The 72,089-nt window shown below is 32.1% G+C and overlaps 3 protein-coding genes and 1 non-coding gene across 5 annotated transcripts; 3 read left to right on the top strand and 1 right to left on the bottom strand.

Moving 5' to 3' along the window:
* Positions 1-8,473: 8,473 nt before the first annotated feature.
* On the top strand, positions 8,474-13,090 carry LOC123206062 (pinin-like). 2 transcript variants are annotated; one of them, XM_044623158.1, is made up of 10 exons: positions 8,474-8,634; positions 8,724-8,834; positions 8,913-8,978; positions 9,477-9,629; positions 9,709-9,822; positions 10,632-10,703; positions 10,990-11,073; positions 11,194-11,294; positions 11,863-11,947; positions 12,588-13,090. In XM_044623158.1, exons 1-10 carry the CDS (start codon positions 8,551-8,553, stop codon positions 12,984-12,986), a joined length of 1,269 nt encoding a protein of 422 aa, XP_044479093.1. In that variant the 5' UTR covers positions 8,474-8,550; the 3' UTR covers positions 12,987-13,090. The 2 variants fall into 2 exon arrangements, with proteins under 2 accessions (XP_044479093.1, XP_044479092.1); XM_044623157.1 differs by having other exon boundaries at positions 8,907-8,978.
* LOC123206082 lies at positions 12,144-12,294 on the top strand. Its single transcript, XR_006499942.1, has one exon. It is a non-coding gene; the product is annotated as a small nucleolar RNA snoR135 (small nucleolar RNA).
* Positions 13,091-31,858: 18,768 nt separating the features above from the next.
* LOC123206065 lies at positions 31,859-34,832 on the bottom strand. Its single transcript, XM_044623161.1, has 2 exons — positions 34,132-34,832; positions 31,859-32,314 (listed from the first exon to the last, which is right to left on the bottom strand). The coding sequence occupies exons 1-2, from the start codon at positions 34,717-34,719 to the stop codon at positions 32,228-32,230; spliced, it is 675 nt and encodes a 224-aa protein (XP_044479096.1). The 5' UTR covers positions 34,720-34,832; the 3' UTR covers positions 31,859-32,227.
* Positions 34,833-58,103: 23,271 nt separating this feature from the next.
* Positions 58,104-62,326, top strand: LOC123206063 (probable H/ACA ribonucleoprotein complex subunit 1). The gene is made up of 9 exons (XM_044623159.1): positions 58,104-58,296; positions 58,482-58,614; positions 58,688-58,768; positions 58,899-58,987; positions 59,059-59,133; positions 60,122-60,180; positions 60,282-60,341; positions 60,816-61,013; positions 61,927-62,326. The coding sequence occupies exons 2-9, from the start codon at positions 58,492-58,494 to the stop codon at positions 62,010-62,012; spliced, it is 771 nt and encodes a 256-aa protein (XP_044479094.1). The 5' UTR covers positions 58,104-58,296; positions 58,482-58,491; the 3' UTR covers positions 62,013-62,326.
* The last annotated feature ends 9,763 nt before the right edge of the window (positions 62,327-72,089 follow it).

Raw genomic sequence — 72,089 nt, 5'->3', positions numbered from 1 at the left:
ATCAATAAGGGTTAATTGGAATACATGTTTTTGGTTAACTAATCGTAAAGAATGATAGGTAAATTTAATACCACAACGAATATTTGAATAATTAATTTGATATTTTTGGTTTCGATGATCAATCATAGTTCCAAGGGTGGATGTGACCGAAGACCAAGGTTTGTTAAATCGATTTATTCCTTTTAGATTATTTTACTAAATTTTTAATTAGTGTTTTTCATTATAATTTGCATTCACTTCAAAACCCCCCTTTTTATTTATTTGTTTCGATTTATTTGTGACGACATACTAATCAAAGCTCTTCGAGGGAACGATCCCTACTTTCCTTGACTACATTTTTGTTGTAGGAATTTAGGATTTAATTTGGGTGTCAACGACAGCACGTACCAAATTTTGACGCCGTTGTCGGGGAGTTTTTAATTTGTATGTTCATTACGCGATCTTCGAAACAAGCTAGTTTACAATTTGATCCAGAAATTGAAAAGACTGCAAAAGGGCTGAGGAAAGAAGCAAAAAGGAGACTGTAAACACACATATTTGCTTGTGAAACAGAGGAAAACATGGCTGAAAATCAGACTTTAAGAGAGCTTGTTGCTCCAGATTTGAATCAACAACCACATTGCATTACTTTTTCGAATTTAGATGTTAATACTACCTTTGAACTAAAATTTGGACTAATCCATCTTTTACCTATTTTTCGTGGCTCTGCAGGTGAAGATCCTCATAAACATTTGAAAGAATTTCATGTGGTGTGCAATGGAATGAAACCGAATGAAGTAACAGAAGAACAAATCAAGATGAGGGATTTTCCATTTTCTTTGAAAGATGATGCGCAAGATTGGTTGTATTATCTACCCTCTGGAAGTATCACTACTTGGTATGAGATGAAAAGATTATTTCTGCAGAAATTTTTTCCAGCATCAAAAGCAGCCAGCATAAGGAAAGAAATCTGTGGCATTAGGCAACAGAGTGGAGAGTCTTTATACGAATACTGGGAGTGCTTTAAAAAACTATGTGCGAGCTGTCCACATCACCAAATTAGTGACCAGCTGCTTATTCAATATTTTTACGAAGGACTTTTATCAAATGAGAGAAATATGATTAATGCAACGAGTGGTGGAGCATTGGCTGACAAAACACCTGAAGCAGCCCGAAATTTAATTGCAAATATGGCGTCGAATTCATAACAATTTGGGAATAGATTAGACCATTCGTCTCGGCGTGTCAATGAGGTAAATGTATCTTCTCTTGAGAGACGACTTGATGATCTAACTACTCTTATACGTCAAATGGTTGTAGGAAAAATGGAGGTGACAAAAGTTTACGGAATCTGTTCATTGGGAGGACATCCAACTGATATGTGCCCAACACTTCAGGATGACTACTCTGAACAAGCTAATGCAATAGGTGGATTTTTAGGACAGTAGCAGCGAAATCATAATTATAATCCTTATTCGAATACCTACAACTCAGGTTGGAGAGATCATACTAATTTTCGGTATGGGAATGCACATGCGAATCAGCCTTCAAATAACTTTCAACCATACCAATAGCCTTATATTCCTAGACAGTAGCAACCAACTCAAAATTCTGATTAAGGTACATCTCTTGAAGATATTGTTAAAAATTTGGCTACTAACACTGTGAAATTTCAGTAGGAAACCAAAACCAGCATTCAAAATCTGAAAAATCAAATGAGCCAGATGGCTACTGCAATCAATAGGCTAGAAGCACAAAATTCAAGCAAACTGTCGTCACAAACTGTGATGAACCCAAAGGAGAATGTTAGTGTCATAATGTTGAGGAGTGGAAAAGAGTTGGAGATGCCAATTAAAGCACAACTTGCACCAACACAGCCAGCAGAAAACAGAGAAAAATTGGCAGCAAAAAATAATTCTTCTGAAAAGGTAGCAATAGGTAAATATCTTTCGTTCAGCGAATACAAACTTGTTCCTCCTTTTCCTGAAGCTTTAAAACTGAAGTACGAACGTAATGCGGATTTATATGAGACCTTTCGAGAGTGTGAAGTCAATATTCCACTGTTTGATGCAATAAAACAAGTGCCTCGCTATGCTAAATTTTTGAAAGAGCTGTGTACATTGAAAAGAAAGCAAAAACTCAAAAGGTATGAAAAAATAAGGGTAGGAGAAAATGTTTCAGCCATAATTCGTAAAAATCTTCCTGAAAAATGCAAAGATCCAGGTATGTTTTGCATCCCTTGCACAATAGGAGGCACAAAAATTGAAAAAACCATGTTAGATTTAGGAGCATCTATTAATGTAATGTCATATTCTATTTATTCTACTCTTAATCTTGGACCTTTAGAAAAAACTGGCACAGTTATTCAGTTGGCCGATAAATCAAATGTATATCCTAAGGGGTTAATTGAAGATGTTCTTGTTCAAGTTAATGATAAATTAATTTTTTCAACTGATTTTTATGTTCTTGACATGGAAAATAATGACCAATCTGCACCTATTTTGCTAGGAAGACCTTTTCTGAAAACAGCTAAAACAAAAATTGATGTTCACAAAGGCACACTGACCATGGAGTTTGATGGTGAAGCTGTCCAATTTAATATTTATGATGCTATGAAATATCCTGATGTGGATTTTCCTGTGTATTCAGTTGATTTAATTGATTCTCTAGTGCAGGATATACTTGATGGTGATGATCAGTTAAAGGTGGCTAACCATAAAAATATTTTGAAAGAAAGAGATGAATTTAAATTAATTTCAGATGTGCAGAATGCAGTGGCAGAGATGAATGAGTGCAGAGAGCTGAAAAATACAGTAGAGATTCAAAGCTTAACGGCATCAAAAGTATTTAAAGTTAATGGCCATAGACTCAAACCGTTTTACAAAGGAATGCCAATTGAAAACATCAGAGAAGTGGAGCTGAAAGATCCCGGATAAATAGATGAAGGCATTATGTCGAGCCGACGACTATAAACAAAGGCGTTACTTGGGAGGCAACCCAAGCTTTCAATCTTATTTTGATTAATGCTTAAATTTTAATTTTCTAGACATTTATTTTTAATTTCAGTTTATGTGTTTCAATTTTAGTTTTAAATTTCAGTTTTATGATTTTTGGATATTTAATTAGCAATTATTTTATGATTTTCGCTTAGGTTTATTTTAATTTATTTTCATGTTACTGTTCAATCGTCTTCTTCCTCCTGCAGGTTCCAGTAAGCTGTTTGTAAATGTTCATAGGGAAGAAATCTGCATTTTGATATTCTGGAACTAGGTTATGTGCTTCCGTCAAAAGTCTAGCTTCTGCTTTGCTATTTTCTTAAATTCAAGGGGGCCATATGATTTAGTGTAATTATAAGGTTGGGTTTATATGCTTCCAGAGACCATATTCGCCAAACCTACGCTTCACAATTTCTCTCCAACTAAAATAAAAAAACCTAACAGTCCTTGCCGCATTCTGCAACGCCATGCTTAGAACCTGTTCACAGCATCAAAGAGCAGCAAAATCTCCCCATAGAGGCCTCCTACACCAGAGTCGTCATCAGAATCCGAAGAATCCTCCATCAATTGCAACTCTTCATAATGCGAACTACTGTTTCTTTTCCCTAAATCCAGAGAAGCTTTCTTTCCCTTTTCTTTTAAATCTCAGCTTTCATTATTATATGTTTTGTTTAAACATTGAGGACAATGTTTAGTTTAAGTGTGGGGGAGGGTTTATTTGTGTTTTATTTTTCTGCTATTTACTATTCTGTCTTTCAGTTCTATTTTTTTTTCTGCTCTGTTCTTATGTTTTATTCTTCTGTTTTGCTTTCAGTTTATTCTGTCTACCTGTTTTATTTTTCTGTCAGTTTTTTTTTTGTTCTGTCTTCTTTGTGTTATGCTTATTCTGGTATGCCTTGTTTTGCTTTGTGTATGTTGCTGCTCCTTGCTGGATAAAGTTTGATTTTTATTAATATGGTAGCTAGTGTGTCCTACCCTGTTTTTAGTCAGCCAACCAGTTCCATTAATCTCACTTTGATTGAATTAATTTGTATGCATGCCTTGGGGATTTAGTTGATTCAATAGGAGAGCATTGTACACACTGATTTGTTAGACTAATTAGGGGTATGCACTTAAACAAATTTTGATAATTGAGTGCTAGAGTTTGTTTGAAGTTAAGGTGAATTTATTTATCCCGTGAGTTTTGAGCTGAAAAAGATTGAAACATACATATCAATATATATTTTTCTTTGATGAGTGATATTCTCCCATGTGAATATATCTCTAGAATTTGCTTTGAACCGTTTTGAGACCATATTGGTATGTGCATGCATGAAAATGATAAAGGCATTCTTGTTTAAAACCTTTAGCTTAAAAAGCCAACCGATTTTAATTTCCCTAGTTAGCCCCTTGAGCCTTACAAAGACCTTGATTCTTTGTACTGAAACCATATGACAAACCCAAGCCTTCAAGTAAAGATCCTCACCCAACCATAAAAATGAGCAAGGCATTTAAACTTAAATTTGTTGCTTGGTGAATTTGTTATCTTGAGAAATTTAAGTGTGGGGGAAAAGGGAACTTAATTGTATAAGAAGAGATGATGAAAAGAAGTTGGCATGGAGAGTGCAATTGAGATTGCCTTATGTTGTTATCTTTGCTACCCAATTCTCTTAGTTATTCAAGAAAAAAAAAAAGGAAAGAAAAGAAAAAATGTTGTACATAAAAGAAAAATAAAAAGAAAAAAAAAAGACAGAAAAAAAAAAGAAAAAAAAAAGGAAGTTGAAAAAGAGAGAAGAGAAAGATAATAACAAGTAGCAAAGAAATGTGGTGAATGTGATGGTTTTAGCTTTACATTTTTGTTCTGCTTAGGTGTTTAAATACTTTGTTAATGTTCATGGTTTTAACCTTTTGTATCCATTAATCCTCACCTTGACCCAAAGCCCTATTACAACCTAAAATAAAGTCCTTTTGATTTATGCATGTATATAATCTAAGTGGTGGAGATTTGGTGCATAAGCAAACCTATGGTAGAATGTTTGCAGTGGAAGAATTTGGGCGAAACACCAAACCATTAAACACGTGAGTGATAAACGTGAGGAGATTCACCAAAGCTTTATACATGCTTTAGAATGCGATTGTCTTGATTTGTCTTTGTGCATACTTCCTTGTAAAGTTTGATAATGATGTGTGTTGATGTTTGAATCTTGGTTGGGTTGAATCTTAAGGTACGCACACTTTTTGGTATCGTGAGAAAAGAGATTGATGGAACATTCTTGTGTTTGCTTTGTTTTTGTTTTTGTTTTACTCAAGGACGAGCAAAAGATAAGTGTGGGGGAATTTGATAAGGCCATTAATTGTTACTATTTTAATTTATAATTCCCTTATGTTGTGTGGAAATTTGATTCAATCTAATGGAATTACTTATCTTTTTGCTTTTAGGAAGCTTTAAGCATTTTTGGAATAAGTTGGGCTAAAAAGATGAAAAACTGGAGTAGATCTATTAAACTGGAATTTCTGTAATGCAGACTAGGCGTGGGCATGTGAAAGATGAGAGCAGAATTCAGAAAATAGATCTGAACGCCCAGATCAATTGCAAGAGTCCACAAAATATTAAGATTTGCTTCCTAGGAAAGGGATAATCACCAGCTGGAAAAGAGGATTAATTGAGCTAGATAAGGAAGGATATTTTTGGAGGAAGGATATACATTAAAGATACATATCTTTTCCTTTCTTTTTGGGAAGATATGTATCACTTTGCTTTATTGAATTAGGAGATTAAGATTGACTTTCAATTTCCAGATTTTTAGTAGGAAGACAATATATATACTCTTATTTTTATTTGAGAATTATCAACCATTGTACTTAGAGAATTAGAGAGAAAAACATGGTCTGCAGTGGCTGAATAATTTATCTTGGTTGAAGGGATCTGAAACCATGGAACTACAATGATTGTGAGATTTATTTTTGTTCTTTAATGCATCTTTTAATTATTTGAGTATTGGTTATCTTTCTGAATTATTTTTCATGATTGTGTTGGTTGATTTCTAAAGTGCACAATTAGTTTATCAATTAATATAATCTATTGCTAGTTTAGGTGTTGAATCCGTAATTGTTCAATCCATCTAATCGAAGTGACAACTAGGTTTATTGTTTGTTGCGTCAGAAACTTTAAATCCTAGGAAAATAATCAACTAGATTAAATGCAATGTCGTACGTTTTTGTTGTCTTGCTTCGTTAGTCTTTCTAATTCGTAATGCTATTGTTTAATTAAATTCGAGATCGTATCCGAATTATTAATCAATAAGGGTTAATTGGAATACATGTTTTTGATTAACTAATCGTAAGGAATGACAGGTAAATTTAATACCACAACGAATATTTGAATAATTAATTTGATATTTTTGGTTTCGATGATCAATCGTAGTTCCAAGGGTGGATGTGACCGAAGACCAAGGTTTGTTAAATCGATTTATTCCTTTTAGATTATTTTACTGAATTTTTAATTAGTGTTTTTCATTATAATTTGCATTCACTTCAAAACCCCCCTTTTTATTTATTTGTTTCGATTTATTTGTGACGACATACTAATCAAAGCTCTTCGAGGGAACGATCCCTACTTTCCTTTACTACATTTTTGTTGTAGGAATTTAGAATTTAATTTGGGTGTCAACGACAGCACATACCACAGTTAAAAACTATATATATCATATGTAGAAAAGTTAAACAAGAGACATTTCAAACATTTTATTGCCATTATAGTTTTGTAATATAGTTTCCTATCCATATTCTTATGATGATATCACTATCATACACTTAAGCTTTCGATATTTTTGATTGATTTCCAATATAAAAACATATTGTCTTTTTTTTTCTTTTATGTCTCTTTATATATATGTGTGTGTGTGTGTGTGTGTGTGTGTGTGTATGTATTTATGACTTAGGATTGAACAATTATACATATATTTAATGTACTAAAAAGTGATAGTTGGATTAATTACTTTATAAAACATGAATTGACTGGATTGATTAATCTATAAGATGGCTTTGATGACGAGGCTAAGAAATGAAATATAAGATGACTGGATTGATTAATTACTTTACTTGTGTAATTCAATCTATTTGTCAAATGATATCTCCTCGAGGCTAAGAAATAGATTAAGTGTCTCCCTCGAGGAACCTTTTATACACATAGACTGACTTTTTGTCAACTAGACGATATTAGATTGAACACTAACTCAATCTCACTGTGGCCACAAATTCATATAGTCATTGTTATCTATCAGTGGGCCTATATCTAAGATATCGGCTCTTATGCTCGAAAGTGACAAATCTATTGATCTATTATAACCTTCATACATATATTGATATAACCGATTACCACCTGTCTAACAACTGACTATAAATATTATGTTGAGTTGGAGTCAAACTATAATGTTCATTATATAAGATAATTCAATGATCTTAAATCTAAGGATTACATATATTTCTATTTATTAAAAAGATATATTTCATTAAAGAATAAAATATATATATATATATATATATATATATATATATATATATATATATATATATATATATATATATATATATATATATATATATATATGGAATTCAAAGTATCTAATTTAATATCTCGAAGAAATCTTCAAATTTCTATAAATGTTAATGTATAAGTAACCAAACGAATAAAATATAATTGACAATATGAATAGGAGAAAACCTACAAAATGTACTAAGGTGCTCAAAAAACACAAAATAAGCCACGTAATGTTTTAAAAGAGAGAAGAGAAAATATATATAAAAGAAAAGATACCATATAATATTTTATTTAAAAAATTATATAAAAAAGTGGGGTCTTCGACCTATTTTCTTTCCATCTTAAAACACTTTCTGGGTTAAAATGTTAAAGAATGGAGGTTTTTCTCTACATATTACATTATTCTTGTGATATGTTTACAATCCAATTATCATATAAAGATAGAGTAATTAAGAAATTACATGAACTAAGTTGTTCATTTGGCATATTTTATCATGAAAGGACATATTGGTGTCAATTACATAAATTTTATATTCTCTCAGAAGTAAATTGTTAAAATTCATTAGTTCTTAATTAAATTAGAAAATAATCTGCATACTATAGAAAAGATTTCTAATCAAAATTGTTAAACTTTTTTCATTAATTTTTTTAATTACTAAAAATATTTAAGTAAAAGAATTCATTTGTTTTTGTGTTTTCTAAGAAGAGGAAGAAGATGCATAGGTAAAGAATATTTTGTGTTTTGTAACATGAATGGTTACAGAACAAAGAAAAGAATTTGTTAAAGGAAAAAGACAAGGTTAATATTGGAATTCAGACAGTTACTTTTGTTTGATTATAAATATTTTTGATGGACTTAATTACCAACTCATGGGCCACCAAGGTACGGGCCTATATGTTGTCGGGCTCAGCCCAATTAAATCCAACTTACCCTAAAAATAAAAACCCCTCTACTCGAGCGAGCACCAACAAAGCAGAAGGGTTTCATTATAAGTCTTTTTTTTGTTCGTTGAATTGAAGTAAAATTTATAATATAAACAAAAACAGAAACCCTAAATGGGAAGCACGGCAGTAGAGAATCAGAAAACTGCCGAAGAGCTCCAGCGAGAGATCGACGAGCTCCATCGCCAGCAGCGAGAGGTGATTCTTCGTCGTTAACTTTTATCTGTTAATCCATCCTTTTGATATAATTTTTATTAATATTTTTTTGTTGATTGAATTTGTAACAGATTACGGAAAGGCTTCGGGACCCGCGAGGACTCCGTAGAGGAGCCTTGTCTGGTGCTGGCCCTCGAAATTTCGCCGCCAATGGATCACGCCAGCGTGGCTTTTCTCGACCTGTAATTACTTAAGTTTTCTTTTGTTTCATGTACAATTGTTGAGAATGTGTTATGTTGATGAGGATGCGTTAGTTTCAGGCTGATAGGACTGACGTTGAAGATCAACCTCCAGCTAAAAGAAGACTCTTGTCAGCCGTTGTTAAGGTTAGACATGGAACAATTTTTATTATGTTGCGTATTTCTTCAATTCAACATTTGCTCTGTTGTTTATTTCATTTAAAGTTTCGGTTTACATAAGAATTTGAGGTGGAGTTTTAATCAGGTATTGTTTACTTTCTTGTTGGGATTATAGAGTTGAGCAAAAGGAACAACAGTTAAATTTTATACAAAATTGTATTTTTCTTGACTGATTGATTTCCTAATTGTTGATTTCATTGAAAGTTTTGATTTGCACAAGAATTTGAGGTGGACTTTTCTTTCTACATTATTTTATTTTTGGTTTAGAATGTAGAGAGGAAAAAAAGGTACAACAGTTAAATTCATACAACATTGTATTTCCATGAGTTATTGGTATTTGACTTAGTGATTGTTTAGTTAATCAAATGGAAATCTTTGTTATATTTCTCTTTAAAGTTATTCTTATTTATATTGGCAAATTTATAATTAAAGATTAATTGTACTGTGTTTTATTTGGTTATGAAGTTGGATGATGGAGAGATCACTGAGCATGCTGAGGCAATGAAGGAGGCAGGTCAAGAAGGAACTGTGGCAGCTAATCAGAGTGATAGGAAGCCTACTGATTTGCAGCATGGGGGCTGGTCCAGAAGGGATGGACATCAGAAAGTTGCAAAGATGGTAGTTTGATAATGTCTCTTGTTTTGTTGAAAATTGTTTAGCTAAGACTATATGTTGTAATACTTTGTTTTGTTTGTAGGATGATTCAATGCCAGTAATGGAGCATGTTCCTCGAGTTTTGCCAAAAGATGAGGATCCAAGTTTGGTTAATAGAAATAAGAGAATGCTGGGACAACTTTTGGGGACTTTGGAGGTATGTGTTGACATTTGCTTGAGCTTTTTACTTTTTTTATTGAAACTAGATTTACTTTAACACGGAGTCTGGTAGGAAATATCTGGTTCAAGTAATTTATTGGAAAACATGATTCTACAGCTCTTTCTCTTATGTTAATGTGATTTTTTTTTTAATTTATACAAAAACTTAAGTACTGCCAGAAATATCTGAAAACTGAGAAAATAACAATTGGTTTTAGAATACTATAGTCCTAGAACAATACTGCAATAACCAGCTCAACAATTCATGCTTCGTCATTTTTTTTAGTACCATCTCCTTTCAACCTTATTAGCTTCATGCTGCCCATTATAATAATTAGTACTTTTTTTTATGAATCTTTTGGATGATTGCATGGTGCTATTAAATGTACCTATATTGGTCTCTCGTTTATTTTTAGAAGCATACACATTATTAGAAGAAAGTAACTACAACAATTGAAAAAGTTTCTGGAAGATGGGAAATTAGGGCTATAACTAAAAATGTTAATAAAAAATACTTATAGTGGGATTAATAGGTTTAATCTGAGAATTAGAAGTATAAAGACACTCTTATTGTTTGTAGCATAATTCAAATTCATATACGCTGTCAAAGTTACATCAACTACTGCTCCAATGTTGAGTAAGACAGTGTCCAAAATAGATTCAATTGAAACAAGTAAAGATGCTTCATTAAAGTGGAGAATACAACAATTATACCATTAGCATTTTTAGTTTGGTGCTAAGATAAATGTTAGCTTTTTGTTTATAGTTTTATTCCTGCTGACCTTTTTTTTTTTAAATTTCTGCCAGAAATTCAGGAAAGAAGATATGCAGCTTTCGGGATCGGAGGCATACAGGCAGAGGTCAAATGCTTTGCAAAGAGTAAGCGTACACCACCCTATATCTTCATCTAAATGAAAGTAACAATTAAATAGTGAGAATTTTCTGAGAGATTCTATAAAATTCAAAAATTATTTGGGAACCTATAAAATGAATTGTAACACAGTTTTTCTATCTTCATTTCTGTGGATATTGTTTGTAGTTTATTGGTTTTCATACTGATTTTGAATCATGGTTAAAGTCTCTTAGTATCTTATTTTAAGCTGTAAACTTTTTGGAAACCTAGAGTTTCAAAGTGAAACCACTTGATTTGTCCAAACTTTCTTAGGCTGAGCAAAGAGCACGTGAAGAAAGTGAGAGGCTGAGACTTCAAGAGCGTGAGCAAATTGCAGAAAAGAGGAGGAGAGATCTGGTTAGTTTCTAATTATACTACTTTTATTTATATTAAAGAATCCTTAAATGGATTTATTTTTTCTGTTTGCTAAAGCAAGTGAATATTTCTTACTATTTGTTTTTCATTATTCTGTGTCAGACTCTTAGGGCTCGTGTTGCAGCAAAGGCAGAAGAGAAGAAGTTGGAATTGCTATTTCTACAGTGGAGTGAGCACCGTAAAAAGCTTAGCAATTTCATAAGGTATTCATTTATTTGACTATTTTGGTCTAGAATTTAAATGCAATCCTTTGTATTCTAAGATGAGGGAAAGTAGAAATTTTGAGAAAATATGTTTGTTGAAATGTTTTCAAAAATAGTTTAGAGATGCAATCTTAAAATCTGAAAACAAATAATAATCATTTTCTTTGTTTATCATAGTTTTTAGCTGTGAAAATAGTTTCTGAAAATCGTATGAGAATTGTTTTCTCATATTTTATATATTACGTAAAACCCATGTTTTAATTTTATCTTATTGTTTTTGGAAATAACTTTCTGATCACAAATCAGACAAGCTCTAATATTTTCATGCCATTATTCACATTCTGACTCAAATCTTTCTATGGATTCATTTTTGGCTGCAGGTTATTTTTAATTTTGGTCCAAAAAAGTGTCCATATTCACAATTTTATTGAGACAAAGATAAGTTTCTGTTCATGTGTACAGTGGTGTTGAAGCTACTAAATCAGTGAATGCTTCCTGCAGAAGTTGAGTTTTTTCTAAATTATATTTTAATTTTATTATCTAAGTTGTTTTATTGTGGGATTTATAGGACCAAATCGGAGCCTCCAATTTATTATTTACCTGCCAAACCGCTGGATGAAGATGCAATCTCACTAGAGCAGCATAGGGAACAGGTGACATTCCTTTTTTTATTTAACTAATAGTATGTAGCTGATGTTCACTAATAGAATGGGCTATATATAGAGAGAGAGAGACACACACACACACAATCCATCATAACATTCAGCCTATATATATTAATATTAACCAAAAAAGGAAAGAAAAGAAACAAAATTGAAATAAATATTCTTACAATCACAACTTCATTGAAGGGCCTGGATGTGTGTTTCAGCATTTGTGTGACAATCATTGCACTCTGTGCCTGAAAGAGTTCCCTGCAAAATTGATTGTTAGGGGAAGGTGGGCAGTTGTGTCTCATTTTCTGCCATTGAGAATTACAACAATCATCTTCTGCACATCACTTTTTAGCCTATTTCTCCTAGTGTGTGTAGGAAGCTTAGAAGATGTATTTATTGACAGATTTAGGCACTATTAATTGAATTTCAATATGTTCTTGTGCATGGGAAGCGAAGTTTAGAAGAGTGGGATCTCATGCGCCATTTCGTACTTTCTCATTATTTTGAAAACAATGTTCTTAATATTACGTGAAGACTAATTTAGGGGCCATATTGCTTGCTTAATGTATATTTGGGATCATTTAGATGTTTAGGGAAAATCTCACATATCTGTTCATCAATGCATGTAAATATCCAGGAATTTTCAGAATGGAAAGCTGCTAGAAGGGAAGAACTATCGAAATATCAGAAGCAAATCTCTGAACAGTATGTTGCAAACGTTGAGAAGGAACTGGAGCGGTGGCAAAATGCAAGAAAAGCTAGGAAAGCAAACAATGATATGTTAAACTTGCAGGAAACAATGGACAAAGAATTGGACAGTCATCGGCTTGAGCATGGTCCAAAATCAAGGAAGATTCCAGGTGGTAGCAATAATGACGAAGATGAAGAGGACGTGGAAGATATCAATGTTGGGGAGGATGATATGATGGACGATGTGCTGGATGTTGAGGATAACAGGAGAACAGATGAATCTTCCAAGGCAGATGCTGGTATTATTACCAGCCCACATCCTGAAAATATAGAAAGTGGTAACTGAAGCCATTCATTCCTTCACACCTTTCTTTTAAGTTGCTATTAATAAGACTATTTTGTAATTATTTCTTTTAATATCTAATATTGGAGAACAAAAGATTTTGATAATATTTACTTATTAACGGTGTTTTGATTGATTAATTTATACTATTTAGGAGTGTTGATGCATAAATTCCAATGTTTAGGATGTAGAATACTTTCACATGTTTTTGCTTCCAAGATTGTAAGATTAATTATATATTTTGGACAAATTTCATCTCCATTTTTTGTCACATGATCTTACTGTTTGAAACCAGTAACCTTCAGGGGGGAATTTAAACTATAATCCCCAATAAAATTGATGGATTTATTTGGTGTTATACATGTGGTGTCTTTCCACCATGTAAAGTCAATAAATGCTGGCTTTGATGGATGATAGTTGTGAACAAATTAGTTGGATATATCAAATGAAGATGAGAGGCAACATTTATTGCGTTGGGTGAAAATTTGTCCATATAATGCATTGTAATTGGTACATGGACACCGTCTAAAAGAATTTAATCTTTCTTTCATTTCTTCTTTATTTCTCCTTTCATTCTTCTTCTGCATAAGCGTTCCTTTAATTACAAAATCTTTTACTCATAATTTTTTTATCACATCTATAATATGTTATCGGTATAAAAAGTTCAAGTATATTTTAATATTTGTTATTTTTTAATTATGTTATTATTTTGTTTGTATATTACAAATATGAATATTCTAGTAATGATATTCTCTTGTTTGTAAAATACAAATTATAAAATTTTTAATTTCTGTTATTCTTTTATTTAATTTTTTGTATATAATTGTATTATATTTGTAACTTGAATTTTACAAAATCATGAATCTAGATTTAAAGTTTTATATATTATTTGCAAACGAAGTTTGTCAAATCGTGAAAATATATAATTATATATATGGACTCGAAGTCTCAAATTTCATTAAAATATTTAATTGTTTTATATTAACTATATCACATTTGTAGCTTGAAATTTGTATAAATTGTAAAAAATATGGAGTTGAAGTTCAAAATATAATCAGAATTCTGAATATTTATTACAAGAACAGAAGTTTTGTAAATATAGGATAATGTTTGAACCTGAAGTTTCGAAAATTAATCCCAAAATTTTCTTTGCAAAACTAGTTGTTTTACAAATATGAGATAATATATGAATATAAAGTTTCAAAGATTAACTTATATATATTATCTATAAAACCAAAAGTTTTGTAAATATAACAATATTTGAACTTGAAGTTTTTAAAATTGGATGAATAATATTAAATAGGCATTTACACGATTCTCCATCTAGAATTTATGAGTCTTGAGAAAGTGATTAAATAAAATCTCTCAAAAGGACAAATCTAAAATCACTATTTTACCAACATCATATCCTTGAAGAATTGCAAGCCGAATATTTGGATATAATAATATATCTATTAAATTCATGGAAAAATTTGAAAGATAAATTTTAATATCAGATTCAATAATACTTTCAATGGCTTTGTAATTTAATACAACCCTATAATGTTTAAAATTATTTCTCTGATTGAGATAATGTGAAAAAAAAAGTATTCTCTACATTTTATTTTTTTATAATAATGGCAAGCAGTAGCAATTTTGAAAGAAGAAATGGCCAAAGGACTATTTCCCACCCAAGGTATATTACATTCTCAAGTTTTCCCTCTTTAACTTTGATATTCTCAAATACGCACCCATGAGCAGTTTAAATTAACGGAACCTTAACCCCCTAAAATTTTATCTCTTTTTAACCCCCTAAACTTTAAAAACTAAAAGTTCCCCTAGCCTAAATTTTAAAAAATGGCAGTTTCCTCCTAAGGTTTCGTTTCAAGATCTTCGAAGCCATTTCTGACTCCATTGCCAACGGTCTCTTTCTCTCGAAGCTTTCTCTCCCTCCGACGGTCTCTCTCCACCCATTTGAACGCTCGATCGACGTCAGAGGAGACGTCTTCCCAAAACACGAAGATGACAACTTTGTCTTTGTTTGGGAGGACGAAGAACTTTGTCTTCCCCGACAAAGTTCTTCGTCTTTCACGGCTCCTCCGATGTCGATCGAACGTCCAAATGGATGGAGAGAGATCATCGGAGGAGAGGAAGAAGCCACCATCAATGGAGTCGAAAATCGTGTCGGAGATCTCGAAACAAAACCTTAGGGGGAAACTATCATTTTTGAAAACTTAGGCTGGAGGAAATTTTTAGTTTTTAAAGTTTAGGGGGGCAAAAAGAGATAAAATTTTAGGGGTTAGGGTTTCGTTAATTTTAATTGCTTCTGGATGGGTATTTAGGATTATCAAAGTTAAAAGGAAAAAACTTGAGAATATAGCATACCTTGGGTGGGAAATAGTCCTTTAGCCAAAAGAAATTCTAAATTAATATTTTCTTATTAATGAAAAACCATCAAACTCATCTCACAAGTACTGTATTGTTCCTTGAAATGAAGGTAATTACCAGAAGTAGTTATCATGGGTGTGAGCAAGATCATGGATGAAATAATTTTCGATCTGAAGATGGTTATAATAGAAAATTTTAGTCATTTCACTAGAAGTAAACTAAGATTGAAATAAAATAAAGAATAATATAGAGCAAACCACAAAATAATATAGACGTGATCATAAATGTTATTAGTTGTATATTTGTAATACACATAAACAATGGGTGGATTTATATTAAAAATTCATAAAAATTAAATTTATTAATAATTTAAATCTCATCGATCTAATAAATCTTGATGTTCAAAACTTCTTTCAAGAATAAAAATATAGGTCATTTGACTAGTGACATAAATGTCTAAGATTTTTATAATTAACATTCATCATATATAATTATTTTGGGGTCGTGAATATTATTTTGTGTTTTATTATGATGTTCTCCTTCCTTTAACTATTTTGTGTATGTTATGATTAACATGATTTTTAAATGAAAAGATATGGACTCTAACCGTTTTATGATATATTGACTCGTATTTTTTAGATTTTCGAAGGATTTTTTGATTATTGCCATTCTAGGGTTTTTCAACTTTTAGAATTCGAATTTCAGTTTTGTTTTTTCAAATTTAACCGTTTTACGATATATCGACTCGTATTTTTCAGATTTCTGAAGAATTTTTTGATTGTTACCATTCTAGGGTATTTTAACTTTTAGAATTCGAATTTCATCATTTTACAATATATCAACTCATGCTTAAATATATACATCTATATAACCACTGAAATCACATATCCATATATAACCACATATAAAGTATATCGTACACATATGCACATACAATAAATATATACATCTAAACATAGGAAGAACGATAAATAAACAATGAGTCAACTAAATATACATCCGTGAGCTACTCGATACAGTGAAAATACAACTGCGCCGCTAAACGTCGACGCATAGAGGTAAACGACTCTCGGGGAAAAGCATAGCTCTATGACAACGCCAAACACTCAAAAAATCGTAACATAAACACGCCACAGTCACCGGAGCCCAATCCCTACTGAGGGACATTCGTCGCTCAATGCAAAGTGAGAGAATCACGTCGTGGAGTCATCCCAGAAGCTATCCAAAAACTCGTCGCATCTAATAACGCGGGAATAAATGTCAAATACGCTCACATGCGCTGCTCAAGAGTCTCTATATTCCCCGAATATGATACCTCTGAATCGTATACCGTAATCGACCACTCACGAAAATCTATAACTCCGGTGACCCAATATGCGTTGTCGAAGTTTATAAGGATGTAAACCTATAAACAGTGACAAATTTTAGTTAATTATCATTGTCGCCCACTAATTCAATGTAATAGAAATATATATATATACTATACCTGATCGACCATCCCTCATGGTTTGTACAACAATCCTAGGGTGTACGCTGCGTCAACCATCCTTGTGAAGAGCCCTGAAAACTCAAACTCGTCAATCGATGTAGTCTGCCAACTCTTTCAAGCCATCTCAATATGGCCTCCGAAGAATGTGTAGGCAGTCGTCCAACGCTGAGAAACAGTGGCATGGTGCTCGTCCTACTGTCAACGTAATAAAGGCAAAAAAGAATTCACATGCTAAAATGGTATAAACAAGTTCACATGTGTTGGTTATTGGTAAAAATATCAAATTTTTTCCCAAATTATATAGTATAGATAACTTACATCGTCGGTCAGCCACTAGTGCAACTTTACCACAAGCCGCCAAAAACTGTCCTTTGACTTCGACCCGATGAAGTAGACATCATGTGCGTCGGAAGCCGTAGCGCTGGTGTACCACGTGAGGAAAGATTCCTCACGCTCTGAGGTAGAGGATGGAATGGTCCTAGGTTGCAGTTTCGCCTTCCCTTTCTATGGATTCGTATATGGGGTGCGAACCAGTGGACCCTTCCAGATGATCCGACCACGTGCTATACGGATCATCTGCATGATCACACTCAAATAATTAATTCATCATTCATCCTACGTAACAATTAGCATTAATCGATTTATTTTACCTTCTTCATGTATGCGGGAGGAGGTTTAGCTGGAGAATCCTGAATCACGGTCAAGTCGACCAAGCGTGCTCTTTCGGCGGACTAGAAAATTGTAATTTTGAACATCTCAGTGACCAATATATATGAATATTTATATACTAAGTATGATTGATATACCTCAATATGGATGGCCTCAAAATCATCCTCCTGAAAGTCCTCCTCCTGTGAACCAATATCCACTATCTTTTTGGTTGAGCTCGGGATATCAGTAAGTAACCATAATCGCTCATTCTGAAAAAGAGTCAAAACATCATTAAATAAACAATATAATTGAAAAGACAGATCAATCAATGACAATTTTAAAAAAAAGTTAATCTCAACTTTCGAGGAAGGTGTTCAGGGAGAACCCTCGATCGATAATATATCAATACCGATTCCCTATATACATGAAAAGGACAAAATGATAAATGATATTTCATATAAAATATAATATCACATCTAAGAGTTGATATAATGTATAATAATTATCATACCTCAAGTGGAGGATCTGAAGAACCTATATGAGATCCGACCGGAATCGAGTCATGAGGAAGACCCTATACGAATATATATACCCTATATTAATCGATAACTGAACAATTATAAAAATAAAGTTCCATTGATAAGTGATATACCTCAGCTCGGACAGATGATGCAACAAAAGGACTAACCAGTGCGTCTCCTGGCGACTACCCTAAGATAATAGTAATAATAACTTAATTAGTGACATTTCATATATAACAATATTATAATATAATAATGACATTTAATAAGTTATATAAATTTGAAATATCATACGGACCTCGTGTGGGTGATGGGATGGTATTGCAGGGTCGATGGGGGATGACAGTCAGATATCCTCGTCCCTCTCTTGTACGAATGTAATAATAGTTGTTAGAATAATAATACAGTAGACATTTTATATAAGTAATAAATTAGAAGTGGTTTTATAACCTAAGAGATGGGGGCTGGATATATACGCGTAACGATGTCCTCCAAACGAGTCATACGATCCTCTAATCGAGTCATCTGAAAAGAGATATCATCACGTAATCGAGTCATCTGGGAAGAGATATTGTCGTAAAAACTTGATATCTCAAGTAAAATCGTAGCACCCTAGTGCGCTAATGTAGCATGTAATGTAGAAATACTGGGTGATACGAATGGGGGACATTGCTCGGTGGCATGATGGGTAGTGCGATCCTCCACTCCAGGATGGTCTGTCGTTCGTGGGCTCTGAACAATAGGGGAACATATAGGTTGCTCTATAACAGGAGGCTGAATAGGCTCCTCATGTGGCTCAGAAGTCTTTACAGGTACATCTGAAGGTCCTGAGGATAGAGAAGCCCCGTCTCTAGTCGTGGTTGGAACCGAAGAAGATGAGGAAGAATCAGCATCGGGTAAACCGGTGTACTCATGAATCTTAGCGTACCACGGTAAACCCTCCTCGATCGATGATGGACGAAGAGGGAATGTGACATCCTCCTAATGATGAAGATATATAAGTCAAAATAATTGTAATATATAATGAATTAATCGACTTATTAATTAACTAGTACATACCGAATCACCAGTGAAAATACGACCTATATGAGTCCAACCAGGGACGTCTCGCGTACGCCACCTCAACATCCGTGGGGACGAATAGGGATCGACAAGGTCAATCCAATCGTGTAACGTCTCTAGAGCTTATATATCCAATACTGCAATATAATCATTTACGATGTAAATAAATCAATTTATATGTTTGCCAATTAATATATATAAATAATAATATAAAACTTACCTGAAATGCAAAAGAAAATCTGTAAAAGTCATATTTACAGATTTCAGGCATCCGTCCGGAACAGACTCTCTCACTCACCTGTGACATAGAATCGTATGTCATCTACCACACAACAACGCCCCAGGGGTAGGAATTAAACCCATCCAGATGATCAACTAACTGTAAGTAATCCGTGGACACCTTCTTTCGTCGATCATTCCCCAACAAAACCATGTGAAGAATATACAACAAGACTATCTTGACAGCGTCAGTATTGTCATCCCTCTCATGGCCTCGACAAGAAAACACGCTCTATGTCGTGATACTGCACCTTTGGACAACTGCAAAAGTACGTATCCCTAATCCTATGTACGGAGGAGCGAGGAATATATGAAGAAACATCAGTCCGTCGGCTAAACGAAAGCCCCGTCACCAATGCAAACTCAAACGGGCTAAATCTCACATCAACCCCGCCAACCCTAAACCAAAACTCATCTTTGGAAAAAGATGGATGTAGCTGTCGTAGTAGAAATGCATGAATCAATATTCCAGAGAATTTGGTTTCAGATAAACGAAGGAGAGACCCGAAACATGTCTTCTCAAATAGTCGTAGCTGACCCGGGGTCAATGTAAAAGAAATCCGAGATAATGCGGTATGCTATACACGAGATATCGTATCTGCACGGAAGTGTCTGGACTCATCGGGGATGCGTAGCTCACTGTTAACCCGTCTTCTTTTGCGAGAAATATCCTGTAACAATTTTAAAAATTTATTAGATATTCATAAAAATAAATATGTTAACAAGTGTATTAGTGGAAAAAACATAAAAAGATGAAAAATACCAAATAATCAAAAAGGAAATGACGTTCAAATACCCTAGAATGTTAACAATCGAAAAATCGATCGAAGATAACAAAATATGAAGCAAGATATCCCGAAATGATGAAAATCAGAAAAAACGAAACTGAAATTCAAATTCTATACTTTGAAATACCTTAAAATGACGATAATCGAAAAATAATTCGAAAATCTTGAAAATACGAGTCGATATATCCTGAAATGGTGAAATTCAAAAAAACAAAACTGAAATTCAAATTCTATACTTTGAAATACCTTAAAGTGACGATAATCAAAAAATCGTTCGGAAATCTTGAAAATACGAGTCGATATATCTTGAAATGATAAAATTTGAAAAAACGAAACTGAAATTCGAATTCTATACTTTGACATACCTTAAAGTGATGATAATTAAAAAATCATTTGGAAATCTTGAAAATACGAGTCAATATATCTTGAAATGGTGAAATTCGATAAAACGGAATTGAAATTCGAATTCTATACTTTGAAATACCTTAAAGTGACGATAATTGAAAAATTGTTCGAAAATCTTTAAAATACGAGTCGATATTTCCTGAAATGGTGAACTTCCATAAAACGAAACTGAAATTCGAATTCTATACTTTGAAATACCTTAAAATGACGATAATAAAAAAATTCTTCGGAAATCTAAAAATTACGAGTTGATATATCGTAAAACGATGAAATTTGAAAAAACAAAAATGAAATTCGAATTCTAAAAGTTGAAAAACCCTAAAATGACAACAATTGAAAAAATCTTCAGAAATCTGAAAAATACGAGTCGATATATCGTAAAACGGTTAAATTCGAAAAAACAGAACTGAAATTTGAATTCTAAAATTTGAAAAACCCTAGAATGGCAACAATCGAAAAATATTCAGAAATCTGAAAAATACGAGTCGATATATCGTAAAAAGGTTAAATTTGAAAAAACGGAACTAAAATTCGAATTCTAAAGGTTGAAAAACCCTAGAATGACAACAATCAAAAAATTTTTTGAAAATCTGAAAAATACGAGTCGATATATCGTAAAATGGTGAAATTCGAAAAAACGAAACTGAAATTCGAATTCTAAAAGTTGAAAAACTCTAGAATGGCAACAATCGAAAAAATCTTCAAAAATCTGAAAAATACGAGTCGATATATCGTAAAACAGTTAAATTCGAAAAAACGGAACTGAAATTCGAGTTCTAAAAGTTGAAAAACCCTAGAATGGCAACAATCGAAAAATTCTTCAAAAATCTGAAAAATACGAGTCGATATATCGTAAAACGGTAAAATTCGAAAAAACGGAATTGAAATTCGAATTCTTAAAGTTGAAAAACCCTAGAACAGAAAAAACGTATATAAAATTCGAAAACTACACGATCAGAAACCCTAGATAAGAAAATTCTCAATTTACCCCTTCATGAAAATTCATTTTAAAACAGGTCCACTGTTATATGGAAAATTTAAGAAAAGCCCGCTGTGTTCTAAGGAATCTTTCCGGCTCCCCAATATTTTAAAAAAGCTAATTTACCCCCCTAAAAAACGGTCAATGTCTGTTTGACGTGGGAGAATTGCTTGATGTGGGAAACACTGTTCCCACGTCAGACTGCCGATCTCTTCGGCAGCGATTTTCGGTCAAAATTTCGTTGTTTTGGCCTCTGATTTCCACATAAAACAAATCTACATAAGGTACAACATAAAACCTCTCAATCAATTCAACGAAAACAACCAAGAATCAAAACATTTTAAACATTGTTCAAGATCGAAACCCTAAAATTTCAAACCGCAAAATCTCAATCAAATCTCAATAATATGAGCAATAACTTGATTCAAATAAGATTACGGGAGATATACTAACCTTCTTTGCCATTCGTGGCTGCCAGAAAGCAAGAAAATCAGCGAAAATGTAGTCGGTCGTGGGATGAACGTGGAAGTTTTGAGTTTTCTTTGAAATGCACAGTAAAATCGCAAAGATTATCGTGGGAAATAAGAAATTTGGCTGTGTTTATATATAGGGGTATTTGCGTAATTTTGCAAAACCCACGACGACGTGACAAATTTCAAAAAAACCCGACGTGGGCTAAGACTCTCCTCGACGCCCCAATAGTTTAAAAAAGCTAATTTACCCCCCTAAAAAAATTTCAATGTCTGTTTGACGTGGGAGAAATTGCTTGACGTGGGAAACACTGTTCCCACGTCGGACTGCCAATCTCTTCAACAGCCATTTTCGGCCTCCGATTTTCACATAAATCAAACTACATAGGATATTACACAAAACCCCTCAATCAATTCAACGAAAACAATCAAGAATCAAAACATTTTAAGCATTGTTCAAGAGCAAAACCCTAAAATTTCAAACTGTAAAATCTCAATCAAATCTCAATAATATGAGCAATAACTTGATTCAAATAAGATTACGGGAGATATACTAACCTTCTTTGCCATTTTCGGTTGTCGGAAAGCAAGAAAATCGACGGAAATTTGGGATGACCGTGGGGGATTGGGAAATTTTGAATTTTTTTTGAATTTGTACAGTAAAATGGCCGTGGGGAGTAAGGAAATTTGCTATGTTTATATATGGGGGCAGTTTCGTCATTTCACAAAACCTAGGCATTTTTGCTTAAACCTGAATATTTTGGGTAATTTTGCTTAGACCCCCTTAATTTTACCTATTTTTAATAATTTCCCAATTAATAATAAGAGCATCTCTCTTCAAAATTGGAGTTGAATCTTCATCATTCCTACAAAGGATTCAAAGAGATATATATATATCTATTCATCCACTAAGTGGGTTATTTTGTTATTTTATGGTCTTAATTGATGCATCTATATGGTGGTCTCATATTTATTTATTGCCAATTCGAAACGTTGTATTTGCTGAACTATTAATACAAATGATCAAATTAAAGACACATTTTATATATTTTTCAACTAAGTCAATACGATAGATAATGCCAGTGAATTTACATCCATGACATTTGATTATTATTGCATGTCTATAGGGATTGACGGTGAACATCTAATCTCGCATGTCCGTATTCATTCACCAAGGTAATTGCACATATTTTATTACTAAGAACTCAATTACTAACTTCAATGTGGGGATATGCTATATTATATATTGTAGTGTTAATTCGCTTGCGACCTTTTTAATATTATCAATATTCTCCCTTACAATTGATTCTTAGCGACCAACCTGATATATTTCATTTGAGGATATTTGGTTATGCTATATATGCCCTTATTGTGTCTTATCGATGCACAAAATGGGACTCTAATGTCATTTAGCAATTTATGTTAGATATAATTCACCATCTATTATCCAATATCTAGAACCATTAACAAGTGATCATTTTACTATACGAATTACAAATTGTCACTTTGATGAGACAACATTCTCACTTTTGAGAGAAAAGAAAATATCTCTTGAAGTTAGACATAAATTTACTTTGTATGCACCTATCATGTCTCATTTAGATCCTCGTACATCACAAAGTAAAACTGAAATGTAGAGGACAGTGTATTTATAAATTATTATCAAATGTTTGATGTATTTGTAGATACGACAAAAATGACAAGATCGCATATTCCAATTGTCAAAGCACCAGAAAAAATTAATATGATTGTTGAACAGTCTATTCGAATTATAACTAATCAATCTATTGCAAGTCAAAAGCATGGTAAAACTGTTGAATCGAAAGACATTATTCTTAAAAATAGAAAGACAAATAATCAAACAGATATCAATCATGATGATCTTAAAATGAATGAAAAATCCACTCTCTAATATTTCTCTAAAAGAGGTTATGGTCCTTGAAGAGACTTAAACCCTTAAAATGGCACAAACCCCTAAAGTGGTAAAAAATCTTGAAAAATGGAAAAATAAAAATACTAAAATATCTTTAAATTATGTTTATACATGAGAGATGTGAAATCGTGAAACAATTAACATCGATGATATATTCTCATTTGCAATAGCTACTGAAATTATGAGTGATGATAATTTTGAACCACATACTGTAGATGAATGCAGACAAAGACATGATTGACCTAAATGGGAAAAAGTAATTTGAGCAGAATTAGTTTTTCTAGCAAAACATCAAGTGATTTGGCCTATAGTTTCAACACCTAAGGATGTATAAACTGTTGGATATAAATAGGTATTTGTGAGAAAAAGAAATGAAAAAAATGAGATTACTAGATATAAAATTAGACTTGTAGCCTAAGGGTTTTTCCAAAGTGTAGGTACAGACTTTGATGAAACATATATACATGTTATAGATATAATCACATTCAGATGTTTAATTAGCTTAATAGTCTTTAAAAAACTATATATGCGTCTAATGGACATAGTTACTGTTTATTTGTATGGATAGTTGGGTACTAATATTTATATGAAACCCCATGAATGATTTAAATTGCTTGAAGCAAAAAATGTCAATTCAAGAGACATGTACTCAATTAAATTACAAAGATCATTTTACAGATTAAAACAATTCAGACGAATGTGGTACAATCGTTTCAATGAATATTTGAAAAAAGAAGGCTATGTGAATGACTTTATATGCCTATATGTCTTTATCAAAAAATCAGAATTGAAATTTGTCATTATAGTAGTTTATGTTGATGACATAAATTTAATTAGAATTCCTAAAAAGCTCTAAAAAACTATTGAATATCTAAAAAAATTATTTGCGATAAAAGATTTATGGAAAACAAAATATTGTCTTGACATGCAGATTAAACACAATTTAAATGAAATATTTTTTTATCAATCAACATATATTGAAAAATAATTAAAACACTTTAATATGGATAAAACTAATCATTTCAGCACCCAAATGGTCGTTTGGTCCCTTGATTCGAAAAAGATTCATTTTATCCTAAAAGAAAAGATGAAAAGATACTCAGTCCTGAAGTACTGTATCTTAATGCCAGTAAAGCCCTATTATATTTGGCCCAATGCACTAGACTGGATATAGTATTTACAGTAAATTTATTGGTCGGATTTAACTCTGTACCAACTCATTGTCATTGGAATGAAATCAAACATATACTCTATTACCTATATAGAATTAGATTTTTGAGATTATTCTATTCTATCAAATCCCCTGAAAATCTTAGTTTGGTTAGATATATAAATGTTAGTCATCTTTCAGACCCTCATAGGGCCCACTCGTAGACGAGAAATTTTTTTACTTGTAATGACACATCGATATCCTGATACTCTACCAAACAAACTTTGGTTGCAACATCTTTAAATCATTCAGAGATTCTAGCTCTCTATGAAGTCAGTTGTGAATGCATATGGTTATGGTTTGTCATCTGTTATATCTGAAATACATGCAGTTTTTCTTCTACAACGTATACTCTTTTCATATTATATGAAGACAATGCAATATGTATTGCTCAAATTAGAGATAGATATATCAAATGAGATAGAACCAAATATATATCACCCAAGTTCATTTATATTCATGAGCTCCAGTAGAGCCAAAAGATTGATGTCAAACAAATACGATCTAATAACAACCGTATAGATTTGTTCACCAAGACATTACCGATATCAATATTTGAAAAGTTAATGTATAATATTGGTATGCGGTAGTTCAACAAACAACCAAATTAATTATATTACAAAGAGGGGGAACATTCATCAAATGAACCATTTATCAGGAGGAGCAAATTTCTGAAGTTTGTCACATACTAAACAAAATGTGCACTGTACTTTTTTTCCCTTCACTAGGTTTTGTCCTACTAGGTTTTCCTAGTGAGGCTTTTAATGAGGCAGTTTAAACACGCCCAACTCTACTTTTCAAGAAATTAAATAATTATGTCCCTTCATTTTAGTTTTTATTCCACTGGGTTGTTTTTTCTTAGCAAAATTAATGTTATTATCTGTAAATGGTGAAAATCTAAAGGAGAGTATTATATACATAATGTCTTCCCACCATGTAAAATCAACAAATGATATGGTGGCTAGTTGTGGAAAAAGAGCTTGGACGGATGGTAGCTGTGGAAAAATTAGTTAGATGTATTGAATGAAGATAAGAGGCAGTGGATTTTAAAGGCAACATTTATTGCCTTGGAGGAAAATTTGTCTATATAAAGGCTTTCCTCCCTTCATTGTAATTGATATACAGATACCATCTAAAAGAATTTCATCTTTCTTTCATTTCTTCATTCATTTTCTCCTTTCATTCTTCTTCTGCATAAGCCTTTCTTTAATTACAAAATCCATTACTCATAATTCTTATCATATTTATAACATTTGGGAATTTAGTTATCCCATAAAAGATAAAATCACAACGTTTGATATGATTAAAAAATAAATAAATATCATATCATACTTTATTTTAATATTTGTTAAAAATAAGAGTTGTAAGAGTTTACCGAAGTTTTAATCTAAGTTAACCAAAGGCTACTTCTTGCTCCAATTCCACCATTAAGCATAGATAGGAATTTAGATATACCATGTCAATTTCCACCACTACGAGTGGAAGAAGTAACTTGGATAGAACTTGTGGAGTTTCCCGTACCAACTTTCTTTCTTGGAGATCCTAAGTATTGATGTGGAAGTTTGAGATAAAGAGAAGTATACCGAATATGGATGGGAGTCAAGAGTGAGAATGTGAAATGGTCATTGCCTATAGTATAATAAATTAGTGCAACTTATGTGTTATTATTTTCTATTAATAAGTCATTTTTAAGTTTCTATTATTTTGAGTCATGACCAAGTCAAAGTGAGGTGTAAATAAAAGGATATTTTACTCTACTGTGTAAGTAATGGGTGTTTGTTTTGATAGAACTTTATGCAAGTAATAGGAGTTTATTTAGGGATAATTTTATACATTATTGGAAACTTGTTTATGTAGTAATGAGAGTTTCTTATGCATTAGTGGGAGTCTATTTATGTAGAATCTATAAATTGGAAACAATTATTGTATTTTTATTCATTCTTAAAAAAAAAAAATCAGTAGATTATTCTTCAAATACAATTATCTCTATAAATCAATTTCTACCTTTTCTTTGTTATATGGTATCAGAGCTAGGTTAATTTTCTTTCTTTCACCATTCCCTTTAGGGGAAGATTGGAAGGATTTTTTTTTTCTGCAATATGAAGTTAATCAATGGAGAAAACAATTCTAGTATGAGTTATAGTGCTGAGACGCTTGTAGGTACAAATTACAAATATTGGAGAATGTGTATAAAGGCTTATCTTCAAGGTCAAGACCTATGAGAATTAGTTGCTGGGGCCATTCAAAGATTCTAGTTGACACTTTTGACAATGTTTAACCATGAAGGAAGTGAAAGATCAAATGTAGAAAGACTTTGTTTGCTTTGAGAGCATCAATTAACAAGGAGTTCATTGATTATGTTGGTGATGTCAGTTCACCAATTATCTAAGAAAAACACATTAAGATTATAGTTCTTAGAAAATGAATTGGCTATGATGACACAAGGAGGTATGTCAATTTCATAATATTTCTTACAAGTCAAAAACATTTGTGTTAAAATTTCAAAATTAGATATCGATGAAAATATTAGTGAAGCTCGTCTACGACGATTTCTCATTCATGATTGAAGAAGGAATACAAGCCATTTGTAACTTCTATTCAAGGATAGGTAAACCAACCAACCATCAGTTGAAAAATTAGAGAATTTACTCTCTAATCAAAAGGCTTTGGCTAAGCAAATGGCTAAAAATTTTAATTTTGAACCTAATGATGTTCTCTTCTCAAAAGAAAAGTTTAATGGAAATTTAGACAAGAGCATAAATGGGAAAAAGGCTAAAGGGGCAAACCACAAGGTAACAAATCTTTCAAGTGTTAAAGATGTGAAAAACTTGGGTATATTAAGAAAAAAATATCGTGTTAAGCTTTTCAAAACCAATATTGCTTGTGAAGGTGAACAAGATAATCCATTTAATTGGGAGCAATGTTTTACTACTGAAGTGATGGTAAAAAGAGACAATATTGCTTCCAAATTAGTATCAAATAAAGCTTCAGTCAACTATGTAAATTACTAAGAGGAATGGATCATTGATTCTGGTTGTTCACATAATGTGATAGGTAATAATTCATTATTTTCATAGTTGTATCAATATAATGGAGAATGAGTTGTTGTTACAATTGACAATTCAACTTATCTAGTAGTGAAAGGTGTGAAATTTGGTGTTGGATGATGTCTGTCTCAAGTTTGAAGAAAAATTTAGTTTCAGTATCTCAAATTACTAATTTTGGAAAATATGTTTTTTTTGTCCAAATGATTTGAAGGTACTTCATAATGTGAGAAATGTTATGGTTGCCTATTTGTCATGTAAATAAGGGACATATATGAAGAAGACAAGCCAAACTGATAATAGAACAATTTGACATGCTCGGCTTGGTCATGTAAGCTATCAAATGCTACAACAAATTTCATCAAAAAGGTTGTTAGATGAAAATGTGATTTGTTAGGTTGCCAATAGGCAAATCACATCATCTTCCTTTTAAGAGCTCATCAAATCGCAGAACAACATTATTCGAATTGGTTCATACAAATATGATAGGACCTACAAAAACACCAAGTTACAATATCACTTTGTTGTGTGTTGGTGGATGACCATTCCAAGTACACTTAGGTTTACTTCTTAAAAGAAAAGAGTGAAGCATTACCCAAGTTCATTGAATTTAACATTGTTGTAAAGGAGTTTGAATAGAAAATTAAATGCTTAATGAGTGACAATGGTGGTGAATTCATGTTAAACAATTTCTTTTAGTACTGTGATAATAGTAGTATTCAATGACAAATGACATGTCTTAACACCCCTCAACAAAATGGGGTTGCAGAAATTAAAGAAATTGACACATCTCACATCATTAAGTCTTTCATGGCTTCATGAGAAGAACCTTCCTTGAGAACTTTGGGTAGAGTAGTTTAATGTGCATGTCACATGATAAATAGGCTACCTCCTTGGCTAGGCAAAGAAAAGGGTCCATTTGAGATTGTGTACAATGTAAAACCAAATATAAATTATTTTCAGGTCTTTGGTTCTATTTGTTATGGTCATATCTCTAAAGCTAATCAAACCAAACTTGATCTGAAAGCAAAAAAATGTGTCTTTGTTGGTTATGACTCATATAGGAAAAGATGGAGATGTAAGATCTAAAAACAAAGAAATTCATCATATCTAGATATGTTGTCTTTGATAAGGTGTCATCTTGGTTTTCTATCCAAAATTTGATTTTTAAAACACAACTTATGATGATAATCAATGCAATTTGGAGCTATTCTCTCAAACTAATTGAAAGGCATCTTGTAATAATGATTTTACAAAAATTGATGAATCTTTAGCCCCAAGATTGAAGGTTTCAAGTTCAGAAGATAGTGGACAGAAAATTAGAAAATCAACAAGGGAAAATAGACAACCAAATCACCTTAAAGATTATGAAGTACAACTTAATAATTGCACTGTGACTTTGTGCTTCTTTGCTAGAACTTTTAATAAAGGAAAACCAACATGTTATGAGGAAGCTACAGGTTATCGAGAATGAGAAATAGTAATGCAAGTATAAATTAAAGCTTTAAATAAAAATCAGACTTGGGAGCTTGTGTCAAAACCAAAAAATTGCAAGTTAGTCACCAACAAATGGAACAATTGATAGACATAAAGCTCGTCTAGTTGCACATGGTTTCTCTCAAAGTTATGGATTAAATTATGAGGAGACCTTCAGTCCAGTGGCAAAATTGGTAACTATGAGAGTAATTTTTTCACTTGTTGTATTTAAAGGTTGGAAGTTATGGCAACTTGACGTAAATAATGCATTCCTTTATGATGAGCTAGATCGTGAAGTATTTATGGAACAACCCTAAAGATTTGTCTCTGAGCAATTTCCCCACCGTGTGTGTCAATTAACGAAGGCGACATATGGTCTCAAACAAGCGTCAAGTGTTTGGTATGGTAAAGTTGCTCAATACTTCATCTTTTATGGATTTAAAGTTACTAATTCAAATGCTAGTTTATTTGTAAAATTATAATCAAAGATACATTTGTTGGTTTTACTGTATGTAGATGACATTATAACTATAAGAGATAATGAAGTTGATATTTCTTAGTTACAGTCTGATTTGTCCATTTGGTTTGAAATGAAAATTTCGGGTAAGATTTCATGTTTTCTAGACCTGGAAGTGGAGAAACTAGATCATGAATATTTTGTCTCAAAGAAGACATGCTTAAAGCCTTTCAGAGCATTTTGGCATCGAGGAGTCAAAGGAAATGAGTACTCTTTTAAAGCCTTATCTCAAGTTGAAAAAAAAGGAAGGTGATTTATTAAAGGATGCAAGAACGTTTCATCAACATGTTGGTAGTTTAATTTATTTAACTATCACAAGACTGGATATCACACACTCAATGTTATTTCTCAATTTATGCAAAGTCTAAGAACTCCTCATTTTGATTTTGCAAAAAGAATCTTATGTTATGTAAAAGGTTCTCTTACATATGAATAATTTCTTGTTAAGAGAATTTACTGATGCAGATTGGGCAAGTGATGCAATTGATTGTTGTTCAACTTTAGGTATTATTTTATTATTGATTTAGTTGTTGTTTCATGGTGTAGCAAGAAACAATCTACTATTGTTCTGTCCAACATTGAAGTCGAATACACGACAGCTACAATGGCTATCCAATAATGCATTTGGTAAAAGTGTTTGATGAATGATATTTTTTGTAAAGTTGATTATGTGGTGCATATTTGTTGTGACAATTAGAGTGCAATCAAACTTGCTTTGAATCCAATTTTTCATGGGCAAATAAAACATATTGAAGTTCATCACTACTTTATTCAAGAAAAAGTGTTAAACTAAGAAATTGAGTTAAAAGCGGTTTTTATTAGTGATCAAATGACAGATAAAATTACAAAAGTTTTAGCAAAGGCCAAATTTGAAAAATTTAGAGCTAGTCTTGAAGTTATTGATCATAAGTTTGCACTAAAGGGGAGTATTATAAATTAGTGCAATTTACGTGCTGTTATTATTTTCTATTAATAAATCATTTTTATGTTTTTATTGTTTTGGTTCATGACCAAGTCAAAAGTGAGGTTCAAATAAAAGAACATTTTACTCTATTATACAAGTAGTGGGTGTTTGTTCTGATATAATTTTATGCATGAAAGTCTATTTAAAAATAATTTTATATAGTAATGAGACTTTTTTATGCAAAAGTGGGAGTATGTTTATATAGTAGTGCTAGTCGTTTATATAGTAGTGGAAGTATGCTTAGGAGAGTCTATAAATTGGAAAAAGTTGATGTGTTTTTATATATTCTTTAATAAAAAAATCAATAGTTTATTCTCCAATTACAGTTATCTTGGTAAATTAATTCCTTCATAAATTAATTCTTGCCTTTTCTTGGTTATACATAGTTGGAGGTTTTGCTCCTTTTGGAGCTAATGGGCCTTTAAGGTCCAACCTGTGGATTGTGGTATAACCCATACAAAATAAAAAAAATTAAAATAAATAAATGATATGATAGATCAATTCATTAAAACACACGAACCAACTTGTTAAAAACCCATAAATGATATGATTATGATAGGTCAGTTTGTTAAAGACCCACGAATACATAATTCGGGAGACATTAACCTTTTTTGGAGCCTTACTATATTGTTGATCTTAGCACGACACAGCTGTAGCGCAGCCACACCCGTGTCTAAATGTAACTCTTATATAAGAAGAAAATAATAAAACAAAATAAAATTGGAGAGAGGGTAGGGAAATAGTGAGATAAAATGAGATTGAGTTCACATGGGACTTTACACGTTGTTAGCAGATTTTCCTTCCATGAGAAGAAACCAATATGAAAAAGAAAAAGAAAATTTACTTGGAAAATTAATTGATAACAATAGCAATGAAGAATTTTCTTCTGAATCATCATCATCATCTTTCTTGAGAGAGAAGCTTTGCTTTTCTATTACTCCATGTGCAGACCTCTTTTGCATTTTTTTTTCCCTTCTCAATCTCACGCTTGGACATTGATGAAAACAATTTCCCTTTTTTTTTTTTTTTTTCATTCTTCATTTGTATAATAATATTTTTTTAATAATAAAATATTTTGGTTCAGAGTGACTACACACTCAACCCATCAAATCCACACTGCTTGTAGGTGAGAGACTGCTTCCTTGGACTTATAACAACTGCGCAATCCACAGATACCTATTAATTCATGCAAAGCACATTTGTTAATTGCAATATTCCAAATTATATAATTGCAATCTCACTAAGTGAAAATGACTAAAACAACAAATGAAAAAGATGTGTAAATGAAACTTATTTAAATTCATGGAGTCAACAATTAACCTAATGAAAATGACTAGAATTTCAACAATAGATGCCTATCACAAATAGAGGTGGATTCAGCTTAATTCATCCGAATTTAATTTAAACAAGTCTAAAATGAATTTGAACTCAATCTTAAGGGTTTTATATTATTGAATTAGTATTTGATACATCAAACTCGCGAACATGAAAAAAAACTCTATTTGAATTGACTAAAATAATGTCATTTTGACCAATACACATGAAAACAATACCATTTTGATCGATTTTGATTTAGTTATAATATCAATCTAAATTTAAACTCAACTTCTCTTTAATTGAATCAAATTCGAACTAATTTAAGAGAAGCTTGACTTTTTTAACCTAAACCAAACTCCAGCTTGACTGTAGTCAAATCCATCTCTAATCATAAGCACTTACGGATAAAGAAATTACATTGATTCCTTTGGATCACGAGGACCCACTAGTCAACCAAGCCCAACACTTTTTTAATCCTAAAATGACTAAATCTAATCCTAAAATATTATCATAATCCACAACAATCTAATGCAACACAATCATTTATGAATATCAAAATAATTCTGGGTAAATCAAGCAAAATTCAACAAGATTGTACATAAAAATAAAAAGAAAAAAAAAACCCAGAAAATAGAACACATATAACAATTCTTAAAAATGGCTTTTATGGGTGGTTTGAGTATGGAAATCTATTGACATCTTTAAATGAGTCTTTAGATAAGATTGTACAAGAATGTATCTTTGCCAAATATATATATATATAATTACTATATACAACAACTGAATAACAAATAAACTGTGGGATATTTGATAATACAATGAACGAAAATAAAATAATTAGTCAAGGAATTAATGGAAATGTCTTCCTCAACTTAACATTGTGGCTATTGGTGGTGGCGTGTATAGAAAGTGCGTGAAAATAAAGCATTAATATGCTTTTAAGACTAAAAAGTAGGCAGCTAAAAAGTAGGCATTAATGAGCATTACCAAAACCCCAACACAACCGCCACCGAATTTTACATAAAAGAAAAAACCCAAAGAAAACTACACAAAGCCACTTCTTTCTGGTGAGGAAACCGCTCATCCCCCTTTAGCAATCAGCATAAATTTTACAAATGTGTAGTACGGGCAATTGACACTTACACTTTAATTCCAAATATTTTTCAATAATGAATACCAAAAAGTCAATGTAATATATTCAGGCTCTGAATTTGAATGATAAGTTCCAAAGTAAATGGATTGAGTTGTGTTAAATGCATATTGTTAAAAAGGGATCATTAATAACAAATTAAAAACTCTCTCAGTCAATATTAAAACCCCTTTCCAAAATAATAAAAAATTCTGATAAATTAATACCTTTCAGAGCAAGTGATTGAGTTAATAATAAGGCTTGAAGAGGTGGGCATAGAAATGAGTCAGCGAAATGAAGAGGAGCAAAATGAGAAAAGAAAATAAGAAAAAGGCAGAAGTATGCAAAGAATGAAAAAAATGGCCTTCTTCTATAGTTTACCAAAAAGCAAAATGAGAATGGGAACAGTACTCAGTGGGTTCCCCTGATACAGTCTTTTTCTCTAAGCCCAAAACAAATAAACCAAAACTATGTTAAAAAAATAAAGCTACATATTCATATTTCGACACTCCAAATTAAGAACTTAAAGTTGAAGTAAAATTCTTACATGAACGCCGGGCGAATCGAAGCTCAAGACACGGATCTTAGCGCCAACATCACCCAAAACCCTCAACTCAACTCGGTCATTCAATGAAGCGTCTCTGATTAAACTAGCGGCATCTGCCTGTAACAAATTGGCTCGATCAACGGCGATGGTGGCCTCCACGTTTCTCACACTGTGAGCCTCTTGGTAGAACCCTGGTACCGAAGCTTTACCCAAGGGAATCCCTCGGTACATTACCGTGAACTTGGACTCGCCGTACTTGATGCCCACTTTGTTAGGGTTGACGGCTGTGAAAAGCATGTGAATTGTGAGGGAAAGAGAAGCCGTTTGAGTGGAGATAGAGTTGGTGGTTGTGGTGGGGTCCAGAGAGGTGGGATTGGGTGCAGAGATGCCCATGTACTGAACGCCAACTTGCTGGAGATCAAACTGGGGCTTCTTGGGCTTGACGGCCAGGATTACGATTAAAACAACGGCTAGGATGAGGAGAGCGATGAAGGAGAAGAGGAGGAAGAGGCAGCAGCAACAGCCTTTTAAGGAGGCGGAGGAAGAAGACGTGGTAGGGTAGTAAGAAGGGTGGGCATTTTGTTGCATTTTGGGAATGGGAGCTGAAGTTGAAGCCAGAAATTTCTAAGCAGAGATAGACAGAAAGAAAGAAAGAAAAGAGTGCTGCTAGAGGAAGAAAGAGAGTTTGCTTGACAGAGTGGAGTGGACCTTAAAAAAATGAAAAAATAAAGGCCAAAGCACTATTGCCCCGTCAAATTTTAATGCAAAGATAATATATATGACGAGGTTTCAAAAATTTAAAGACTCATTTATATATCAACTGTTGTTAAAATTTTCTGTTAGAATTAAAGATAAAATCGTTATCTTATCAATAATATTAAAAATATATAATTTTAATTTATTTTCCTTCTAAGTTTTAAAAACTCATATTTGACCCTTTAGCCTCAACTTTGAATGCTAACTTTTCTCCCCCAAAATCTTTAAGGTTTGTTGCAAACTCCAATGACGGTGATAGTCACAATCAATCAGTTTCATCATCAATCAACCTTTTGTGTGTCTCCCTTTGTTGTCGTCAATAATGCCATACGAAGCCCTAGCAACAATGAAGCCTAAAGACAAAGAAGCTTCGTCAAATCAACTTTAAAGACGAGAATTTGTCACTTTTTTATCGATTCGAAGCCGACTTGACCAAAATCATCGTTGAAAACCCATTCTTTGGCCATAAATACGACAAATTATTGTTGTTTGGAGTTGATTCAATGAAGCCTCTTCATCTTCAGGCTTCATCATTGTCAAGGCTTTGTTTGTCTTCATTTGGTGTTGTCGACGATAGTAGAGGGAGACGCATAGAAGGTCGATCGACATCGAAACCAATTGGCCGCCATCATTGCCATTGGCAAAGTTTGCAATAAACCTTAGGGATTTGGGGGAAAAAAATTAGTTTTCAAAGTTGAGATTAGGGGTAATATGCAAGTTTTTAAAACTTAGAAAAAAAATGAGATAAAATTATTATTTTTTTAATATTATCAATAAAATAATGATTTTACTTTTAAGTATTATAAAAAATTTTAATAACAGTTGATCTATAGATGAATATTTGAATTTTTGAAATCTTACAAATATAAATTTGTCTTTACATTAAAACTTAGGTGGAAAATAGTCCTTTAGCCAAAAGTAAATTATGATTCTTATTTTCTCAATCATAATGTTTTCATTTTTCACGTGAGCTATTATATTCAGGAAATTAATTAAAATAGACAATCAGTTTACCGCATAAACCTTTTTTGATACGAATTCTTAGCTTTTACCTTTATAAGAAAATCATATTTTTCATTTCAAAAATACTCTTCTTCTAATTTCTCAGCTTTTACAGTATTAATCTCTTATATTTCAAGTGATACACATTTATCTTAATTTTTCTGTAATGAATAATATCTACAAATAAAAAAAAATTAATTTTTTATATAATAATTTTTTCTTATATACATTTATACAATTACAAAATGATGGATATACCAGATATTTTCTCAAAACGGTGCAATTTTTTCAAGCGGGTGTGAAAATGTGTGAAATGATGCGTGAAAGGGTGCGGGTGTGTGGAAGGGTGCGAAAATTTGGAAAGGGTGCGGGAAGGGTTGCGGGTGTGTGAAAGGGTGTGACAATTTGGACAGGGTGAGGGAATAGGTGCGGGTGCGTGAAATGGTGCGACAATTTGGAAAGGGTGCGTGAAGGGGTACGGGTGCGTGAAATGGTGCGACAATTTGGAAAGGGTGTGTGAAGGGGTGCGGGTGTGTGGAAGGGTGCGAAAATTTGGAAAGGGTGTCAGAAGGGTTGTGGGTGTGTGAAAGGGTGCGATAGTTTGGAAAGGGTGAGTGAAAGGGTGCGAGAATGGGTGCAGGTGCGTGAAAGGGTGCAACAATTTGAAAAGGGTGCGTGAAGGGGTGTAGGTGCATGGAAAGGTGCAGCAAATTTGGAAAGGGTGCGTGAAGGGGTGTGGGAATGGGTGCAGGTGCGTGAAAGGGTGCGGGTGCGTGGAAGGGTGTGAAAATTTAGAAAGGGTGCGAGAACAGGTGTAAGAAGGGTTGCGGGTGTGTGAAAGGGTGCGACAATTTAGAAAAGGGTGCGTGAAGGGGTTCGAGAACGGGTTTAGGTGCATGAAAGGGTATGGGTGCGTGAAAGGGTGTGACAATTTGGTGTGGGAACGGGTGCTAATGCATGGAAGGGTGTGGTAAATTTGGAAAGGGTGCGTGAAAGGGTGCGACAATTTGAAAAGGCCGCGTGAAAGGGTGCGAGAACGGGTGCGTGGAAAGGTGCGACAAATTTGGAAAGGATGCATTTCTCGCACCCCTTTATATTTAATAATTTATAGGCCAAACGACTATTTCCCACCCAAACTCTGTTGAATTCTCAAAATTCCCCCCATTAACTATGAAAATATCGTTTACCCACCCTTGACCGGTTAAATTCAACGAAACCCTAACCTTTGAAAATATAATCTCATCTCCCCCCCTAAAAGTTTAAAAACTAACTTTTCTCCCTTAAGTCAAGTTTGAAAAGATCGCATTTCCCCCCTTAGGGTTTACTTTCCAAACCCCTTCACTTTCTCCGGTGTCATTATCAGCTGTCTCTCCCTCCCGATGGTTTCTCTTCTATCAACGGCCTTCCTCAACTTCACCCCAATCTATCCGACGCTGAGAAACGTCTTCCCAGATGAAGACGACTCGTCTTCCCAGAGGACAATGAGTCGTCTCGTCTTCATCTGGGAAGATGATTTCTCTTCCCAGACGATGTTTTTCGATGTCAGATGGGTTGGGGTGGAGTTGATGAGAGCCGTCGGTGGAAGAGAAACCATCGGGAGGGAGAGACGACCAGCGATGGCGTCGGAGAAAGTGAAGGGGTTTGGAAACTAAACCCTAGGGGGGGAATGTGATCTTTTCAAACTTGGCTTAGGGGAGAAAAGTTAGTTTTTAAACTTTTAGGGGGGGGGGGAATCAGATTTTATTTAAGTTTATTTTTAATATTAAATATAAAATGACGATTTTACTCGTACTACTGTTAATTTTAACTACTCATAGGTAGGTAAACGGTATTTTCATAGTTAATAGAAAGAACTTTGAGAATTCAGCATAGTTTAGATGGGAAATAGTCGTTTGGCCTAATATATATTATATTAATATAATATATATTAAAGGAGTGCGGGAAATGCAAATATATATATTATATAAATTATATTAATAATGTGTATATATATATTATTAATATAATATATAAAATATAATATAATATATATTTTTTATATTTCATGCACATGCACCCTTTCACACACCTTTTCCAAATTGTCGTACCCTTCCAAGCACCCGTACTCTTTCACGCACCCCTTCATGTACCATTTCCAAATTGCCACACCCTTTCATGCACCTGCACCCCTTCACGCACCCGCACCCCTTCACGCACCCTTTCCAAATTGTCGCACTCTTTCACGCACCCCTTCAGTGTTGTCGCACTGTTCTACGCACCCGCATCCTTTTATACAACATTTCACATATTTTTGCATCCGCTTAGAAAAACGTACCGTTTTGAGAAAACGTCTAATATATCTATCATTTTGTAATTGTATAAAAGTATATAAAAATTAATTATTATATAAAAAATTAATCTTATTCATTACAAAAAAATTTAAGCTTAATACGTATAATCTGAAATATAAGAGATTAATCTGCAAAAGTTGTTGTGAAATCTACTGTAAACGCTGAGATATAAGATGAGAGGTATTTTTGAAATAAAAAATATAATTTGCTTAAAAAGATAAAAGCTAAAAATTCTTACCGAAAAAGGTTTACGCGGCAAACTGACTGCTTATTTTAATTAATTTTCCATTACATTCAGAATAATAATATGTACATTTATTCTAAATATATAAATACATATATATTTTATATATATTATCATATAATTAAGTATTATTTTATTTTTAATTTAAAATTATTAATTATTTGATAAAACATATAAATCACATATATATGTATGTATCTATATTATGAAAATATATATAATTAATTTTATTATTTTATTCATCAGGTTTCATGAAAATTGAGTTAATCAATAAGTATGAAAATAAGGGCATTTGTCTGCATTATAATGGAAATAATTTTATGGAGACGAAGATAAGATCTCTATCCTCAAAGACGCAACTGATCACCCTGAGAATGAGATCTCCCTCTTTTGCTGTATTTTATCTTTTGTTATTAAAGGCTAAAAGACTTATTCCCACCCAAGGTTTGGTTCATCACCAAACTCTTCCTCCAAAGTTTTAAAAACTTAAATATTTACTCTTTTATTAAAATTCTCTATTTGGGTTTAGGATAAACTATCATTTAACACATAGTATTAAAAAATAAATTTTTATCATATTATCCCTTTTAGTTTAAAAAACTAATAATTTCTTCCACCTAAAATTTAAAAAGTTATCTTTTTTTTTTTTTCTTAGAGTTTTTTTCACTTCTCCGGTGAACACTTCCATTCCAACCGATAACCGATCTTCCTACCATCTTCCTCTCCTACTGATCTTCCAACATTGACATCCATTTTGTTGAAGGAAGATAAATCGTTTTTGTCTCTTCAGACGGACGAAGATGATTTGTCTTCGTTCACCCGAGATCAACGTTCCTAATCTCTCAAAACACTTTGTCTTTGTCCAATACATACAATTGACTAACTCAAAATGTTGATCTATGGTGGACAAAAACGAATTGTCTTCATCCATCCAAAGAGACAAAGATGACATTATTAAATAAAGATGATTCATCTATGTCTGACAAAAATGGATGTTAAAGTCAAAAGATCGGCAAGAAAGGAAAATGGTAGGGAGGTTGGCTGTTGACCAAAATGGAGATGGTCACTAAAGAAGGGAAAAAAACCCTAAAAGGGAAAAAGTAATTTTTCAAACTATAAATGAGAGAAATGATTAGTTTTTTAAACTAAAGAGGAAAAATATGATAAAATTTTATTTTTTTAATATATTTTATTAAATAATATTTTACTCTTACCTTAATAGAGAATTTTAATAGAATAATAAATATTTAAATTTTTATAATTTTAAGGTGAAAGTTTGGGAATAGACCAATCGTTAGGTGAGATTAAGTCTTTTGGCCTTTATATTAAATGATACAATGTGACTGTCCACTGTGAAACATAAAGTAAGGGTTCACTGCCCGTGGCCATTTAAGATTGCTTGATACAGGCAAGCATAGAGATTATGGCATTGTATACTTCCGAATCAGCAGGCTTCGAGGAAGAATTATGTTTGATAGCACAGAAGCGCGGTGAATGACATTATGGTTATTATGTTTGGTGTATATAGTGACAATGAGCAACATTGTGACGTTAAGTCTAGTGGTGATAAGTAGTAGAACCAAGATTTTTATTAAAAGTCTAGTTGGTAAAAATATATATTATTCGCGTTCTCATTTATTTGACCTATTAAACACGTTAAAAAGAATTTTTGAACTCAAAATATATTAAACGTGTATTTCACATCTTTCCTGTATTAAATACGAATTATTCAATCATATTTTATGTTTGTCGTATTTTTGAATTTTTGGTTAAACTTAGAGTACAAAATTGTCTATTTTATTTTTAATTATTTATAGTAATGCCATAGTCATTAAAAAAAAAACCTTAATTTGTTTCTCCTTAATCCCTAATTTCCTATTCTCCCTCCACTGTACGAATATTCATGCTCCATAGAAACACTCAAACAACTAAACCATCTTCTTAATCTCTAATTTCTCATTCTCCCTCCCTTGTACAAAGGTCCTATAATTAATAAGCATACTGATATGTCATCGTTGTTATGCATATACATACTACTCATAATTTTCCTTTTTGGGTCTATATATAATTTTTGAAAAAGGGAGTTAGTATTGTTTCATGTTATTTAGTATTCCTTTTGTTGACATTTTCCCTTTTTTCATTTTGAAAGCTTTATATGTTGAGCATTTTGATTGTAGTATAATGTTATCTTTTAGTATAGTGGATAAGAGTCACTCTTAATTTCACCGTGTGGTCATATTTATTTCTCAAAATTGATGAACTCTTTTATATTTAGTGAGAGTTGTGAACTTTTTATTAATTATTATTTTTTGTTATATTTCTAACATGAGAAAGTATTTTTGATGTCAAATTAGATTTTGTTTAAGTATCTTCAATTAAATGTTTTTCTAAATGCATTAGCAATTTGTGCATGAATTTTTACTAATCTCAGTGTTATTCTTAGTTGTTTATATGTTTAGTTAAGAGCTCTTATCTGCATACTTTGATGATAAACCTTTTAAAATGTCTAGCATTGTGCTCTTTAGGCTATTTTATCTATCATATAGATATGTTTGACATAAATTTGGAAATCATTTATGTTATTTTTTTATTGGTTTTAATATTGCGGGCATGTATATTTTGTTTGAGTTTAAACAAAGTCTTTATTGAGAGTCTTGAGACAATAATTTAAATTTTGATTATATATTATATTATATTAGGTTTAATAGTAAATTAAATACTTTACACTTGAATTGTTATATTGATTTTTATTAGAAGATTCTTGAAAAGTGCTAAAATTATTATTAATATTTCGTATTTTTATGAATGTATTATTAACGATGTCTCGTATTAAACTTGTATATACAAATTTCGTATTTTTTCTATCGGCAAATTTTATGAACCCTTTTTACAAATATATTTTTCACTATTTGTTGTATTATACTTGTATAATTCTCATATCATTTTTTTCCTATTTCCATATTTACTAACTAAGGTTAAAGGAGGGCTCTCATGACCCTATCAATGTGCAGACATAAACACATATTTTATCTCCATACCAATAATAGTGTCAACAATTTCATCAAATGAACTTTTTTTGAATCTTTTGAAATAATTAAATATCATGGTTGTACAAATAAAAAAAACAATTTAAAATATAATCTTAGACATATTACTTTTAAAAAAAAGCTTAATAGGTATAAATTCATAATTCTAATCATACTTTAGACTCAAATCAAAAAAGTCAAAATATCAAAATAGATTAAGACATACTTCATCTAGAAAATTAATCAAAAAATTATTTGAGTTTATAAACACATAACAAAGTCAAAATTTAAATAAGAGTTTTAAACACATAGCACAACCAAAATTCAAGTAATAATCCATAACAAAATAAAACAAATAGTTATTTGAAAATAGTTGTGTAGAAACACCTACAAATGTACACACATGCACTGTAAGACCTTAATACATATATTTTACAAAAGAAAATATGTTTAATTTATATGAAAATAGTTCTGGTTAGAGGTGTCCATGGGTCAGGCTAAGCCTAGGGGTGTTACAGTAGTGGGTTAGGGCAACCCATGGGATGTATAAGGCCTACGACTCGAGCCAACATAAATAGGGCCGAACCTTAAATGGGTCGGTTCATTAATTTTAATAAAAAATTAATTTTCAATAATACGATTATTTATTAATTAATTATTTTTTTAATGTTATATGAACCATACCAGTTGGGGTCCACCCATAACCTAGCTTAGAAGGCCTATGGGCCAAGTCTGGCATGCTATAGTACCGAGTTAGGCCATTTTCCAGAGCTTTGGCTAGTTCTGGTTCACTTGCATAGATTATAGTACACATCCTTTCGTGTGATCCTAGTGGTCCATAAATCTAATGCAATTACGTATTCCTTACAACTAGTGCTCGTCTCTAGCCTCAGGTCTCTCAATCTTACATGTATATGTGGTACTTGAATTGAATTGCTCACGTCTCTAAAAGTACCTCCCTACTCTTTGAACACCTCGCAAACAATATTCTAGATATCCTTAACACTTAGTGTAGGGGCAACTGTCCTCAAATTTTATGCCTCTGTTAGGCCATTTGTATGAGGGTTTCTAGTATTTCTTCTAGTCCTCCGTATCTCTCAATCTATAAAAGCCACAATTCAATAATCATATAATTAATCTATTTTACATAAATTTAAATTTTCACTTATAGTGACAAGCAAACAAACAAGCAAGGACGATCTGTGTGGCATGTGGGACCTATTTCTATCTCTAGTAACACAATTCATAATCTAAATACTTGGGTTCTCAATATCTACCACTTCGATATCAATTGTAACACCCCAACTCAAAAGTTATATCCCTTAGGGTAAAATGCTATTAAATCTTGAACAAGTGCTAATAATAGTTCTCTATAAATCATGCACATATAACATTTAAGTATATACTCAAAAAATGGTCTGAATAACCTCATATTTTATTAAACATACTAAATAGTATCCAATCTTAAATCCCAAGCATCTCAATATCCAAATAAAATAATATAATGTGTGTACACAAATATAGTCTAATCCATCATAAAATCTTAAAATGATAATAATAATAATAATAATAATAATAATAAATATTAAAATCCTAATAGTCCATTTGCCACATATCATTCCATCACTAACTATCTACCCCATTTTTGTCACCTCTATGTCTCTCATGTGTAAAATCAATAGGAAGGGAGTAAGTGAAAACAATCAGTAAGTAGGAGTATTCTATCATATAATCAATTAATCAAATTACCCCTTTCCTTTTATACCCTAGGTTATTATCTTTATTCAAATTAAAGGTTGATTGGTTCTTGGCTAAAAAGGATAACTCGGTACCCACTTTAGTAACCATTCTCTAAGGCACTTAGCCTTGGTTATCCTATATAATTACCAATCATAGACTTGTAGTCTTGGCATTTCTCTTTATGGACCCCAGTTGTCTTACTATATATGTCTTGGTAAGTCCTTAGTTAAGTGATAGACATACAATCTTAATAATTCTCTTTTTATCTAAGAAAACCAATTGACAAAATATGTCATACCCTATCTATGGCTTAGGTCACCAGTAATCCCTCATGTCAGCCCACAATCTCTTAAATCTATGTCTTATAGGTATCACTTATCATAAGTCTCATGGGATTATCTAATCCTTATTGATACCCAATTACTCGAAACTCTCACAATCATTAATCCAGTTCTTTTCATTTCTTCCTAGGTTCATTTATCAATTCTACATATTTAGTTCATCTCTTGACCTTTAGGGAACTTCTTAACACCTCAATGGGCCTTAACTTTTCTTGAAAATCACTCTTAACGATTACAAGCATGACTGTGCATGGCTCAATCATGGGCATACCTGATCGTTTCTAGGTATGATCATACACCTGACCATATCTAGGTGTGCATTAGTCATTATATACATAATCACTCCTGTGAAACCATAGGTGTACATTTGTTATCTCAACAGGTATAGGCATCCATACTCTGGTCACAAGCATGCACAGTTCCTTCCATGTATGGTCGTGTGTTTGACCATGTCAAACGTACCTTCTTGTTACATGTATGTTTCATGCTTTCAACCTTCTCGAGAATATATGCAACATTTGTCCCTGTACATGTATGCTTCTTTAGATGTACATCCCCTTTCCCATTATTCATTATTTTCTTCTATTTCCTAAGAAACTCTTAAGGTGAATTTATAATTCTATTTAGCCATGTATAGTCGTACATGATCATAATGTACAAGCGTACATGACATCGATAAATTGTTTCCAAGCCATGAATGGTCGTACATTATCACCGTAAATATTTCTAATAAATCTCAAGATGAATAGAATAAATAATAATTTGAGAAGAATTCATCAAGTATGTGGAAATAAATGGTGTTTTTCATTTTTGTGAATACACATAATAAAGGTGTTTATGCTTTTATACTTTTTTTTTTTAATCATTTTCTTTCAATATTATGAAAAAAAGAAGTATAAAACATAGAATTCATAAAATAATAGACCATCATTAAAAATTCTTATCACAAGATGATTTGTCATATGTAGTGATTTCATAAAATCTTGGGTAAAAGATAATTTGAGGTCTCCAATTATAAACACTCTAAGATATTAAAGTATGACATCATATTTTTTGATTGAAGAGATCAAACTTAATTTTTTTTAATTGAGTCGACCAAATTTTCTAATCAAACTTACAGAAAAATGTACTCAATCTCTAATGTTGTTAAAAATTACTAGCATAAGTTTTTATTTTAATTTATAATTAATGAATGAGATAATTCTTGACTGAGGTGAACAATTTAATATATGGACAATTTTAGGGTTGATGTGAACAATGGCAATCTCAAACTAACTTATTTACCCAAATTTGTTTACACAAAAATCACAACAGAAATATTATATATACTCAGTCTAGGTATACAAACTATTACCTCCTGACATGTTAGCCAATGTAGCAGATGCCACTTTATCTATCACGTTGGTTTGTTGCCACGTTAGACAAAAAAAAATTACTTTCCTTTGCCGCATTCTTTCTAAAAATAGAACCCTAAACTTTCTAAAACAACAATAAAAAAGTCTACGCCCACCACCATCAAACCATCCTCTACCTCAACCATAATCGACTGTCATTTGTCAGAACCACTGCTAACTGTTATTTTTCAAAACCACCATTGACCATCATTTTTTGAAACCAACGCCAAACTTCATTTGTCGAAGATGTTAGAGGACTTCTTAACTTCTTCTCCAAAGTTGGATTTGTTACAAAGTTAAATTTCACCAAAGCTTTTGTTAAAGTAGTTATGGTTGGTTTTTTCTTTTTAAATGTTATTACACTTGAAAGCCAAACCTTAAGACTCAATTATCTACTTTTTAATGTAGATTGCTCTACATTGCTAAGATAGAATAATCTAGGTTCATGTTCAGACGGAATAATCTAGATTGCTCTACTTTTTAATGTCAATATTACTCTTTTTTGAGCTTTTTCTTTCAGATTATAACTTAATTTTGTTCTTTTGATGATGCATATGCTAACTTTAACCAAATCTAGAAATACTTCAACGTTCTTTAGTTTATGTATTAGGTGAGAATTTAAATAAATGTATGTTTCATAAGCCATCCGTCCTTGAACTATATTATGACAATAAACCAAAAAAGATATTTGACTTATTACTAATTTTTGTCACAAAATTATACACTTAACAAATTCTTTTCTTTGTATGGGTGTATCTGAATGATTGTAATTTATTTTGTTGTTCTACCATTCATTGCTTAGGAGAAGATATTAGGGATGTGGAACAAATGGATTGTATTATGTGTTCAATGTAATAAGAGGCTTTTCTTGATCCGAATTGACATTTACAATTGTCTCTTTATGGAACTAGATCCAAGCAATCTCTTTTATAAGTTTGCATGGCTTTGCTCCTACATTTCAATTTGTTCCATATAATTATTTATGGAGTCTAGTTTAACACATAATAGAAGGATCACACATTGAACCTTGTAGAATGATCAATTTTATGATTTGCAACAATTTATGTAATATTAATTTTAGAAAATCAATTTTCAGCATTAGTACGAGTTTGTATAATTGTTTGCATTTGTATTACAATAAAAAAAGTTTTGATTTATTCATCATCAATATATATAAATTGTATTGATTGAAAGATTATGTAGCATGCTATGTAAGTGAGAATAAAAATCAGACAACTATTAAAATTAGTTACTTTTTATTCACTAATTTTAAACTTGGTGTGTTGCATCAAAGTTCAAAAGATAGAAGAGTGCACTCAAACATATTATGAAAATGTTTCTTATTATTTTAATGTTATGGGGGTACTTATTTTTTTATAATAATATTTTTATTCATCAATATGATTTTTTTTTTAAAGTTCTATTTCAACCTTTTCATAGTATTATTTGATTCTAATTCTAACTAATTTAATATCAATGAATTAGGTTAATCAATTTGAATAAATAGACGATACAAGAAGTTTAGAGGAGGAATGAGAGCCTAAGCCTAGAATGGTTTTTTATTCAATAAAGAATCTTGTCAAACATTATAAAAGCTATGAAAATAAGAAGGGTTTTGAAGCTATTATATGATCTACAACCAAAGGAGATGATGGAGATGTGAAATATGTGGTATTGGTTTGTTCTTGTCATGTCAAGGCTAGAAGTAACTATAGGAATGTTTTAAAAATGCATCTAACAACAAAAACTGATTATTAGACTTGAATTCATGCAAGCATGCATTTCGATGGTAAATGGACAATATTTTTAGTTATATTAGATCACAACCATTAACTCAGTAGTCATACTCAGACTAAATACTTAAGAGTAATCGAATAATATATCTATTGATCAAAAGGAAGCTAGAAGTGAATGATAGAGCTAGAATAAGACAAAATAAAATTTTCAATGTCTTAATGGTTGAAGCAGACAGTGTTGAGAATTTATGTTCTTACGAGAAGATTACATGAACTACATTGAAAATGGAAGGAGGTTACAACTTAGTGTTAGAGATGTTTCTACAATCCATAAAAATTTTCTTAAAATGCAAATTGAGAATTCAAATTTCTTCAACACAATGAATTTAGATTAAGAGGGTCATCTTAAAAATGTTTTATGGATGAATGCAAGAAGTAAGGTTGCATTTAAAGAATTTGGTGATGTTATGACATTTGACACTACTTATTTGACCAACAAACATGATATGTCATTTAATGCTTTTATTGGAGATGATTATCATGGTCATTCAACATTATTTGGTTGTGGGTTAATATCTAGTGAAAACACAAAGACATTTGTATGGTTTTTCAATCTTGAATTGCATGTATGTTGAATTGTGCTCCTAAAGTAATAATTAATGATTAAGACAAGACAATGCAAAATATAATCGAGATTATGTTCCCTGGTACAAGACATGGATGGTGTTTATGGCATATAATGAATAAGTTGCTTGAAAAGTAAAGAGATTATTGTGATTATGAACATATTAAATTTTCTTTGCAAAATATTGTCTATGATTCATTAACAGGTAATGAGTTTGAAGAACATTGGAATAAGTTAATTGATAAACACAAGTTTCACAACAATACATGACTACTTGGATTATATATTAATGAAAGATAACAGTGGGTGCCAACTTTTGTAAAGGATACTTTATGAGTACTACACAACATAATGAAAGTATGCATTCATATTTTGATGGTTATGTCAATTTAAAAAACACTTTAAAATATTTTGTGGAATAATATGAAAATGCATTGCGTGATGAAGTGGAAAAAGAAAGGGAGACTGATTTTAGATCTTTCAAATCATATATCCCTTGCATAAGCACTAATCCAATTGAGAAACAATTTCAAGATGGATGTACTACTACAAAATTCAAAGAATTTCAACAAGAGCTTACTATTAAGATCTATTGTGGATTGTCTACTTCTGAAAAGGTTGATTCCTATACAAAATTTATAATACAAGAAGATATTGTGGTGTTCCTTTTGTAATTTGTTTTGATTAATGAACTTGTGATATTCGTTGCAATTGTTGAATGTTTGAGATTAGAGGAATTTTATGTCAACATGCAATTGTCATGTTGATTCAGAAGTAAATTTCTCATACACCAAAAAAGTTCATTTTAAGGTGATTGAAGAAAAATATAAATATGTATCATACAAAGGTCAAAATAAGTTATAATAATTGGAGCATTAATCTTAAAGGGCAAAGGTTTGATAATTTGTTTAATTTATTCAACATTGTTGCAAATTTGACATCAAATAATGATACTGATTAATATGGTAACAGAAATAATAATTGATATGAAGAGCCAGTTGATGTCCAATGAAAATGTTGACAGAAATTATAAAAGTTTAAAATTGTCGAATAATGGTACGCCAAATTATGAAGTTGTTGATGATACTTCCAATGAGAGCAACAACAAAATTCTTATTCCATGGGCTATTCATAGCAAATGACATCATCCATTCAAAAGAAAGTAATCAAATGTTGATCAAATTATTTGTAAAGTGAAAGAGAAGAAATTACCCATGTAAAAATTGATTAAAAAGGATTAAGGTAAAAAATTAGTATTTTAATTTAATTGAGTATTTTGTTATTTTTTCCATTCGTTTTATGATAAATAACAAATTACTTGTATTTCATTAATATTGCAGGAAAGCTCTTTTGAAGTGTCATCTGACAAGTGCATGTGTAGTTAAGTGTAAATTCTTTAGTTTCACCTAAACATGCAAATGATAAAAGATAACTTTATGATAGGTGTAGCATTAACTAAGAAATAATAAGGAAAGTGAGGATTATCTGTGGATCATATTGCAAAAATAGAAATGAAAATTTTAAATTTTTTTTTGTAAATTTTGATTCTCTTAACATTATCAATGATCAGAATATATAAGCTTGTTGATTTTATAGTTGATGATGTGATGAATTATAACATAAATTGATATTTGGAGTCACATTACATCAATTTGACTTGTAATTTTAATTTTAGTATTTATGAGTTTTTAGTTTAGTTTTGTTAATCTAGTAATGTCATATTGCATTATGGTTGATGATATGATGAATTTTAACATATGACTAATATATGGAGTTGCATTATATGGATTTGATTTATAATTTTATTTTAAGTAGTTGTGAGTTTTTAGTTTAGTTTTGTTAATATATGTTACAACCTTGCTTAGTTACGGGTCCACGACCAAAGTTTCTTGTTTAGCCTCGTCGAGGTGTTTTGGAAACTTTCTACAGAGCAATGTAATGAACAAGATGACAAAGAAGTGGTACTGTTGTTGTTTGTATGTTAATGAAGAAATAAATTGTTATTAAAACTAGAAGCAAAATGGCCTATTTATGCGTTTACATACACTAAGCAACATGAGGATAAACTCAAATAAATCAGAAAACACTTCAACTTAACTAATGACTGAAGAAGTTTAAGCTAGCTATTTCGACCCCACTAATGGTTGAAGATAGGTTTATTGTAACTGAAATCTAATTCACTAAAGACTTGTTCAATCTTACCATTAAAATAAAATAAAATTTTAATTATTTTGTAATAGTCCCCCACCCTCAAAATTTTCCTTGTCCTCAAGGAAATAAAAAATTTGGAAACTCTTATTGTATCATGCTTCTTGAATCCTATGTTGCTTTTGATGAAGGTTTCCCAACCTATTTGACCAACACCTCAGTTTGTCTCCTTTTATGTCGTGTGGCTAAAATCATCTCTAGTTTTTTGTTTGCTTCTATAAAATCATCTTCAATTTTGGGTAACATAAGGGAAACTTAATTGGCTTCTCTAACTTGTTTCTTTAATAGGGAAACATGGAAGACCAGATAGACACGATTGGTTGGTGGCAATTTGAGCTTATACGTGACTTAGCCAATTTTCTCAAGCATCTTGAAGGATCCATAGTAGCAAGTCGTTAGTTTTTGTGAGGATCTCCTTGAGACTATAGCTTGTTTGTGTGGTTGAAGCCGTAAATAAACCCAATTGTTGACTTCGAATGATCTCTTAGTGTGATGTCAATCATAGAATTGTTTCATCATATGTTGGGCTTATTGTAAACGATAACGAAGTTCCTTAAGAATCTCATCTCGTTGTAGCATCATGTCTTCCATAGCTTAAACTTTTGCAGTTCCTAGGATATATGAAAGTAATGTAGGTGATGGTTATCTATAAAAATCTCAAATGGTGTAGTGCGAGTAACAAAATAGATGTTTGTGTTATAACAATACTCAACCTAAGCTAGCCACTGAGTCCACTTTTTCGATTAAGATCTCATGAAACATCTTAAATATATTTCAATGGTTCGATTGACTACTTTTGTCTTACCATTAGTTTATGGATGGTAAGAAGAACTAAAATTGAAGCTTGGTCCTTGAAGTTTAAATAGTTCCTTTCGAAACAAACATGTCAAAATGGGGTCTCAGTCACAAATTATTGATTGTGGCATCCCATGCAATTTAAAAATGTTCTCAAAGAAGATTTGAGCAATCAATGGTGCCATGTACAAATGCAAAAAAGGAATGAAATGTCCATACTTGGAAAGCTGATCCACAATGACAAATAGAGTTGTTTTGCCATTTGAGAGAGGCAATTTGTCTATGAAATCCAATGATATATTGACCCAAACTTGAGTAGGTATTGGTAAAGGTTGTAGAAGACATGCAAACGCTTGCGAGTCTACCATATGATGTTGGCAAACATCACATTCTCAGATATACTTACAGATAAAGTCTTTCATTTTTTTCCAAAAAAAAAACTACCTTAAGTGGTGTAAGGTCTTAAAGTAACCCTAATGGCGTCCCCCATGCATTTCTTTAATAATGGTTGGAATCAAGGCAAAGTCATAAGGGAGAAATATCTCACCTTTGAAGAAAAAGATCCCTTGTTGAAGTTACCAAAGTCTAATTGGTTCACCGGATTGCACTAACAAGTGTAATCTTTGGAGGTCATGGTGAGATTGATTTTCTTCACAAATAGACTTGAGCCATTGAGGAATGGTAGTGGAAAGGGCCATGTATTCTGTTGTAAGACCTTCCTTGGATAAAACATTAGTTACATTGTTAGTTTTCCATTAACGGTACTAAGTGATGAAGTCATAGCCTATGAGTTTCATTAGCCACCATTGTTGTCCTTCAGTAGCTATACATTGATCCCATAGATACTTAAGGCTTCTATGATCTGTTCTCATTATAAATGATCTTCCAAGCAAATATGGTTGCCCCCTTTGAACTGCCAATACTAAGGCCATTAGTTCCTTCTCATAATAGACAAATTTTTTCCTTTCAATGTTATGCTGAAATAGGCAATAAGTTAATTATATTGTGATAGAATGGCTCTAATACCACAATTTGAAGCATCACTATAAAAGGGCTTGAAAAATCAAAAAGAGCTAATACTAAGGCCTTGGTCATAACTCCTTTAAGTTGATTGAATGCTTTTTTTGCAGTAGAATTCCATTGGAAGGTGTTTTTCTTAAAATCATCTATTAAAGGTCGAGCTATAATCTAATAAGCTACCATAAACCTTTGGTAGTAGCTAGTCAACCTAAAAACTTCCTTGATATTCTTTAGCCTAGGCCAATTGGTCATTGTCAAAATTTTCTCAAGATCAGCCTTTACTACTTGTTTGTCAATAACATGTACTAGATAGTGGACTTGTTTTTGAGCGAATATGCATTTTTCCCTTTTAATAACTAGTTGATGTCTCTTCAAGATGGAAAAGGCCATTCGAACATGTGATAAATAGTCTGACCAATTTTGACTATAGATTAAAATGTCATTAAAGAATATGAGAATAACTTTTCTCAAGTAAGGCTAAAAGATATCGTCCATGAGTGAGTAGAAGGTGGATGGAACATTAGAGAGTCCAAATGACATTACTAGAAATTCGAAGTGACCATTATGTTTACGAAAGGTGGTCTTAGGTATGTCTTCAGGGTGCATTCGAATTTAGTGATACTCAGATTATAGGTCAAGTTTCGTGAAACATTTCACTTTATGCAACTCATCAAAAAGTTCTTCGATGACTAGAATCGAGAACTTATCATTGAAGGTAAACTTGCTTAATGCCCAATAATCTATGCAAAAATGCCATGTGTCATCTTTTTTTTTTTTTTTTACAAGAAGAATTGGGGATGAAAAAAGGCTTTTACTTGGTTGTATAAGTCCTTGTGTAAGTATTTCAGATACTAACCTTTCGATTTCTTATTTCTGAAAATGAGGATAGTGAAATGGTCAAACACTCACTGGACCGCTTTTGGGTTGTAAAGAATTCAATGGTCATGTACTTAACTATGTGGAAGGCTCTTTTAAATATGGTAGGAAATTATTGCTGTAAGAAAGCCCATTCTTTTGGATTATCTAAGTCATGGGGTTTTATTGTGGTGACAAAAATCTGAAGTAAAGCTTTTTTCCTAATGTTTTGTTATAATGTTTTATTACTAGCCTTTTCCTTGACTAATTTGGCTTTAAGAAGACTCTCTCCTTTTAATTTAATGGTTTGACCTTGGTGAGAGAATTGTATCTTTATAGTCTTGAAATTTTAGAGAATTGAACCCAATGTTTGGAGCCATTAAGCCCTAAGAACGACGTCGAAATTGAGAGGCATGAGAAAAAAAATCTATAAAGAAATGAGTGTTGTGAAGAACAACTTTAAGTTGTTTGCAAACTCTTTGACTCACCAATTTGTTTTCATTTACTATGGTGACTTTCATTACTAGGCCTTGCTTGAGCAATCCTTTCGTGGAGGAAATTATGGATAGATCTAGAATCTACCAAGGCATTAAGTTGCAGCCCGTTAATATAAGCTCGAATTCGCATCGTTTGGGGGTTGAGTACCTTTGCCAATGTGTGTAGAGAGATCTCTGGTTAGTTTGAGTTGATGTCGTTGTCTTCATCTAGTTTATCTTCCTTGACGGAGTCAGGTTCTTGTTCTTGCTCAATGAGGAACAATTGCTTGCACACATGACTTGTTGTGAATATCTCTTTATAATAGAAGCATATACCTTGATGTCATTGTTGTTGGAACTCAGATGAATTGAACGTTTAACAATCGAGGAGGAAATAGTCATTATTGATGATGCATTTACAAGAATTCTATTTCTTGAGATCGTGAGGATGCTTCAAGTTGATGATTCAAAGGAACTCTTTCTTGCCTTTTGTGAGAATGATATAGATCGAGGGTCATGTATTTATGCCTTGCTTTTGAAATTTTGAGCCAATCCAATTGCATGGCTTAAAGTGGTAGGTCTTTGGGCTTGAACGTCAGCTCATAATTGTTCTTTAAGCCCACTTATAAAACACCTGACTTCTTAAATATCTGTAAGTTTTCTTACCTTTGCTAGCAATTTATCTAATTGCATTTGATATTCATGGATAGTTCCAACTTGCTTGAGCTTGTAGATATTAGCGAAGTAATTTTTGAATCTGAAGGTGCCAAATCACTCCAACAGCCCGTTTCGTAAATCCTCTCATGATAGATCTTGATTTAGTTGTCTCTGTTGTTAGAACTGGAAGCAAAATGGCCTATTTATAGGCTTACATACACCAAGCAATGTGAGGATAAACTCATAGTAAATCAAGAACCACTTAAACTTAACTAATGACTGAAGAACAACTCTAAACTAGCTATTTTAGCTCCACTAATGACTGAAGAGTGGGTTTATTATAACCGAAATCTAATCCACTAAAAACTTATTCAACCTTACCATTAAAATAAAAGAAAATTTTAATTATTTTGTAAAATCTAACAGTGGTGTCTTCTGTGTTTTGTTATTACATTGTTTCATGAAAGATAAAATAAGGCTACATATTGTATCCATTCATATGAAATGCTGTTAAAATTTATAAGAGTCATACCATGTATTAGAGTTAGAAATAGGAAATGGAGAGACTTTGAGTTCTCTAACTCATGGTGTCGATTTTTGTATGCCACCAACTATACAAAATATATAAAATACTCTCCACAATTTCCACATAGAACATGTTAAAAAAATCAACTGCATAATTTATTGTACAAGAGATAACAATATTTAGGTTGCATGATTAAGCATAACAATATACATAATTGAACCCATTTATAAATCTTTACGCATTGCCATTGAAACTCTTGTAGAGGACAAGATATTGACATAACAAAATTGCTCATGTATATATCTAAAATCCTCCATCTTCAGAGAATGAACGTCGATATTACTATACAATGTAGTTGAAGGTCTATTTTGATCCAATGTTAAAACTCTCTCCTGAAATTTGAGCAATAAATCAAAATAAGTTTCTGACCACAGGTCCATCCTCAAACAATACAATAAAATTTGGCACGAAACAACTTTTACGTTTCACTGCGACTTGAAGCACGCAAATATCAATTTAAGCTAAATATGATGCATGGAGACAAGTTACAAAAGGTAGACTACATCATTCTGATTTTAAACCATCGGAAAACACAAGAATAAAAGCCTTAATTTTAATTTAAAAAAAAAAGGCACACCGATCATATATATCCTTAATAAAGTAAATGAAGTAAATTTGCTGGATGAATCAAATAATGATCAAGTATAATAGTGTTGAAAGAACAATTATTCAAAATCTAGATAAACATAATACTTCAAATGAACTACCCATTCCAAAATTTCTACCAAAGAAGGAGTTTTAATTTGAGAGATTTGGTCATTGAACTCAGATATTTTGACAAAAGGAAGCAAAACCTCAAAATTTTTTAACGAGATATATTATTTCTATTGAAAAATGTTAAGAAATACTGGAACAAAGACAAATTAAAACCTTGATATTACCCATTAAGGTTATAAAAAAATTAATCGATCTTCAAGGATGTCAAGGCAAAATAACGATCTTGATAACCATTTAACATTGTTGCAAATTATAAAATTCATCATTTTGTAAGGTTCAATGTGTGATCCTAATACTAGGTATTAAACTGAAATCCATAAATGATTCTATGGTACAGACTGAAATGTAGGAGTAAAGCTATAAAAATTTGTAATCAAATGAACGATAAAAGAGACTACTTGGATCTTGTTTAATAAAGAGGCAATTGTGAATGTCAATTTGGAACAAGAAAAGCCTCTCGTTATATTGAATATATAAGACAATCTATTTGTTCCACATCCCTAATATTTTCTCCTAAGCTATGAACGGTAGCGCAACAAAATAAATTATAATTGTTCATATATACCCACACAAAGAAGAGTATTTGTCAAGTGTACAATTTTATGACAAACATTAGTAATAAGTCAAAAATCTTTTTCAGGTTTATTGCCACAATATAGTTCAAGGACTGATAGCTTATGAAACATACATTTATTCAAATTCTCACCTAATACATAAAGTGAAGAACACTAAAGTATTTCCAAATATGATTAGAATTAGCATATACATGATCAAAAGCACAAAATTAAGTTGTAATCTAGATTAAAACTCAAGTCAATTGAGTTTGAAAGAAAAAGCCTGAAAAAGAGCAATATGGATATTAAAAAGCAAAGCAATCTAGATTATTTTGTCTAAACATAGATTATTCTGTCTGAGCAATCTACATTGAAAAGTAGAGCAATTGAGTTTGAAAGTTTGACATTAAAGTGTAAAAAGATTTACAAAAAATGATCCTTAGTTGCTCTGACAAAAGTTTCGATAAAGTCTGATTTTGTAACAAATCCAACTTTGGAGAAGAAGTTAAGAACTTCTCTAACATCTCTAGCAAATGAAGTCCAACAGTAGTTTTGAAAATGAAGGTTAATGGTGGTTTCAAAAAATGATAATCGACAATGGTTCTAACAAATGATAGTCAATTATGGTTGAGGTAAAGGATGGATTGATAGTGTTGGGCATAGACTTTTTTATTGTTGTTTTAGAAAGTTTAGGATTTTGTTTTTAATAAAAAGGTGCCCAAGGAAGGTTTTTTTTTTTTTTTTTGACATGGGAATGAGCCAATGTGGCAGATGAGATAACATCTATCATGTTGGTTGCCACGTTAGTGGTACTAGTTAGTGTACCTAGACTGGGTACATATGATATTTCTAAAATTATAGAACCTACCCAATATTAAGGTTTCCTTTTATTTTTCAAGTTTACGTTGTTCATTTACATTCCTTTTGATAAGAATGATGTTTTATTGAAATTCAAATAAATTATTTTTTATTATTGTCCATTAGTTTATTGTTAAACCCATCCAAACTTTTAACTTAATCATCCCTACCATCACAAACAAAATAACAAATTAATTTTGGTTGAGTTTTACTTATTTTGGATAGAATTTATTTATTTTTTTGTGTGTTTTGTGAAAATAAGTTTGGAAAAATAGTATAGTTTAAGATTTTCTTGAGTTCTAAATATTTACGTAAACACAGAAATTGTTTACATTATCATATAAAATATTCACATCAATGTACTAAAATAACATCATTAGATAAATGATGATCTCATATCTTTAATATGATATAGTTTAGGTTTGTTTTATTCAATAAAAAAGATTTTAAAAAATTGTTCCATATATGAAAAAATATCAGTCCTAAAGGTTAAGATGCATTATCCATAGTATTTTAAATTAAGAAAGTAACAAAATGCACTTTGTGACAGTGACAGACCATCACTGGAATGCCCAATTAATAACTATATGTTTGGTTTGAAAGAATAAAAGATTATATTTTATTTTTATTATTACCTTGTTTAATTAGTTAATAAAAATAAATTAAAATAATCTTCTATCATTTAATTGACACATATAATATAAGGACTGATTTAATTATCATACTCTTTGTCTATGAAAATCAAACAATCTTAATTTTATTATAATTTTACACTTTAATATAATAAAAACATATAATTAAAATAGATTAAAATATTTATTTTTATTTAAGATTTAGTTTATTATTAAATTTATATCCATTAAGTTTCAAAAATTAAAAAATCTAACCACTTTATTGTCATCAAATTTCTGTTAAATTTTGTTGTTAGTATAAATAATAAAAACGTCATTTAACCAAAAATGTTAAAAAACTAAAATTTTTTCAAATTTCCTCTCTTTAGTTTAAAAAACTAATAATTTTTTCATCTAAAGTTTAAAATGTTACCTTTTTCCCTTGATTTTTTTTCTCCTTCTCCAAAGACCATTTCTGTTCTAGCTAACAACTAACCTTCCCGCTATCTTTTTCTCCTGCCGATCTTCGAGCATTGGTGACCATTTTCGTTGAACGAAAATGAATTGTTGAGATGCGTCAAACGAAGAAACTAGATCAAATGATTCAATTGTCAAACATCAAGTGCCGAATCAGATGGTGATGATGCATCGAGTGAGATCGTCATGACTCAAATAAAGAAGGGCATTGACAACAGTGCGTATCCAACTAAAATTCAATGAGATTTCTTGCTTGATTTCAATCAAATTTTATGTGGTTTTCGTATCAAGAAACCACCAAGGAGAAAGAAGGTATTGATAGTGGGATTAACGATGCGTCAAAGTGAATTGTTAAGAAGCGCGGTGTCTAGAACAAGAGAATGCATTTTATAAAGGTATCATTGCAATGTTATGAACTTTGAGGGAGGTGAATGTAACCTTAAAATATGAAAGCCCTAGGTGATGGGGGAAAAAATAATTTTTTAAAATTAAGTTTAGAGAAATTATCAATTTTCAAAACTAAAGTAAGAAAATGAGATAAATTTCATTATTAACCACCAAAAACAATAATATTAATATGATTTATGTATATAAATTTCTTAATTTATTAATGTTGATTATGTACACAAAGTTAGGGATAGATAATGATATATCATTATAAAATTAGATGATTTTAAATTAAAAATAAAATATTTATATAGGGATATGTTATCGTTTGTTCTCAAGTTTATGCATATTATTTATGTATATAATATTGTTTTATATATTTACGTTAATAATAAAACTATATATATATTTTTTATATAATTTAAATATATAAATAATTATTATTATATAATTATATAAATTTAAATTAAAAATAAAATAATATTAAATTATATAACACCATATTATTTATATACTTAAATTATATATAAAATGTTTTTAGATGCCACATTGTTATTAATTTATTTGTTATTAGTTTTAATATAAAGAAAAGTTATCCAAGGGTAGCGCACTCCGACGAGGATCATAGAAATCGAGATCCACATTTGCAAACCCTAAACCGTCTGCTATAAATTTACTTTAGAAAGGCGACTTCACTTCCAAATTCAGTCTGACTGAAACTGAAAAAGTGCCAGCAAAAGTCGTTCCAGACGACGCCGTATCGATTCAAGGTAACCTTCACAACTACACATTCTCTTCCATTTAGCTTATTTTCGAAATTTTCTTATTGGTAATTCTGGATATAACCTATTTTTCGTTGATTGATTAATTAATTCTTGAATTAAAAAAAAAGATTTTTTTTTTTCTGTTTGTTTACCGAGAAAGAAGAAGATTTAACTGACATGTGTTTGATTAGAGGGCGGAAAATGGATCGTTACCAGAAAGTGGAGAAGCCGAGGACGGAGACAGCTATAAGTGAGAATGAGCTCAGAATAACTGCTCAAGGAAGAGTCAGGAATTACATTTCTTATGCTATTTCTCTTCTTCAGGTATTTTTGTTTAAATATTAGTTCTTTATTTTAATTTATTGAACAATTAAATCTGTGAGATGTTCCTTATCAGGACAAAGGTGCCAATGAGATTATTCTCAAGGCCACCGGCAGAGCAATTAACAAGACTGTGATGATTGCTGAGTTGCTTAAGGTGCCTATGTTCTCAACCTTATTTGTGTCGTTTCCCAAAAATCAGTACATATTTATAATGTTGAATAATTAATGATATAAGTTTGCGGCCTAGGGTTTCAATGTGTACTAATGCGTTTTGCCTACTTCAGAGAAGGATTGTTGGTCTCCACCAAAATACTTCAACCGGGTCTATTGACATAACCGACACATGGGAGCCTCTAGAAGAAGGGCTTCTTCCGTAAGAACAAATTCCTTGGTGTTAGTTAATGTGTTGTTATTATCTGGCTGATATCTGATTTGTTTATGCAGATTAGAGACTACCCGTCAAATTTCGGTTATCACAATTATTTTGTCTAAGAAGGAGCTGGATTCATCTTCCCTAGGGTAATGAGCACTGAAATTAGATATTTTGAGTTTTTGGTGCTTATGAGATGCTTGACTTACTTTTAAGTTGTCATGCATGCTTCTTATTGAAGCCATTCTAGTTGCTTTGTAGTGGTTTATTCAATGGAAATGATTTATGAGAAGTAATTATTAGATAATTGGATATACTAGAGTTGTCAGAGTTCCAATTGATGTCATCAATAATTTAGATATTTGTGTGATTATTTTAATGAAGCTTGTTCTAGGAGAACCAAGTGATTTTTTAGCAATCATGGTAGAATTTTATAGAAGTTTGTGGGCGAAACTTTGGTTGTGAAAGATGCTTTAATTACATGTGTCATGATAAGTCAGGTGGATGTGTTGATATTTATATGTAAACTTTTAAATCAAGGATGCTGTAGAGAGATCCTTAACTAGCTATCTGGTGCATTCTTGTGAGGTTTAGTTACTTCTAGTTGCTGATTAGCTAACAATGTTGATATAAATGGAAAGAGAAATGGAGGAAAGTGTGGGATTAGTGTTTTTCCTGTTATGACCATTGAGGATTGTATAAAAACACCCTTTACGATGCATAAGGTAATGTGATGACATTGACAACTTTGGTGTAATGCAAACTTTGGAGAATTGGCAATGCCCATTCACAATTAATTTTTCTAATCCCACTCATTTTGTAATTTGCATTGTATGCCATGTTTGAAAAAGATGTTGAGTAACTCTTTATATGCTAGGTTCTGTGCATTGTGATAGAATTGAAATAATTTTCTTGCCATCCTTAATTTGTCTTTTTGCTTCTCATCGTCATATCATCACATATGATGGTACTTCTTTCCCATTATGATGTGCTTTATGGAAATGACCCTTGGTTTCTTTGATTCATACAAGCATAATGTACTTAAAAAGCTGTTCATTGTCTGATTAGTTATGCAGGTATTCTGTTGACAACTTTGCCTTATGTTAATTTATTGGACTTTTGTTTGCATAATGACAGATACCAACCACCAATCTCAGCTGATCAACTGAAGCCATTAACTGAATATGAAGATGGAGGTGAGCCATTTTTTTTTTTTTTTTTGTTCCAATTGGGCAATCTATTCTATCTAATGTTTTGGCATAAGTTAATATATATACTTCTATGTCATGTGGTTTAGATGCTGTACCTGGCATGCAAGCCAGGGTACGTCGTGATCAAGTTCAAGGAAAGAACGGAGGTAAGAGAAATTCCATGAATAGAGAAAAACTCTTTAACTATTTCTATTAACCCGGTTTAAGCGCATAGTCCTTTTCAATGCTACAACTACAATATTATTGTGATCAACAACAGCTTATTCACAGGAGCAATATGAAATACATCAGTTTTGAGTTGTCATCAATATGACAATGTTGGTCCTTCTCAGCAATGACAGAGAGAAAGATATTACATTCTGCTTATGTCTTGTTGTTAGCTTACTAGGTTTGCCTGGGGAAACATTGTTAAGTGGTTCTTGGTGTCAAAATGTTGGAATTATTGGATTTGTTTTTTAGATATTGCTGATGTTAGGATTGGTCTCATATGTCTCATATTCTTTTATTACTTTTACTATGTTGGTTGGATTTGACCGTTCCATATTATATTCTCAACTGAATTCATGTGAGCATATTGTGAAACTGCAAAAAAAAATTGTGGTGTTTTTTTGTTTATGCAGGTACTGGCAGTGGTGTAGCTGAATATGGTAATGGACATTGGGATAGTGGAAATGAATATGGAGGCCAAGGTCGAGGTTATGCAAGAGGACGCAGTTCCCATGGACGTGGAAGGTGGCGTGGTGGTGGAAACATGCAGCTTGATTCAGGATATAATAATGGTTATAGTGGATCAGGATTCTTCCCTGCTCAAGGACGTGGTAATTTCTATCTTTATTTACAAAACTTTCTCTTCTCTTTTTAGCACACTGTACATCTTTAAAAGAACTGTGACATGGTGATTGCCAACATGAATTCATTTTTTTTTAAATTTTCTGTGTGGTTCATTTTCTCTCTATTTTGCTGATGCAATCCAAATTTTATGTTTTAAGCTTTTCTTAATGATTTTAGGTGGTCATTGGTTTGTAATTTTAATGTTACCATTATTAAAATTTTCACTCTTTATAGTTAAGTGTATATATAGGAAAAGTTTTTCCCTCGTGCATTCATAAATATGTGTATCCTTACCTACCTACAAGCATATAGTTGACTCATAATTACTGACTCTTTTGGGTTCCCAATTCAAAATGTTAATTATCTAATGGTTTGCCTGCATATGAAATGCCCTGTTAAAGAAGTAACTGAATCAACTTTTACAAATGCCCTATGTATAAAATTATATTAAAAATGACTCCTGCTTTAATCTCTGACAGGGATTGTGCTAATCTGTTTAATAAATATATTCTTTCCTCTAATTTTAAGTTTTGCAAAGAATTTATAATAGTGAAAATAGTTCTATGAAACAATGCTTAATTTAAGTGAGCCTTTCCCTTAATGCTTCAGACACTGCTAAAAGTTTTTATATCAAATGAGTAACTATGTTAAGCAGTGATTACCTATTTCATCAGGTATCAATAAATCATAACCATGTTGGCAAACTGTTTCCTGCCATGATCTGTTTTCAATAACAAAGATTCTGTGGGTTTGTTCATCACTGTAATATTATTTATACAATATATATGTTATACTGCCTTCCTTTTTTCAATTGTTTTCGTTGGTTTGATGAATTTTCCTGGAAATTTAATGTCATTCACAAATTTAGCACTTCAAATATTTCTCCATGTAATGTTGCAGGGCGCAGTCATGGTAGAGGAAGGGGCCGTGGTCGTAGGCAAGGTTTTAAATCTAATGGGCCAGTCGAAGTCCAAACAACTGCTTGAATGCTATACTTTGGAGGTACTACTTTGGTTTCTTGTGGAAAGTAGTATTGGATGCCTGTTCAGTACTTGATCTTCCAAAGTTAAATGAACTTTTAGACCCTAATTATTTATGGCTGGGATTAGCTATTTATAATTTGCGATAGATTTGGCAAATTTGATGTTCTGTACGTTACAATTTTGTAGGAAGTAATAGATAGGATTGTGAAGTTATCACTAGTCCTTATTTAATGTTGTATAATTTCTTGAGTTTTTTCTTTTTTTGAAATGTCAGAAATTTCTATGAATAATAGAGCAGTGCATTCTTTGATTATGAATTTTATGTCTTGTTTGTTTTCTAGAATTAATTAAAGAAATTTTGTTGAGTTTTTTTAAATACAAAAGCTAAAAAGACATTGACCCATATTGGTTCATGTAATGATAAAAAGGCCAAAGGACTACTTTCCCAAGTTTTAGCGCAGTCTAAAAAAGACACGTGCATCAGTTAAAAAATTTAAACACTTATTTATAAATTAACTTTTGTTAGAAGTAAGAGTAAATTGTTATTTTACCTCTAAATTTTGAAACTTTAAAAATTTATATCATTTTTTCTATTTGGTTTAAAAAATTAATAATTTTTCCTTAGAAGTTTTGACAAGTGGTTTTTTCTCATTTTTTGATGAATGACAGTCACTCTTTTCGTTCGAAGCCCTTTTTTTGTAGCTGACATTATTTGGATTTTTTGAATTCAGACGAAACTCTCTGTTTGGACAACGAAGGCATTAACCAGATAACTCGTCGTTGTCCGGACAATGAGGACATGTCCAAATCAAGGGTATATGTTGGAGACAATAAACCCTTGGTTTGAACGTGTTGTTGTCGTTTGGATGATGTCTTTGTTGTCCAGACGAAGGGTTTTATATAGATTGGGAGAGAGCTTTGGGCGGATAGAAGACATTGAAGTGAAAGCCATTACTGGGAGAGAAAGAATGGTCGTTATTTGTCAAAAAATCATCAAGAAATTTGAAAGGGAGGAAAATATTACTTTTCAAAATTTAATTTTAGATGAATTTGTTAGTTTTTCAAATTAAAAGGAAAAAATGATATAAATTTTTATGGTTTAAAAATAAAATAACAATTTTATCTTTCTTTCTAACAAAATTTTTTAACAAAAATTAGTTAAGTAAATATTTAAAATTTTCAATTACCGCAAATATGTTTTTAAAATTAGGTTAAAACGGTGAAAAATAGTTCTTTGGCTCAATAAAATCCTTTTGAGGTTTTTGAGATAACAAATATCGCGTGCACTATTATGAATTAATTAGTATTATTTGAGTTGGTCTCGATTTTCACACAAAATTACCGATAAGAGAAAGTTTTTCCATTTCATGAATCTTAGGGGAATTTTTGTTATTTAATTAAATCTCCATGATTAAATTTAAAGCAAATTTGAATTTATGTATTCATGTATGTGTCATCCAATCAAGTAGAGGTGGCCAAGGAGGGCTCGACCCTTGGATAGATGGGTTAGTCTTTGGTTTGGGCCCAGTACAAGCCCTTGGTAGGTTGGCCCGGAACCGAGCCTTCAGGCTTGTATATTATTATGTATTATTTTATATTTTAGACTAAAATTGAAATATTTTATGATTGTAATTTGTAAAAAATGTTAACATTAAGTACTTGTTTAAAAATAATTTTATTTATATCTATGAAATAGTATAAATAAAATTTTAATGCTAGTTTTAATTGAATACATTTGATTTAGAGTAAACAAATGCAATGTATGCAAATAACTAAATAAAAGGAAATAATAATTGAATTAGTTACAATGTACATACTAAGTAGTATTATTATTATTGGTTTGTTTTAAGGGTGGATTTGTGCCGATTTACTTAAATGTGATTCAACAGAGTCAAGCTCGAGTTTAGGTTTGTGTTTGATGAGTTTTGATAGAGCTGAACTTAAACTTGATATGATAAGTTAAACTTGAACTCGGCTTGTAATTGTAGTATTTTTTAAATTTAAATGATGATTTTTAAACTTATTAATATTTTTTAAATTTAGGCTTTTTAATTTAAAAAAATGGAAGGGATCTGAATTATAATAAGAAAGGAAAACAATATGTTTATTTATAATAGGTGATAGTGAGTTTTATAGTTTCTCTAACCTTTGTTGGAGTTTTGGAATTGGGTCGAAAACTTTTTTATATTTTTGCAAAAAATCTCTTTTTTTTTTTTGATAAATTGCAAAAATCTAATATTGGAAAGAGTCACTTTAACAACTCATTTCATACTCTCAACCCAATTTCAAAACTTTTATATAGGTGTGAAAAATTCTAACAACTCACATCAACCATCATAAATTAGCTTTTTATTTTCTTTTCTCATCACCGTTCAACTTCGTAGACATAAATTTTGAAAAATTAAGATAATGTTGAAATCAAGACATAATATAATCAAATAACCATTACCCATTTGCCCTTCATAATTACCACTTCCTCTATTAAAACCTCATCACTTATCATAAATGTGACATAACTTTAGTATGTCACGAGTTGAAATTTGAACCCTTTGAGTAACAACTCACCTCTCTATTATGTCACAAGTAACAAAAGAATATTTGTATAATGCCTATATGTTAGACCTACAATGAGGAGGAGACCAAATCCCAAGTACCAAGATTAAAGCCGTAGCTGAAGCTTTGAAGATAAGGGATTGACTTGACTATTAGCCGTTACAAGAGATATTGGTGCTGCTGTTAAGATTGCTTCATTTTAGGAACTCTAGGATATGGTAGACTTGGTTCAATTTGTTGAGAATAATTAGCATCGTTAGTTTCAATTGCTATTATAAATAGGTAGTTGCTGTTTTGTTAAAAGGGGGCAGAGAATTAATAAGCATTGTAAAAGGTTTTGTCCACACCACAAGCTGGATAAATTTAGTAAAAATAAGTAGATTCCTGTTTGATTCAGAACAAACAATCTTCGTTGCATATCATAGTCAGAATAACTTCTATCAACTTGGTATCAGAGCAGGTTGATCATGGCTACAAACAGAAATCAAATTGACCGTCTTAAGACCGAATTACAAGAAGTACGTGACCTGCTCAGAAACGCCACTTCAGAGAATGGGGAAACACGGGTTCGACTCACGGGAATGGAAGGAAAGCTGCAAGAAGTGTTAGAGTCAATCTAAAGCCTTCGAATTTTTGGAGAGAAGGTCATACCAAGACCAACTGAACCTGGTTCCTCATCATGGAGAAATGAGCCAGAAGAAGGATTTCAGCCATCAAACCACTTTATTAAGCTGGAATTCCCTAAGTTTGGAGGTGACAACCCAACTGAATGGCTTAACCGTACGGAGCAGTACTTTGAATTTCAGGAAACCAATGAAACTCGAAAGGTTCAGCTTGCAGCCTTTCATCTAGAGGGGGAAGCTAACCAATGGTGGTAATGGCTTAAGCGAGTCCAATGCGACGAAGGGGTGAACGTTACCTAGAGAATCTTTAAAAGAGAGGTTCTAGCTCGATTTGGTCCAACTGGATACGAGTGCTTTGATGAAGCTTTATCCCGCGTCAAGCAAACTGGAAGTTTACGAGACTATCAATGTGAATTCGAGAGGTTAGCAAAAAGGGTCACGGGATGGCCATAAACGACGTTGATTGGAACTTTTCTGGGTGGATTGAAAGACGAAATTATAGAGGAAGTCCGGATGGCTAGATCGCAATCACTTCGAGATGCAATCGACATCTCTAGAATGAAAGATGAGTAAATCACCAGAAAACGCAGGCAAGAGAGATTCGACTTGGGGAAAAACACAACTCAGAGATCAAATAACCAGACCACTACCAATCCCAACTTTTTATCCACCACAGTCACTCTCCGAAATGGGAACGAAACCACTTTTAAAAGACTGTCTTGGGACGAGATGCAAAGGCGAAGAGAGAAGGATCAATGTTTCAATTGTAATGAAAAGTTCACGCCAGGACATAGATGCACTATACCACCATTATTCATGATTGAAGGAGGTGACTTAGGAAACGAAGAAACCGAACAAACTACGATGGAATGGGAATCAGAAAAAAAATTGTGACCTAGTCGAAATTACTCTTCATGCATTTTCAAGATGGAAGGGCCCACTAACTCTGAAATTACAAGCCTTCATCGGAAACCAGCCTGTTACGGTGTTGGTTGATAGCAGCTCTAGTCACAATTTTGTAAGCGATAGGTTGGTTCAACTACTACATTTACCAGTCACTCCTACAGATGAATTTAAGGTGAAGATAGCTGATGGAGGGCACTTAGCATGCCAAGAAAAGTTGGACCAAGTGAAGTTACAAATACAAGGAACCATAATTATCGTAACTTTATTCGCAATTCCTCTTCAAGTGTTGGATATTGTGTTAGGCGTACAATGGCTTAAGGAACTGGGTCCGGTTCTATGCGATTGGGATAAATTGGTAATGCAGTTTTATATAAAAGGGGAGATGAAGACACTGCATGGGATACGAGATCCAACCTCAACTGTAATTTCTATCCAAACTCTCGAAAATGAGTTGAATAATCGTGGGACTCCTTTTACAGTAATCCTTGGAAACGCAGGAAATGATATTCAGACCTCTCCAGATATAAACTAGATATTATCCAATTATTACAAGATTTTTGAAGAGCCCAAATCATTACCGCTAGCTAGGGAATCGACCACAGAATTCCATTGAAAGAAGGAGTTTCGTCTATAAATGTGAGACCTTACTGTTACGCGTATTTTCAAAAAAATGAAATCGAAAGACAAGTGACAGAAATGCTGCAAAATAGGATTATTAGGCTTAACCAAAGTCCTTTTTCATCTCCGGTTTTACTGGTTGAAAAGAAGGACGACATATAGAGGTTTTGTATCGATTACAGAGCACTAAGCAAGGCGACCATCAAAGACCAATTTCTGATTCCAATAGTGGATGACGTGATCGATGAATTATATGGAGCTCACTATTTCACTAAATTGGACCTTAGAGCTGGATATCATCAGATTCGAGTTCACCCCGAGGATGTGCATAAAACAACATTTAGGGCCCACAATGGCCATTATGAATATCTGGTCATGCCATTTGGTTTGTGCAACGCCCCTTCAACATTCTAAGCCACGATGAATTCAATTTTTAAAGCCATATTAAGTAAGTTCGTATTGGTTTTCTTTGATGACATCCTAATCTATAGTCAATCATGAGAGGATCATTTAAGTCATTTGCGCACAGTACTGGAAATCTTGAGCAAGGAACGATTTTTTTTAAAGCAGTCTAAATATGCTTTCGGTCAAACTAAAATTGAATACTTGGGGCATTTTATTTCAAGAGAAGGAGTGCAAGTTGATGACAGCAAAATCGGAGCCATGAAGAGGTGACCGAAACCACGAAATGTAACTGAACTTCAGGGATTTCTGGGCTTAACAAGATATCACAGGAAATTTGTTTGGAACTACGGGACCATTGCCGTACCACTCACCCAATTATTAAAAAAGGGCCAATTTAATTGGAACGAAGAGGCAGAATCCGTGTTTCAGTTTTTGAAAGAAACCATGACAACCACACCTATGCTGGCAATTCCTAATTTTCAGGAAACCTTTGTCATAGAAGCTGATGCATCTGATGCTGGTATAGGAGTAGTGTTGTCTCAAAAAGGGCGTCCTGTAGGTTACTTAAGCCGAGCCGTAGGACCTCAGAAAAAGGCTTGGCCCATTTATTCGAAGGAAATGTTGGCAATAATAGAGGCAGTAAAGAATTGGAGACCATATTTATTAGGAAGAAAATTCCAAATTCTGACAGATCAACGGAGCTTGCGATATTTCCTAAACTAGAGGGTGATTACGCCAGGACAACAGAAATGGGTTACCAAACTTCTAGGATATGAGTACGAAATAAAATACCGGCCTTGCAGAGAGAATAGTGTGACAGATTCCTTATCCAAGAAGAAGGAAGCGGCAATATTGTGGTGAATTTCTATACTTGAATTTAAGATTTATGATGAATTAAAAACTGAATGTTTGAATAATCCGTGGGTCCAACAAATCTTGTCAAAACAAGAAGGTGCAGCTGAAAAAGAATCTAATTTTGATTGGATAGATGACTTGTTACGTTTTAAAGGGAGAGTTGTTGTGCCTCCAGATTCAAAATTGAAAACACATCTGCTACAAGAATTTCATACGAACAAAACTAATGGACATTCAGGAGTTCTACACATTTTGAAAAGATTAACGCAAAACTTCTTCTGGTTCGGCATGGGAAAATATGTCAAAAATTTTGTGGTGTCTTGCGATGTCTGCCAACATAATAAGGTAGAATCCAAAACACCTGCGGGACTGTTGTAACCTTTGTCGGTACCATCTCAAGTATGGAAAGACATCTCAATGGATTTTATTGAAGGACTTCTGAATTCTCATGATAAAAGTGTGATATTCGTTATGGTGGACAGGTTAACAAAGTATGTTCATTTTATCACCATAAGTTATTCGTTTACTGCCAAAAGTATAGCTGAAGTGTTTGTTGATAGGGTGGCTCGATTACATGGAATCCCACGAAGTATTATGAGTGATCGGGATGTCATATTTACAAGCAAATTTTGGCAAGAGTTCTTTAAATTACAAGGCACACAATTAAAGATGTTGTCAGCCTACCATCCGAAAATTGATGGACAAACTGAAGTAGTTAACCGAAGCCTTCAACAATACCTCCGTTGTATGACAAGTCAAAACCTGAAGCAGTGGAGTAGCCAATTACCATGGGCAGAATTCTGGTACAATACAACATTCAAGAGTGCAATCAACATCACTCCTTTTCAAGCTCTCTATGGCCGACCACCCCCAAGTATGATTCGACATCTACTAGGCAGTGCTACGATAAATGAAGTTGATCAAGAACTGACAAATTGAGATGAGTTATTAAAATTGCTCAAACAAAACCTAGAAAAGGCACAAAATAGGATGAAACAGATGGCAGACCGACATCAATGAGATGAATAGTTTGAGGTCGGTGATCAAGTGTATTTAAAACTCCAGCACTTTCGACAAAATTTTGTCTTCAGAAGGGCGAATCAAAAATTAGCAAGTAAATTTTTTGGCCTTTATCCTATTATCAAAAAAATTGGTGTTATGGCTTATGAGCTATCGTTTCCTGAAGGTTCTCGAATCCACCCAGTTTTTCACATATCTTGTCTTAAAAAAAGGATTGGTGATAATTTAATTCCAATTAGTTTAGTACCACCAGTCTTGGATGATGGAAGTTTACAGGTCAGTCTCAAAGCAATTAAAATGAATTGGTGGGTCAAAGTGGGCAAACGAATACAGCCTGAAATTCTTGTTAAGTGGCAGCACCTTCCTGTCGAGGAAGCAACGTGGGAGCCAATGGATGTGTTCGAACAGTAATTTCCAGACTTTAATCATGAGGACATGATTGATCTTCCAAGGGCAGCAGATGTTAGACCTACAAGGAGGAGGAGACCAAATCCCAAGTACCAAGATTAAAGTCGTAGTTGAAGCTCTGAAGATAAGGGATTGACTTGACTATTAGCCGTTACAAGAGATATTAGTGCTGCTGTTAAGATTGCTTCATTTTAGGAACTCTAGGATATGGTAGACTTGGTTCAATTTGTTGAGAATAATTAGCATCGTTAGTTTCAATTGCTATTATAAATAGGTAGTTGCTGCTTTGTTAAAAGGGGGCAGAGAATTAATAAGCATTGTAAGGGGTTTTGTCCACACCACAAGCTGGATAAATTTAGTAAAAATAAGTACATTTCTGTTTGATTCAGAACAAACAATCCTCGTTGCATATCATAGCCAGAATAACTTCTATCACTATAAGTATACTTCAAGAGTAATTTGATCCTTCTATGTTTGTTCAAGTTAATATTTAATGTGACATAACTTAAGTATACGGCTAATTGTTAAAGGTAAAATTTTAAGCTGATGAACAATTGTGCATAAAAGGGTGTATGCCCCTTCATAAGAAGCCTCGTAGGATAAATGGATAGCATGTTATCTATGAATTTTTGATAGGATCCATGACTATGTGTTGCCAAGTGCATACTCGTGCTTTGGGTTTCAAATTGAAAAAAAAAAAAATTATGAAAGATACATTATCACAAAGATGTCATCCATATCACATAAACTATAAATGTACTCTTTTATATTTATCCATGAGCAGTGTTATGCGTACATAGTTTTGATACACAATTTGTATACATGATGATGTGTTATTATGTGATTAGATATTATTTTATTTTTAATCTAATATCATCAAATCATATAGTGACATCTCATATGTGTACCTAAATTGTATATAAAAAATAAATACATATAATTTTATAAAAATGATGTACTTTGCGAATTACCTAGTAAGGAATCTTGTCAAACTAGTGGAGTTTCCTTGAATCATTTATAAATAATTACTTAAAAAAATTCTAGCGGGGTCATTGGCATGACCTCTTGTATGCTTGAGTCAACAAAGTGATATTGGCTGTAGAATTAAGCAAATACCAGTTTATTCTTGATAATGTCACAACTTAACCTTTCGTTTCTAGTACTTTATATAGAACCTTACCTTTGAACATTTATTATATTTCGAAAGTATTAGTTAAGTTAATCAAAAGGCGTCAAACATAGTCTGAATGATATGATCTAAGTCCAACATATGAAAATTATATCTTGGAAATCAGTTCAAAACCTTTCAACGTTCAAAACCAAATGAAAAATTTATGATAAACCATGTCGCGTACGAATAAGGTCCACTTATCTCAACAACTTGACAATTGGGGCGATATCGTCTTTTTGCACTCAAAAAACACTTTGCTAACTTTGTTACATTCATAAGAGTGAAGAACGAATAAGTTTAATGTAGGAATAACAAGATGGATATATGGTATTTATTTAGTTTTTGTCTTTAAGAATATATCATAGTTGTGCCAAAAAGCGATGAAGAATCCTATTACCTAAGCAGAAAACGCAAGGTGAGGACATCGCTTCTTTACCTAAAGCGATTAACAAAGTTTTATTAAAAATCTTCAATTTCCATTCAAATTTAAATAAATTTTTACTACATTTGTTGTAAAAAAAAAATTGGCCAACAACTTGTTTTCATGTCCAGATGCTCTATGACGACATATATAAAGGGTCAGTGACTAATGACCTATTCAACAACTTTAAATCTATCTAGAAACTTCTCCAATGACCTTACATCTCTTTAGCAACCTCTCTGGCAATTATAGAACTCGTCAATGTTAGGTACCTAAAGAAAATCCAACAACACCTCTCTTTATAAACTTAATTCCGACAAGCTTATCTACTGTATCCAACTTTTGTAATCCAACCACAATACTAAAAGCTCCAGTTTATACTACCATTATCTATTGTTTTTTGTTCAAAACCAAACTCCAATCAACAATACAATAATCAAGCAAACCAAGAGGTTCAATAAAACAGTAAGTAACTCATAAAGTGGAAAAGAAATTCATCATTTCTGGAAAATTAACAACTAACATGAAGTTCTGGAATATAAAATTATCTCCATTCACTCTCTTTACAACTGGACATAAACATAATATTGGATTTGGGTCTACCCATGATGGGTCGACCTGACCCGATTTGATTAACTGCCAAAGGGCAGCTATTGGTGGTTATTATTGGCAGTTAGACTCTTATATAAAGTCCTAATTGCCTCCCAAAAGGAATGAATGCCATTTTTTTATAGAGAAGAATTCTCCACCCAATACAAAAGCACAGATCCAGTCTCCCAAGACGAAAAGCAATACGTGAGAAAATGGTGTCGTGGAAATAGACTAACGTCAACACCTTGTGCTGTATTCGAAGAAACTTCATCGAAAATTGAAACGGGTACGCAAATTCGTATTTACAGATTTCACAGATTTTAATTTTGACATGTTTAATTATTTCTAACATTGGTATCAAAGTCTGGGTTACGTATTTGTTATGTTTTCTGTGAATCGTATTGCGTATATTATGTAAATTAGAAACTGTGTATTGAATTTTTGTTTAAAATTTTGTTTTTGGGCACGAATTTAATTCGGCCAAAATTGCATGAAATTGGTGTTGGGAA

The sequence above is a fragment of the Mangifera indica genome, unplaced genomic scaffold, assembly GCF_011075055.1.
Source record: "Mangifera indica cultivar Alphonso unplaced genomic scaffold, CATAS_Mindica_2.1 Un_0023, whole genome shotgun sequence".
In the NCBI taxonomy this organism is placed as follows: Eukaryota; Viridiplantae; Streptophyta; class Magnoliopsida; order Sapindales; family Anacardiaceae; genus Mangifera; species Mangifera indica.
Note: the sequence above shows the minus strand (reverse complement) of the source record. Positions and strands in the feature narration are given on the sequence as shown.

Excerpts from the sequence above, each read along its gene's own strand:
- LOC123206065 (XM_044623161.1), bottom strand. The coding sequence starts at position 34,719 with ATGCAACAAAATGCCCACCCTTCTTACTACCCTACCACGTCTTCTTCC. Across the intron at positions 32,315-34,131 it reads TCGATTCGCCCGGCGTTCAT|GTATCTGTGGATTGCGCAGT; the intron begins GTAAGAATTTTA and ends ATGAATTAATAG.
- LOC123206062 (XM_044623157.1), top strand. The coding sequence starts at position 8,551 with ATGGGAAGCACGGCAGTAGAGAATCAGAAAACTGCCGAAGAGCTCCAG. Across the intron at positions 8,635-8,723 it reads TCCATCGCCAGCAGCGAGAG|ATTACGGAAAGGCTTCGGGA; the intron begins GTGATTCTTCGT and ends AATTTGTAACAG. Across the intron at positions 11,295-11,862 it reads AAGCTTAGCAATTTCATAAG|GACCAAATCGGAGCCTCCAA; the intron begins GTATTCATTTAT and ends TGGGATTTATAG.
- LOC123206063 (XM_044623159.1), top strand. The coding sequence starts at position 58,492 with ATGGATCGTTACCAGAAAGTGGAGAAGCCGAGGACGGAGACAGCTATA. Across the intron at positions 58,988-59,058 it reads CTAGAAGAAGGGCTTCTTCC|ATTAGAGACTACCCGTCAAA; the intron begins GTAAGAACAAAT and ends TTGTTTATGCAG. Across the intron at positions 61,014-61,926 it reads CTTCCCTGCTCAAGGACGTG|GGCGCAGTCATGGTAGAGGA; the intron begins GTAATTTCTATC and ends GTAATGTTGCAG.